General features: G+C 37.8%; 1 protein-coding gene across 1 annotated transcript; it reads right to left on the minus strand.

Annotated features, from left to right (window-relative positions):
* Nucleotides 1–47621: 47621 nt before the first annotated feature.
* SERTM2 (serine rich and transmembrane domain containing 2) lies at nucleotides 47622–58594 on the minus strand. Its single transcript, XM_060292495.1, has 4 exons — nucleotides 58459–58594; nucleotides 58206–58302; nucleotides 54773–54888; nucleotides 47622–52147 (listed from the first exon to the last, which is right to left on the minus strand). The coding sequence occupies exon 4, from the start codon at nucleotides 51385–51387 to the stop codon at nucleotides 51115–51117; it is 273 nt and encodes a 90-aa protein (XP_060148478.1). The 5' UTR covers nucleotides 51388–52147; nucleotides 54773–54888; nucleotides 58206–58302; nucleotides 58459–58594; the 3' UTR covers nucleotides 47622–51114.
* Nucleotides 58595–60948: the final 2354 nt, after the last annotated feature.

Below are 60948 nucleotides of genomic sequence, written 5' to 3' on the forward strand. Positions count from 1 at the left end.
CATCTCCCTCCCTCCCACCCTCCCTATCCCACCCTTCTACGTGGTCACAAAGCACCAAGCTGATCTCCCTGTGCTATGTGGCTGCTTCCCACTAGCCATCTATTTTACGTTTGGTAGTGTATATATGTCCATGCAACTCTCTCACTTTGTCCCAGCTTACCCTTCCCCCTCCCCATATCCTCAAGTCCAATCTCTAATAGGTCTCCATCTTTATTACCATCTTGCCCCTAGGTTCTTCATGACCATTTTTTTTCTAGGTTCCACATATACTGGCACATGTATACAATGGAATATTACTCAGCAATAAAAAGGAATGAAACTGGGTTATTTGTAGTGAGGTGGATGGACCTAGAGACTGTCATACAGAGTGAAGTAAGTCAGAAAGAGAAAAACAAATACTGTATGCAACTTACTCTTAAACATTTCAGAGAAAAGTTAGAGACAGAAAATAAAAGTGGTTTAAACATTAACATTTGGGGAATCTGGGTGAATGCTGTACCAGAATTATTTAACTAGTTACGGAACTTTTTGTAATATTCAAATTATTTCATAATTTAAAGTTAAAAAAATTTTTCATTCACAGGGTCTTCCCCTAATAGAGTAATTTAACCTATTAATATTTATTGTAATTACTGGTACATTTTTCCATAGTACTACTATCATTTTTATGTTTTTTGTCATTTTTCTTCTTTCATTTCTCTTTTCTTCCTTTTAGCTGGGTTGATGATTTGATTTGTTCTTTTATTTTTCTTCTTGTACTTTCAAAGGTGAATATGCTCTTTCTATGGATCTGGTTAGTTCTCAACATACACATTTATATCCTTTTTTATAAATCAAAGTCTAAATTTCATTAGAATCTATATATTCCCTTGTTTTAGACAATAACCTTTGCAACTTTACAATTTCTTTCCCGTTGTATCTCAAGTTGATATCTCCCAAGATTTTAGTTCTAAGTAATTATAAAAAAATACTTTGACCTTATGTATCTACAGTTATTTAGCCTTAACTACTAACTTTACTGGTTTTGTTGCTTTTTTCTTCTTTATGGAAGCTTTTGGGATTTTTTAAAATCCTTTTTTAAATTCATTGTGGCAAAATGTTACCACAATGCGTTTTATATATGTCTTCTTTGTTTACCTTGCTTAGCACTTATCTTTCCATCTGAAGAATAATACCTTTTATCATTCGGGGGGAATTATCTTCTATTATTGATTTATTAACTTCCTCTTCTCTGTACTTTCTGGTCTTTTGGAATTCCCGTTACATGGATGTTGAACTTCTGGACCTAATCTCCATATCTATAATTGCTTTATCAAAATTTCTATTTCTTTTTCATTTTGCATTGTTTTGTGAGAATCTTTTAGTTTGATGTTATAAGCCACATTTTTTTCTCTTCTGCTGTTCCATAATGCTATTACAGAGATCCATTGCATTCTTTGTTTTGATTCTCTTTTATTTATGTAGTTTCCAGGACTTATCATTTTTTTTAACATCTTTACTGGAGTATAATTGCTTTACAATGCTGTGTTAGTTTCTGCTTTATAACAAAGTGAATCAGCTATACATATACATATATATCCTCATATCCCCTTCCTCTTGCATCTCCCTCCCACCCTCCCTTTCCCACCCCTCTAGGTGGTCACAAAGCATCGAACTGATCTCCCTGTGCTATGTGGCTGCTTCCCACTAGCTATCTATTTTACATTTGATAGTGTATATATGTGCATGCCACTCTCTCACTTTGTCCCAGCTTACCCTTCCCCCCTTCCCGTGTCCTCAAGTCCATTCTCTATGTCTGCGTCTTTATTCCTGTCCTGCCCCTAGGTTCTTCAGAACCTTTTTTTTTTTTTAGTTTCCATATATATGTGTTAGCATACAGTATTTGTTTTTCTCTTTCTGACTTACTTTACTCTGTATGACAGACTCTAGATCCATCCACCTCACTACAAATAACTCAATTTCCTTTCTTTTTATGGCTGAGTAATATTCCATTGTATATATGTGCCACATCTTCTTTATCCATTCATCAGTCGATGGACCTTAGGTTGCTTCCATGTCCTGGCTATTGTACATAGAGCTGCAATGAACATTGTGGTACATGACTCTTTTTGAATTATGGTTTTCTCAGGGTATATGCCCAGTAGTGGGATTGTTGGGTCATATGGTAGTTCTATTTTTAGTTTTTTAAGGAACCTCCATACTGTTCTCCATAGTGGTTGTATCAATTTACATTCCCACCAACAGTGCAAGAGGGTTCCCTCTCCTCCACACCCTCTCCAGCATTTATTGTTTGTAGATTTTTTGTTGATGGCCATTCTGACTGGTATGAAGTGATAGCTCCCTGTAGTTTTGATTTGCATTTTTCTAATGATTAGTGATGTTGAGCATCCTTTCATGTGTTTGTTGTTAATCTGTATATCTTCTTTGGAGAAATGTCTGTTTAGGTCTTCTGCCCAGTTTTGGATTGAGTTTTTGTTTTTTTGCTACTGAGCTGCATGAGCTGCTTGTATATTTTGGAGATTAATCCTTTGTCAGTTGCTTCATTTGCATATATTTTCTCCCATTCTGAGGGTTGTCTTTTGGTCTTGTTTATGGTTTCCTTTGCTGTGCAAAAGCTTTGAAGTTTCATTAGGTCCCATTTGTTTATTTTTGTTTTTATTTCCATTTCTCTAGAAGGTGGGATAAAAAGGATATTGCTGTGATGTATGTCGTAGAGTGTTCTGCCTATGTTTTCCTCTAACAGTCTTGTAGTGTCTGGCCTTACATTTAGGTCTTTAATCCATTTTGAGTTTATTTTTGTGTATGGTGTTAAGGAGCATTCTAATTTCATTCTTTTAAGGGTAGCTGTCCAGTTTTCCCAGCAACACTTATTGAAGAGGCTGTCTTTTCTGCATTGTATATTCTGGCCTCCTTTATCAAAAATAAGGTGACCATATGTGCGTGCGTTTATCTCTGGGCTTTCTATCCTGTTCCATTGGTCTATATTTCTGTTTTTGTACCAGTACCATACTGTCTTGATTACTGTAGCTTTGATTCCTGTAGCCTGATTTGATTCCTGTAGCCTGATTCCTCCAGCTCCATTTTTCTTTCTCGAGATTGTTTTGGCTATTTGGGGTCTTTTGTGTTTCCATACAAATTGTGAAATTTTTTGATCTAGTTCTATGAAAAATGCCACTGGTAGTTTGATAGAGATTGCATTGAATCTGTAGATTGCTTTGGGTAGTAGAGTCATTTTCACAATGTTGATTCTTCCAATCCAAGAACATGGTGTATCTCTCCATCTGTTGGTATCATCTTAAATGTCTTTCATCACGGTCTTATAGTTTTCTGCGTACAGGTCTTTTGTCTCCCTAGGTAGGTTTATTCCTAGGTATTTTATTCTTTTTGTTGCAATGGTAAATGAGAGTGTTTTCCTTTTTTTTCCTCTTTTTTAACATCTTTATTGGAGTATAATTGCTTTACAATGGTGTGTTAGTTTCTGCTTTATAACAAAGTGAATCAGTTATGCATATACATATGTTCCCATATCTCTTCCCTCTTGCGTCTCCCTCCCTCCCACCCTCCCTATCTCACTCCTCCAGGCGGTCACAAAGCACCGAGTTGATCTCCCTGTGCTATGGGGCTGCTTCCCACTAGCTATCTACCTTACATTTGGTAGTGTATATATGTCCATGCCTCTCTCTTGCTTTGTCAAAGCTCACCCTTCCCCCCCCCATATCCTCAAGTCCGTTCGCTAGTAGGTCTGTGTCTTTATTCCTGTCTTACCCCTAGGTTCTTCATGACATTTTTTTCTTAAATTCCATATATATGTGTTAGCATACGGTATTTGTCTTTCTCTTTCTGATTTACTTCACTCTGTATGACAGACTCTAGGTCTATCCACCTCATTACAAATAGCTCAATTTCGTTTCTTTTTATGGCTGAGTAATATTCCATTGTGTTTTCTTGATTTCACTTTCAGATTTTTCATCATTAGTGTATAGGAATGCAAGAAATTTCTGTGCATTAATTTTGTATCCTGCTACTTTACCAAATTCATTGATTAGCTCTAGTAGTTTTCTGGTAGCATCTTTAGGGTTCTCTATGTATAGTATCATGTCACTGGCAAACAGTGACAGTTTGACTTCTTCTTTTCCAATATGTATTCCTTTTATTTCTTTTTCTCCTCTGATTGCTGTGGCTAGGATTTCCAAAGCTATGTTGAATAATAGTGTTGAGAGTGGACATCCTTGTCTTGTTCCTGATCTTAGAGGAAATGCTTTCAGTTTTTCACCACTGAGAATGATGTTTGCTGTGGATTTGTTTTATATGGCCTTTATTATGTTGAGGTAGGTTCCCTCTGTGCCCACTTTCTGGAGAGTTTTTATCATAAATGCGTGTTGAATTTTGTCAAAAGCTTTTTCTGCTTCTATTGAGATGATCATATGGTTTTTCTTCTTCAATTTGTTAATATGGTGTATCACATTGGTTGATTTGTGTATATTGAAGAATCCTTATATCCCTGGGCTAAATCCCAGTTGATCATGGTGTATGATCCTTTCAATGTGTTGTCAGATTCTGTTTGCTAGTATTTTGTTGTGGATTTTTGCATCTATATTTATCAGTGATATTGGTCTGTAATTTTCTTTTTTTGTAGTATCTTTGTCTGGTTTTGTTATCAGGGTGATGGTGGCCTCATAGAATGTGTTTGGGAGTGTTCCTTCCTCTGCAATATTTTGGAAGAGTTTGAGAAGGACTGGTGTTAGCTCTTCTCTAAATGTTTGATAGAATTCACCTGTGAAGCCATCTGGTCCTGGACTTTTGTTTGTTGGAAGATTTTTAATCACAGTTTCGATTACATTACTTGTGATTGGTTTGTTCATATTTTCTATTTCTTCCTGGTTCAGTCTTGGAAGGTTATACCTTTCTAAGAATTTGTCCATTTCTTCCATGTTGTCCATTTTATTTGCTTGTAGTAGTCTCTTAGGATGCTTTGTATTTCTGCGGTGTCTGTTGTAACTTCTCCTTTTTCATTTCTAATTTTACTGATTTGAGTCCTCTCCCTCTTTTTCTTGATGAATCTGGCTAATGGTTTATCAATTTTGTTTATCTTCTCAAAGAACCAGCTTTTAGTTTTATTGATCTTTGCTATTGTTTTCTTTGTTTCTATTTCATTTATTTCTGCTCTGATCTTTATGATTTCTTTCCTTCTGCTAACTTTGGGTTTTATTTGTTCTTCTTTCTCTAGTTCCTTTAGGTGTAAGATTAGATTGTTTACTTGACATTTTTCTTGTTTCTTGACATAGGCTTGTATAGCTATAAAATTCCCTCTTAGAACTGCTTTTGCTGCATCCTATAGGTTTTGGATCGTCGTGTTTTCATTGTCATTTGTCTCTAGGTATTTTTTGATTTCCTCTTTGATTTCTTCAGTGATCTCTTGCGTTATTTAGTAACGTATTGTTTAGCCTCTGTGTGTTTGTGTTTTTTATGTTTTTTCTGCTTTAATTGATTTCTAATCTCATAGCGTTGTGGTTAGAAAAGGTGCTTGATATGATTTCAGTTTTCTCAAATTTACTGAGGCTTGATTTGTGACCCAAGATGTGATCTATCCTGGAGAATGTTATGTGCACACTTGAGAAGAAAGTGTAATCTGCTGTTTTTGGATGGAATGTCCTATAAATATCAATTCAATCTATCTGGTCTATTGTGTCATTTAAAGCTTCCGTTTCCTTATTTATTTTCATTTTGGATGACCTGTCCTTTTGTGTAAGTGAGGTGTTAAAGTCCCCCACTATTACTGTGTTACTGTCGATTTCTCCTTTTATAGCTGTTAGCAGTTCCCTTATGTGTTGCGGTGCTCCTGTGTTGGGTGCATATATATTTATAACTGTTATATCTTCTTCTTGGATTGATCCCTTGATCATTATGTAGTGTCCTTCCTTGTCTCTTGTAATGTCCTTTATTTTAAAGTCTATTTTATCTGATATGAGTATTGCTACTCTGGCTTTCTTTTGATTTCCATTTGCATGGAATATCTTTCTTCATCCCCTCACTTTCAGTCTGAACGTGTCCCTAGGTCTGAAGTGGGTGTCTTGTAGACAGCATATATATGGGTCTTGTTTTTGTTTCCATTCAGCAAGCCTATGTCTTTTGGTTGGAGCTTTTAATCCATTCATGTTTAGGGTAATTATCAATATGTATGTTCCTATGACAGTTTTCTTAATTGTTTTGGGTTTGTTTTTCTAGGGCCTTTTCTTCTCTTGTGTTTCCCACGTGGAGAAGTTCCTTTAGCATTTGTTGTAGAGCTGGTTTGGTGGTGCTGAATTCTCTTAGCTTTGGCTTGTCTGTAAAGCTTTTGATTTCTCCATCGAATCTGAATGAGATCCTTGCCAGGTAGAGTAATTTGGTTGTAGGTTCTTCCCTTTCATTATTTCAAGTATATCTTGCCAGTCCCTTCTGGCTTGTAGAGTTTCTGCTGAGAAATCAGCTGTTAACCTTATGGGAGTTGTATGTTATTTGTCGTTTTTCCCTTGCTGCTTTCAATAATTTTTCTTTGTCTTTAATTTTTGCCTATTTGATTACTATGTGTCTCGGCGTGTTTCTCCTTGGGTTTATCCTGTATGGGACTCTCTGCGCTTCCTGGACTTGGGTGGCTATTTCCTTTCGCATGTTAGGGAAGTTTTCAACTATAATCTCTTCAAATATTTTCTCGGGTCCTTTCTCTCTCTCTTCTCCTTCTGGGACCCCTATAATGTGAATGTTGTTGCATGTAATGTTGTCCCAGAGGTCTCTTAGGCTGTCTTCATTTCTTTTCATTCTTTTTTCTTTATTCTGTTCCACAGCAGTGAATTCCACCATTCTGTCTTCCAGGTCACTTATCCATTCTTCTGCCTCAGTTATTCTGCTATTGATTCCTTCTAGTGTAGTTTTCATTTCAGTTATTGTATTGTTCATCTCTGTTTGTTTGTTCTTTAATTCTTCTAGTTCTTTGTTAAACATTTCTTGCATCTTCTTGAACTTTGCCTCCATTCTTTTTCTGAGGTCCTGGATCATTTCCACTATCATTATTCTGAATTCTTTTTCTGGGAGGTTGCCTAGCTCCACTTCATTTAGTTGTTTTTCTGGGGGTTTATCTTGTTCCTTCATCTGGTACATAGCCCTCTGCCTTTACATCTTGTCTATCTTTCTGTGAATGTGGTTTTTGTTCCACAGGCTTCAGGATTGTAGTTCTTGCTTCTGCTGTCTGCCCTCTGGTGGACGAAGCTATCTAAGAGGCTTGTGCAAGTTTCATGATGGGAGGAACTGGTGGTGGGGAGAGCTGACTGTTTCTCCAGTGGGCAGTGCTCAGTAAAACTTTAATCCGCTTGTCTGCTGATGGGTGAGGCTGGGTTCCCTCCCTGTTGGTTGTTTGGCCTGAGGCAACCCAACACTGGAGCCTACCTGGGCTCTTTGGTGGGGCTAATGGTGGATGCTGAGAGGGCTCACACCAAGGAATATTTCCCAGAACTTCAGCTGCCAGTGTCCTTGTCCCCACAGTGAGCCACAGCCAACCCCTGCCTCTGCAGGAGACCCTCCAACACTAGCGGGTAGGTCTTGTTAAGTCTCCTCTGGGGTCACTGCTCCTTTCCCTGGATCCCGATGTCCACAGTACTTTGTGTGTGCCCTCCAAGAGTGGAGTCTCTGTTTCCCCCAGTCCTATCGGAGTCCTACAATCAAATCCTGCTAGCCTTCAAAGTCTGATTCTCTAGGAATTCCTCCTTCCATTCCCAGGTTGGGAAGCCTGATGTGGGGCTCAGAACCTTCACTCTGGTGGGTGGACTTCTGCGGTATAAGTGTTCCCCAGTTTGTGAGTCATCCACCCAGCAGTTATGGGATTTGATTTTACTGTGATTGCGCCCCTCCTACCGTCTCATTGTGGCTTCTCCTTTGTCTTTGGATGTGGGGTATCTTTTTTGGTGAGTTCCAGTGTCTTTCTGTTGATGATTGTCCAGCAGCTAGTTGTGATTCTGGTGTTCTCACAAGAAGGAGTGAGAGCACATCCTTCTACTCCGCCATCTTGATTCAGGGCCCTATGATCCTTTTAATGTGCTGTTGGATTCTGTTTGCTAGTGTTTTGTTGAGGATTTTTGCATCTATGTTCATCAGTGATATTGACCTGTAGTTTTCTTTCTTTGTGACATCCTTGTCTGGTTTTGGTATCAGGGTGATGGTGGCCTCATAGAATGAGTTTGGGAGTGTTCCTCCCTCTGCTATATTTTGGAAGAGTTTGAGAAGCATACGTGTTAGCTCTTCTCTAAATGTTTGACAGAATTCGCCTGTGAAGCCATCTGGTCCTGGACTTTTGTTTGCTGGAAGATTTTTAATCACAGTTTCAATTTCAGTGCTTCTGATTTGTCTGTTTATATTTTCTATCTCTCTCTGGTTCAGTCTCCAAAGGTTGTGCTTTTCTAAGAATTTGTCCATTTCTTCCAGGTTGTCCATTTTATTGGCATAGAGTTGCTTGTAGTAATCTCTCACGATCCTTTGTATTTCTGCAGTGTCAGTTGTTACTTCTCGTTTTTCATTTCTAATTCTATTGATTTGAGTCTTCTCCCTTTTTTTCCTGATGAGTCTGGCTAATGGTTTATCAATTTTGTTCACCTTCTCAAAGAACCAGCTTTTAGTATTATTGGTCTTTGCTATTGTTTCCTTCATTTCTTTTTCATCTATTTCTGATCTGATCTTTATGATTTCTTTCCTTCTGCCAACTTTGGGGGTTTTCTGTTCTTCTTACTCTAATTGATTTAAGTGTAAGGTTAGGTTGTTTATTTGAGATGTTTCTTGTTTCTTGAGGTAGGATTGTATTGCTATAAACTTCCCTCTTAGAACTGCTTTTGCTGCATCCCATAGGTTTTGGGTCATCGTTGTTTCATTGTCATTTGGTTCTAGGTACTTTTTATTTCCACTTTGATTTCTTCAGTGATATCTTGGTTACTTAGTAGTGCATTGTTTACCCTCTTTGTGTTTGTATTTTTTACAATTTTTTCCTGTAACTGATATCTACTCATATAGCATTGAGGTCGGAAAAGATACTTGATACGATTTCAGTTTTATTAAATTTTCCAAGGCTTGATTTGTGACCCAAGATATGACCTATCCTGGAGAATGTTCCATGTGCACTTGAGAAGAAAGTGTATTCTCTTTTTTTTGGATGGAATGTCCTATAAATATCAATTAAATCCATCTTGTTTAATGTATCATTTAAAGCTTGTGTTTCCTTATTTATTTTCATTTTGGATGATATGTCCATTGGTGAAAATGGGGTGTTAAAGTCCCGTACTCTGATTGTGTTACTGTCAATTTCCCCTTTTATGGCTGTTAGCATTTGCCTTATATATTGAGGTGCTCCTATGTTGGGTGCATAAATATTTACAATTGTTATATCTTCTTCTTGGATTGATCCCTTGATTATTATGTAGTGTCCTTCTTTGTCTCTTCTAATAGTCTTTATTTTAAAGTCTATTTTGTCTGATATGAGAATTGCTACGCCAGCTTTCTTTTGATTCCTGTTTTCATGGAATATCTTTTTCCATCCCCTCACTTTCAGTCTGTATGTGTCCCTAGTTCTGAAGTGGGTCTCTTGTAGACAGCATGTATACGTGTCTTGTTTTTATATCCATTCAGTCAGTCTGCGTCTTTTGGTTGGAGCATTTAATCCATTTACATTTAAGATAGTTATTGATATGTACGTTCCTATGACCATTTTCTTAATTGTTTTGGGTTTGTTATTGTAGGTCTTTTCCTTCTCTTGTGTTTGCTTCCTAGTGAAGTTCCTTTAGCATTTGTTGTAAAGCTGGTTTGGTGGTGCTGAATTCTCTTAGCTTTTGCTTGTCTGTAAAGGTTTTAATTTCTCTGTCAAATCTGAATGAGATCCTTGCTGGGTAGAGTGATCTTGGTTGTAGGTTTCTCCCTTTCATCACTTTAAACATGTCCTGCTACTCCCTTCTGGCTTGAAGAGTTTCTGCTGAAAGATCAGCTGTTAACCTTATGGGTATTCCCTTGTATGTTATTTGTTGTTTTGCCCTTGCTGCTTTTTATATTTTTTCTTTGTATTTAAATTTTGATAGTTTGATTAATGTGTGTCTTGGCGTGTTTCTCCTTAGATTTATCCTGTATGGGACTCGCTGCACTTCCTGAACTTGATTGACTATTTTGTTTCCCATATTAGAACAGTTTTCAACTATAATGTCTTCAAATATTTTCTCAGCCCCTATCTTTTTCTCTTCTTCTTCTGGGATCCCTATAATTCGAATGTTGGTGCGTTTAGTGTTGTCCCAGAGGTCTCTGAGACTGTCCTCAATTCTTTTCATTTTTCATTATCCTGCTCTGTGGTAGTTATTTCCACTATTTTATCTTCCAGGTCACTTATCCCTCCTTCTGCCTCAGTTATTCTGCTATTGATTCCTTCTAGAGAATTTTTAATTTCATTTATTGTGTTGTTCATCATTGTTTGTTTGCTCTTTAGTTCTTCTATGTCCTTGTTAAACGTTTCTTGTATTTTCTCCATTCTGTTTCCAAGATTTTGGATCATCTTTACTATCATTATTCTGAATTCTTTTTCAGGTAGACTGCCTATTTCCTCTTCATTTGTTTGGTCTGGTGGGTTTTTACCTTGCTTCTTCATCTGCTGAGTATTTCTCTGTCCTCTCATTTTAGTTAACTTACTGTGTTTGGGGTCTCCTTTTTGCAGGCTGCAGGTTCGTAGTTCCTGTTGTTTTTGGTGTCTGCCCCCAGTGGCTAAGGTTGGTTCAGTGGGTTGTGTAGGCTTCCTGGTGGAGGGGACTGGTGCCTGTGTTCTGTTGGATGAGGCTGGATCTTGTCTTTCTGGTGGGCAGGACGGTGTCTGGTGGTGTGCTTTGGGGTGTCTATGAGCTTATTATGATTTTAGTCAGCCTCTGTGCTAATGAGTGTGGTTGTGTTCCTGTGTTGCTAGTTGTTTGGCATAGGGTGTCCAGCACTGTAGCTTGCTGGTCATTGAGTGGAGCTGGGTCTTAGCGTTGAGATGGAGATCTCTGGGAGAGCTTTCATCGTTTGATATTATGTGGAGCTGGGACGTCTCTGGTGGACCAATGTCCTGAACTCGGCTCTCCCACCTCAGAGGCACAGGCCTGACACCCGGCCGTAGCACCAAGACCCTGTCAGCCACATGGCAGGTTTGTTTTGCCCAATATGCAGCAAGCCAAAATGGTGAGACACCAAGGTTTGCAGCAAAGTGAGGAGACGGGAGAGCAGGTCTCAAATCTGCTCCAAAAAGGCAAGGGGCTTGGGTGTTTATGGGATAAAGAATAAAGAAGCAGGGCTCTCTGAGGCACAGGTTAACAGGAAAGGTGATTAGAAAAAGCTGCCATTGGTTTTGTTTTATGTCAGCATTTTCTTTGTTTATGGGTCTGATAACTTCTCCTATTCTTCTGAGAACATTACTTATAGTTATTTTAAAATATTTTTTCATTTTCCATTATTTATTGTTTCTTCCGATTGTAGTTTTTCTGTTTATTAATTTTGGTTTCCTACATGATAACTGTTATTTAAATATTACTTGGTGTTTCTTGCTTGTGTGCTTATCTTTGTTTTTGAGATTCCTTACTAGCCTCTCTATAGATGTTGTTTTTATAAAGTAAATCCTGCCTCTGATATTGTGGGGAAGAATCATAACATGCTCTAGATGGAGTGTGCCAGTAGTTTGTCTTTTAGGTGTAGTAGCTAAGTAGTATTTACACTTATTCTGAGCAAAAGACAGCAGCAGAATTTGTACACAGACTAAAGCATTATATAGGAACTAATCCCCAGAGGCACAGTTATCCAAAATGCTCTGAATACAGCTCTTTGTTTATTATGCTAAAATTCCCAAGGGCTCCTTCTTGGTCTTTATATCACTGATGCTGGTCTTGAAGATCTCTAAACCACTCTTGTTAACATTGTGGTCTTCACATATATTTTGGACTGTGGTGTATTCTAGTTTTGTTTTTCTGACTATACTGGGCATGATTCTCAATCTAAACACTCATGTGTGCTGGAACTATCACATTCTTTATTTCCTATATATCAACTACCTACTTCTCTGAACTCTATACCCCCTTGGTAATTATGGTGTGTGTGTGTGTGTGTGTGTGTGTGTGTGTGTGTGTGTGTGTGTGTGAGAGAGAGAGAGAGAGAGAGAGAGAGAGAGAGAGAGAGAGAGAGGGAGGGAGGGAGGGAGGGAGGAGGGGCGAGAAGAGTATCATGATTATGATTCTGAGTCCCAGATCTGGTCATAACATCTTATCAGTATCAACACATAAGAGCTTCAAGGGTCACTATATATAATCAGAATCAATATTAGGGTTTCCTAATTTACTTATTTGTAAAACCTATAGCCAGAGGAGCATGTAGGATCAACATAAGAAGGTTGCCCGAGTCACATATATGTAAAGCCTATACCAGAAGGTTGGGAATAACAGAGCTAATTGTGCCCTCAATCAGCATATACCTAAGACAAATATGTTGAGGTTTTCTAAGTATAAGAACCCTGAAGGTGCATAGCTTGATGGTACTTGTTCCCACTGAAGGACTATATGAGGGCCCTCCATTCTTCTAAGGCTTGAATATTGTCTCTGGCTGGATACTTGCTGCTGAGAGAGAGAGCTCTACCAGGCTGCCTGCATTAAATTGGAATCAGATCTCATGCCAGACTGAAAATAATAACACATTATAACGGTAATTATATCCAGCATAAGTCAAATAAATAAATTATAAATTACAATTACCCTTTTTAAAAATTGTGCTGTTTATTAAAGCTTGTACTTCCTCTATAATAATTCATTTTTCACATTTTTCATATTTTGTTTTTAAAGACCATGTGCACTAACAAACTAACCAAATAATATAAAAGTTATCTTTTTTAAAGTGAAATACTGTAGTTGGTTCATAGTTTTTCAAAGCTCTTCTGATAGGAAAATGATTCTATTACTGTTTAAAATGATTCTGTTATTGGTTAAAGTTGTTAATCAGTTAAACCAGAAAAATGGCCCCGTTCCCCATTTCTTCGTTCTTTTCTTAGGGTACTTTCCTATTACACTGCACTCTGATGATTGATATCCTTATCTCCCCCTGTCCTACCAGGCTATGAGCTCCTTTAGGAGATGGGTCCACTCTCACTGTTTTTGTATCCTTAGGGCCTAGCTCACTGCCTGAAGCATTATAGCCATTCATTACGTACCCGGTGAATAATTGAATGAATTAATGATTAATTGCCAGCTCTATGTCAGTCAGTGAAAACTTACAAATTTATCAGTTTTTTTTTTTTTTCAGGAATAGCAACATTGATACTTCCTGATTCATAAGAACTCTTCCAGTCATACAAAAGTCATAGCAACATAAAGGTAGGTAATTTTTTGCAGAAAACAGTCAGTTGAGATAGACACAAGACTGCCTAAATGCCTTAAAATTACAACTAGGAAATATTAGTCCTCTACATATCTAAAAGTAGAAGTTCCCTTTCTTTCCTCCTTTTTCAAAATGCATACCTCATCTCATGCAAAGTGTTAAGCTGTTAAGGTTTCTAAATGAACAAGCTGAGAGAGAGAGCTCATAGTACAGGTATGATAAGAAACACTGCATCCCACTGGTATTCTAATTTTAGCCTGTGGTGATTTCGTTTGGGGCTAGACTGCCTGGTTCTTTTTAATGTGATTGGTGACAAGCTGTGGTCCATGCCCTAAATGTGTTTACAATCTAGTCAATTGGGTAGAATTCCTTTATTCAGTATTTAGTGAGTACCTGCTGCATGCTAGGCTCTGTTCTAGGGCCTAGGGATATAGTAGTGAACAGAAATAGCCAAAAAGTCTCTGCCTCACAGAGCTCTCATACCTGGCTACATCTCATGCCTTGCCTCCTTCACTTAACTCACATTAAATTTGTTTCCACCTTTCTAGCCAGCCTACTTACAAGTAGGGCCCTGAATATTAATTCCTTTGGTGAATAAGAATTAGTAATAGAGTTTCCCTTTTGAGACAAGACCCCCTTTTCCCTTGATGATAAGAACATAAAATTGGATAAGTTGTCAACCAAATACTGAGTATTTGTTCTAGGAACCTTTTCTTTCTCCACTATACCTTCTCTCCTAAGAAATAAGGCCCATCTGTAATCCACACAGATGGGGAACTCTGTCATTGCTGTGGTGTGCTGGACTGACAACTGTAACCTTGGAATCATTTCACTGAGATTGGTGACATGGAGCTTCTGATTGTTCTTGTGGCTGCTCTCCTAACTTCAGGGGAATGAGTATAAATGAAGATGAGGAAGGAATACATCTACACTATCCCTTCCAGTCCAACATACTAAATTAGAGCTAAAATATTGGAATATGTGGAAAATGTAGTACAGGTACTGCAAGTTGGTTAGCACGTCAGGTAAAACACACATACACACATACACAAAACTATCTTTTATGGTCAAAGTGGGACTATGACCCTATTGTCACTAATTATAAAGAACTGAGGATTTTTCTTATTTCCAATATTTTATTACTAAACTGTTCAAACATACAGAAAAGGTGAGGGCTTCCCTGGTGGCGCAGTGGTTGAGACTCCACCTGCCAATGCAGGGGACATGGGTTCGTGCCCCGGTCCGGGAAGATCCTACGTGCCGCGGAGCGGCTGGGCCCGTGAGCCATGGCGGCTGAGCCTGCACGTCCGGAGCCTGTGCTCCGCAACGGGAGAGGCCACAACAGTGAGAGGCCCGCGTACCGCAGAAAAAAAAAAAAAAAAAAGAAAGAAAGAAAAGGTGAAAGAGTTTTACAATGAACACCCATATTCTCACCATCTATATTCTATAATTAACATTTTATTTAACTTGCTTTATCACACATTCCTCTATCTATCCATCCCTCTATCCATCCATCAATCTAGAACTGAGGATTTAAAGTACTTTTCCCAGGTTTACTCAAGGAATCAGGTTTACAAATAGACCTCCTGATTGCTAGACCCTTGCTCTATGCTTTGCCTTGAATTTAATCTCTTTCATTTGTCAAATTGAATTTAGTTTTCAAATACTGATAGCTTTGTAAAGACTAATCTTTTCTATTAAGCTCTTGCCTAATTAAAGGGGATTAACTTGGGTAGAAGACTTCTGATGATTTATTTATTTAAACATTCTTGTAATTGCTAGTATGTGTTCAGAAACTCAGATAAAACATGAATTTCATTCATCTTAATAATAAGATATGCTTATAATAATAATTCTATTAAACGTCATTTCTAATCCCCGAATTCGCTTGATTTAAGCCAGGGAGATTCTATTGTTGCCAGCATCTTTTTGTGGACTGTACATGGTAAATTAATTATAAGATTTAAATCATGATTATCTCTATTCATATTTGACCTGATCTTTGTCCTTTTCACCCTTTCAATTTTCTTTTGTACAGTCAGTTCTTATTCACCTCAGTGATATCATTGAGTGTGAGGCATAACAGAAAGGATTAAACATGGAAAACTTTTTAAAAGATTATCAACTTCACATCCTAAAACATACTTTTTATTTTTAACACATGAAATTTAAAATTTATGTGTAAAAGTAGTCAAGGAAATTGTGTGGGCTTAGAGCCTCTCTTGCTCCCTTAAATAATTAGCATGGCTTAAAAAAAGCAAAATAAATGAGCAAATGGATTGAGTCAAAGACTTTTCCCAGGAGAATTTAAACCTTTAATTGTGGAGTATTTTGTTTTGTTCCCTGTTGTAATGAAACCATAATATCTCTATAGTAGAGCTAAATGTTCAGTTGCATCTGAAAAATACTAAAAAGCCATCTCAGGGCTTCCCTGGTGGCGCAGTAGTTGAGAGTCCGCCTGCAGATGCAGGGGACACGGGTTCGTGCCCCGCTCCGCGAAGATCCCACATGCCGCGGAGCGGCTGGGCCCGTGAGCCATGGCCACTGGGCCTGCGCATCCGGAGCCTGTGCTCCGCAACGGGAGAGGCCACGACAGTGAGAGGCCCGCGTACCGCAAAACAAACAAACAAACAAAAAAATAATAAATAAATAAAAATAAAAAGCCATCTCAGTAAAAGTGTCTCAGAACTTCCCAAGTGTCTCAGAACTTCTTGAGAGCAAGAACTGCATCTTGCTCACTATTGTATACCCGGCACCTAGCACATACAGGATATAGTGGGTACTTAGTAAATATTGTTTGAATATTTTTAAATAAACAGAAAAATTCGATTCCTTCATATTCGTGTTTTTGCATGTGGTGCAAATTCAGCCACAATGACTCTGTAGCTCTAGATAAAGAGTCTGGAAACTATGGCCCTGTGTTAAATCTGGCCCAGCACTTGTTTCTGTAAATAAAGTTTTATTGTAACACAGGAGTTGACTTTAAAAAAATGCGCAATGTGAGAGTTGCGAGTTAAGTTTTATCTGGGGCAAAATGAGGACTGCAGCCCTGAAGACAGCATTTCAGATAGCTCTGAGAAACTGCTCCAAAGAGGTAGGGGGGAAGGTCAATATATACGTGATTTTGGTGAAGGAGGAATACATGCAATCAAGCACATGTTTTGCAGAAGGACTTGTGAGGGTTACTGCTAGTCACGAGGAGCAGACATCACCATGAAAGAATTTAGCACTTTTCTAGATATGAGGAGATGCAAGAATTGGGCTCATAAAATCAGCTCCTGAAAATATCTATCTGAAGACCTGCCTTATTTTCTCAGAGCACCAAGTGCCTCATACCTGATCTCCACCCTGAATTGCTTTCAGGGGTTGTTGAAGGTCAGCAGCTGCCGCAGCACCTGATTTAATCCTTGTAGAGGTAGATGGCAAGTGTCAATTTGTAGTTGACACAGGCATGCTCACTTTTCTACATGTTACCTATGGCAGCTTTCATACTACAACAGCAGAGTTTGTTGTGAAAGAGACTATATGGCCTGTGAATCCTAAGATACTTACTGTCTGTCCCTTTACAGAAAGTGTTTTCCAAATCTGCTCTAGGGGGTATGTTTAGGCAAAACTAAAGGGAGGCATTAGGGAAATGCAAATCAAAACTACACTGAGTTACCACTTCACATCTTCCAGTATGCCTATAATTTTTTTTAATGAAAATAACAAGTTTTGGCAAGAATGTGGAGCAGTTGGAACCCTAGTACATTGCTGGTCAGAATGTAAAGTGGCACAAGTGCTATGGAAAACAGTTTGGTCATGGTGCCTCTAACAGCTACACATAAAATTACCATGTAACTCAGCAATTTCACTCCTAGATATATACCCAAAGGAATTGAAAGCAGGGACTCAAACAGGTATTTGTATGCCAATGTTCATTGCAGCATTATTTACAATAGCCAAAAGGTTTGAACAACCCAAGCGTCCATCAACAGATGAATGAATAAACAAAATATGGTATATCCATACAGTGGAGCATTATTCGGTCATAAAAAGAAACAAAGTTCTGATATGCGCTACAACATGGATGAACCTTGGAAACATTATGCTAAGTGAAAGAAGTCAGACATGAAAGGACAAATGTTGGACTTTCCTGGCGGTTCAGTGGATAAGACTTCGCCTTCCAATGCAGGGGTTGTGGGTTTGATCCCTGGTCAGGGAGCTAAGATCCTACATGCCTCGTGGCCAAAAATACCAAAACATAAAACAGAAACAACATTGTAACAAATTCAATAAAGACATTTAAAAAATGGTCCACATCAAAAGAATCTTAGGAAAAAAAGAAAGAAAGGACAAATGTTGTAGCTTCCACTTATATGAAATATCTAGATTAGGCAAATTCATAAAAACAAAGTAGATTAAAGGTAATAGTGACTGGAGGAAGGAGGAATGGGAAGTTATTGCTTAATGGTTATAGAGTTTCTTTTGGGGGTGTTTAAAAAGTTTGGGAAATAGTGGTGGTTGGATAACATGTGAATGTAATTAATGACATTAAATTGTACAATTAAAATAGTTAAAATGGCAAATTTTATTATATATATATTTTTTTACCAAGATTTAAAAAAACTTAGTATAATATACCAATAAACATTGAATTGTATGTTTTAAATGAGTGAATTGTATGATATGTGAATTATATCTCAATAAGGCTGTTAAGAAAAAAACTAAAGCATGGGGGAATAATGAGCGTTTGAGCTCTTAGAAACTCAGGTAAATCTCAGATTACTCAAATCACATGATTTACAATATTACGTCAATTCAATATTTACAGTAAGAAACTAGAGGAGAGAGATGCAGTATGTTAATACACTTAGGATAGGATGCCAGCAGGCTAAACCACACCTGGGTTATGCAACCTTCATGTGTCCTGTTTCTATTGTCCACATTAACCTTCCCCACTGACGGTGTGGTTAGGAGGACCAGAGATGAAGTTTGAGCAAAGGGGCTTTGTGGATGAAAGAAGCCTGAAGCCAGTTATACACACATACTTTATTGGAGTGTTGTAGGGGCCAGTGTGCCTGTCCACAGCCGAAGCTTGCAATAGCCAACTGAGCAGCTAGGGATTTTTATTTTTCGTTTCCTGGCCAGAGGATACATGGGCCCAGAATATGTGACACTCATGGGTGGCTGATTTAGGTCCTCATGAATACTGAGTGCCTCATATATTTACTGTACCATGAATATTCGGTGCCTCAGGGGTCTGATGTATATATGGTGTATCGTGAATATTAGGTGCCTCCTGTGCCTCATGAATATTTAGTGCCTACTTGGTTCTTCTATCCCTTCTGATTTATGTTCTGCACACATATATCTAGTTTATGTCTAAATGTTCATGTCTAAAATCTCGCATGGGTTACTAATGTATTTGTCTCTGCTTAACATATATATGAATTTCATCTCTCCCACTTATTTTCTTGTTTCCTATGGCAAAGTTAAATATTCTCAGTCAATACAGCAAATGCATATTACAATTAATTTGCAACATCCCCATTTTACAAATGAGGAAATTGCAGAGAGGAGCTAAGCAACTTGTAGGACTTGCCAAGGTCACAGGTGGAATCAGGATTCAAATTCTGGCAGCTTGACTCCAGAGTTCATGCTTTTAACTGCTATGCTCTACTGCCTCTGAGGATCAGCGTGAGGCAAGGGACTATAAGAGTATAAGGTGGGTATCATAAGAGAAGTTCTAAGTGCTACAGAAGCTCATTGGGGCTTTATAGGAAGACTTTATGGAAGTATCATCTGAGATAACCTAGGAAGAATAAAAGGGTAATTACAAGCAGAAATCAGAGCAGAAGTGTTAGGTTATTTATCATTTAAAACACTTTAGCATAGAAAATGTGACACTGTGCATCTGTGTTAGTTGGAGTTGCAACCCAGTTTTGACTAATATTCTACTTGTCAAACCCAAGTTTGTGTGGCTGATGCACAGTGAAGCCAAACCAAAGTGTTGGAGTTTGGAGCAGACAAAGGTTAACTGCAAGGGCCATGCAAGGGGAACGGGCAGCTCGTGCTCAAAAGATTCCAACTCCCTGATGGTTTTCAGGGAAGAGTTTTTATAGGCAAAATTTGGCGGGGAGGATGTGACCTTCCTCTAATTGGTTGGTGGTGGGGTAACAGGGTGGTGTTCCAAGAATCTCAATCATCAGCCTTCTAGTTCCAACCAGTCTGTGATCCTCGTGCTTGTGCTCAGCCTGAAGTTACCATCTTCCACCTGGGGGTGGGGGTGGGGGTTAGTTCCTGTAGAAGAACTCAGAGATGTGTACCAGATTGTTATGTATATTCCTTGAGGAGGAACCAGGATCCGCTCCATTGCTGCACTATTGTTTCTTGACTGTCTTTCCTTTGTTTCTGCATTCCCTTGCTCCTCTATTTACTAACTGTTTGAATCTGCCCTTTGGAACTCAGGGAAGGTCTAGAAGGCTGAAAGCATTTTTCCTACAAACGAGAAATGGAGGATGTGGAAAGACTTTTGTACCCTGGAGGGCTCCACAGGGTCCTGCTTGGTTTCATACTTAGGAGTTCACATTCCAGAGAGCCAACTATTGTTTAAATTAGAAGGCATCTACCCATAAAGTGGCTACTACAAGTGTTTTATTTATAGCTACACTATCTATAGCAATATCATGTGCTTTATTAGTTCACATTTGGAACACTGGAAGCCAGTATTTACTAGTGAAATTTCTGGCTTGTTAATTAGCATGATGAACATTAGAAATGAGTTCTCATTGTTGAGATTGAAGGTATTCAAAATATGTGATTGGCTAAAATATTTTGAATACACACCTTATTCTTATATGAGTAGGGCAAAAAAAATCTAGAGAAACCTGTCTTTACCAGGAATACCAGGACTCAAAACTAAATGGGGTCTAGTGTCCAGCCTTTGGTTTGGATAATTTCTAGTTACCTAATGCAAACTATAGGCTAACAGAATTCTGCCTCTGGAATGTAACATGGATTCCAAAATCCCTTACAGTAACCTCATAGGGCCCCAGGGTTCCATAGTCTGCAGGTTGAAAATCACTGTTGTATATATGGGGAGAAGGCAGGTTTTACATCACTGGAGCTTCATTTTAGGAAGATTAATCTGACTTTGGAATGTGGGATGAATTGAATAGTGGAAGGAATACTCCAGAGGAAAAGTAGTAAAAGCGTGGTATTTGTGAGAATGGAGTAGAGAGGGTGGATTGGAGAGGAAGCATATGCGTGGCTCAACAACTAAATAAATGTAGGGAGTAAAGGGAGGAGGAATGGTATTTATAACAATCATGTATTTAGAGCTTATTATGTGCCAGGCATATTCTGAGTAGTTTGTATATATTAAATCATTTATTCCTCACAGAAACCTTACGAGTTAGATATTCTACAGGTGAAGAAAGTGAAGTACCGAGAGTATAAGCACCCTGCCGAAGGTCAGAGAGTTGAGATTTAAACCCAGGCAATCTGGCCACAAAATCCTAACTGTTCAACCATGTTGCTTCAAAGAATTAAATATAAGCCCAAAGTTTTGACCCCGTATGATTAAGAGAAAACATATATGTACATGTGTATTGGTCAGACATTCTACTTTGTTTCTCTATTCTTTCAGTTTTATTGAGATATAATTGACCTACAGCACTGTGTAAGTTTAAGGTATACATCACAATGACTTGACATACATGTATTGTTAAATGATTACCATGATGTTTAGTTAACATCCATCACCTCATACAGTTACAGAAATTTTTTTCCCTTTTGATGAGAACGGTTAAGGCTTACTCTCTTAACTTTCAAATGTACCACACAGCAGTGTTAACTATAGTCATCATGTTGTACATTACATTCCCATTACTTGTTTATCTTATAATTGGAAGTTTGTACCTTTTGACCACCTTCATCCAAATACCCCACCCCTACCTCTGGTAGCCACAAATGTGATGTCTTATATGAGTTTGTTTTTTTGTTGTTGTTGTTTTAGATTCCACATATAAGTGAGATCATGCAGTATTTGTCTTTATCTGACTTATTTCACTTAGCATAATTAATGCCCTTAAGGTCCATCCATGTTGTCATGAATGGCAAAATTTCCTTCTTTTTAATGACTGGGTTGTTTTCCATTGTGTGTGTGTGTATATATATATATATATATATATATACACACACACACCACACTTTCTTTATCATTTCAGGTCAGACATTCTGATATAGTATAACTAAAAACTGTGGAATTCAAAAGTGCCAAGAGTGGGCAATACTTTTAAGTTTCTATTAATTCATACAAAGCATACCTTAAATGAACCATTATAGGGCATGCTGTGACAACACTCAGGGAATGATAGAATGTTGAAGGAAACCACAATCTACCGCTCCAAAATATGTCTCTTTGACATAATTATTTTGAGCTTAAGGCAATTAAGAAGCAGCAAACTCTAAAAAAGCTCCCCCTTTTCTGCCTAAAGGCAGGAAATAAATTCTCCTTTTACTGAAGACAGACTCTAATCTGCCCAGAGATGGCATCAGAGAAACCTGTATAAACAAACCTTGTTAAACTAACCCTTATCTTCCTAGTTACTGCTTCACCATTAACTACCCTCTCCCAAACCCCTTTGTCTTGTCAATTCTTCACAAATTTATTGTTTTGTCTAAAAGGTATAAAGCCTTCCTGCTCTGGTCATTTCTTCAGGTCTTCATTCTCTTTATTAAATGCAAAAATTTAGTAAAACTTGTATACTTTTCTCCTGTTAATTTGTCTTTGTCAGTTTAATTTTCAGACCCAACCAGAGACCCTAAGAGAATTGAGGAAAACTTTTTCTTCCCCTGCAATGTCATCACATGAGAAAGCCACTCAGCTAAGAAATGAAGGAAAACATAGCCCTGATGTTCCTATAGCCTCATTGGCCCCCTTTTACGTATTTTATCACAATGTATCTTAATTGTGTTGGCTTTTCCTCTGATTTATCCTCTTTCCCCTCAACTAGACTGTGAGTTTCTTGAGGGCAAGGATCTTGTCTTACTCATTGCTTACCTCACAGCACACATACATCTCATGATGCTCAGGGGTGCTCAGATAGTTTTTGAACTGAAAAGCACTTGAATGAAAAGAAATTATCTAAACTAATACATCAAGGCCTATTTCTCCTAGGCTAAACTTCTGCTACTATTTGAAAGGGCTTATTTACCATATACTCATATGATAATGATGGCACTAAAATTAGGAATATTATCTTTGTGACCCTGATAATTTTCTAACTATAGTGATAGATTAATAAAACAAAAGAGGAGTTTAATTCTTGTCAAATCAGTGCTTTCTCCCTATGTACAGATATTTAAATAATTAGGTCAACCATAGTTGCATAACTCCAGGAAGCAGCCTTCAAATGGACCAAGATTTGGCAATTTTTTTTTTGGTAAACATTTTTGGCTTTTCTGATAGGGTCTGTATTGCAACTAATCAACTCTGCCATTGTAGTGGGGAGAGCAGCCACATGTAGTATGTAAATGAATGAGCATGGCAGTGTTCCAGTAAAACTTGATTTACAAAAACAGGCTGCAGTCTAGATTTGGGCCTTGGCTATCGTTTTCCAAATCCTGACACAGAATGCAGTGTGAATGGTACCTCTTGGAGTTGTGCTATGTGGTAACCATGTAGACAATTCATATAGACTAAATAAACTCAGGAACTTTTCCTCTTTCTAGAAAAAACCTGAGAGACTATCTACTTACTACTCATTTTACAGATGGGGAAACTTAGACTCTGAGAAGTTCAGAAAGAGAGATATGCTTAAAGTAATTTAGCTTGCTTGTGTCAAAGCTAGCTATGAAACCCAGGTATGCCGACTCCTAGTCCAATGCTCTTTGTATTATATCAGTTCCTCAAGGATGAATATTAAATTATTTCTCATATAGGTATAGTTTAAAATATACCTTATTATATTCTAATTCTTTGCAAATTGATATGTCTATGTTATAGACAAATAGTTGCTCATATCACAGAGAAATTACTATAAAACACTAAAGTAAAAATATATATAGTTGGGAGGAATCCCTTATCCTGATGTTAAGTCTTACAATATATTGGCAATAATCAAGATAGTATGGTACTGGCGAGGGATAGACACATAGATCAATAGAACAGAATAGAAACCCAGAAATAGATCCACACAGGTATACCCAATAAATCTTTGACAAAAGAGCAAAATCAGTTCAATGGAGAAATGATAGCCTTTTTAGCAAACGGTGCTGAAGCAACTGGACATCTAAAGGCAAAAAAACTTATCCTTCACCTAAATTTCATATCATATACAAAAATTAAGCCAAAATGGATTAAGATTTAAATATAAAACTATAAAACTTTTTTTGGGGGGGTGCTGCCTTGGGCCTTCATTGCTGAGCACGGGCTTTCTCTAGTTGCGGTGAGTGGGGGCTACTCTTCCTTGTGTTACTCAGGCTTCTCATTGAGGTGGCTTCTCTTGTTGCGGAGCACGGGCTCTAGGCACGCAGGCTTCAGTAGTTGCAGCAGGCGGGCTCAGTAGTTGTGGCTCACAGGCTTAGTTGTTTCACGGCATGTGGTATATTCCCGGACCAGGGATTGAACCTGTGTCCCCTGCATTGGCAGGTGGATTCTTAACCACTGCACCACCAGGGAAGTCCCTATAAAACTTTAAAAAATTACATGGTAGAAAATCTTTGGGAACTAGCACTAGAGAGTCCTTAGACTTGACACCAAAAGCATGATCCATAAAAGGAAAAAAACTGACATACTGGCTCATCAAAATTAAAATCTTTTGCTCCGTGAAAGACTGTTAAAAGCAATGAAAAGAAAAACGACAGAGTGGAAGAAAATACTTGCAAACCACATATCTGACAAAGCACTAGTGTGTAGAATATATAAAGAACTTTCAAAACTCAACTGTTAAAAAATGGGCAAAATACATGAAGAGACATTTCACAGAAGAAGATATACATATGGCAAGATATACATATGGCAAGAAGATATACATATGGCAAGCACATGAAAAGATGTTTAACGTTAGCCATCAGAGAAATGCAAATTAGAACTGCAATGAGACATCACTACATGCCTATCAGAATGGCTAAATGAAAAAAATATTGATAACACCAAATGCTGGTGAGGATGCAGAGAAATTGGACCTTATGCCAGTGGGAAGGTAACATGGTACAGCCAGTATGGAAAAGAGTTTGGCAGTTTCTTACAAAGCTAAGCATATAATGTACAACCTGGTCATTTACCCCAGAGAAATAAAGACTTATGTTCATATAAAAACCTTTACATTAATGCTCATAACAGTTTTATTCATAATAGCCAAGAACCCAAAACAGCCTAGATGTCCTTCAAAGGGTGAATAAACAAACTGTGGTATATACATACCATGGAATACTACTCAGCAATAAATAAAGAATGGACAATCAAAGCACACAATAATTTGAATGAACCTCAGGAAATTATGCTTAGTGGAAAAATTCAGTAACAAAAAGATAGTGCCTGATTGCATTTATGTAACATTCATGAAATAGCATAATTACAGAGGTAGAGAACTCATGGTTGGTTGCCAGGTGTTAGGGATAGGGAGGAGGGGGACAAGTGTGCCTATAAAGGGGTAAATAAGAGAGTCTTGTGGTGATGATGCAGTTTAATATCTTAATTATTATGGGGGTTACACAAGGCCACACATGTGCTAATATTCCATAGAGACACCCCCCATACAGAAACTACTTCATGTACAACCACTGAAATTTGAATAAACTCTGTGGATTGTGCCGAAGTTAGTTTCTTGGTTTTGATCATGTATTATAGTGGTATAAGATGTTAACATAGGAGTAGGCTGAGCAAAGTGCATATGGGACTTCCCTGTACATTTCTTTTGTAACCTCCTGTGAATCTGTCATTATTTCAAAATAAAAAGTATGTATATTAAAATATAAAATATAGTTTATTCAAAATTATATGTATATATGAGAGAGAGAAGTGAATCCTCTTCAATTTAACAATTATCTATTGCATTCCTTCCATGGCCAACATTCTAGTTAGTGAAAAGTTGAATAAATACATTTTCAAAAGCCATCCATTCCATTAAAGAGAGTCTTCTTGAGAAATTCCAATCAAAATGCCCATGGGCTTCCCTGGTAGCGCAGTGGTTGGGGGTCCACATGCCGATGCAGGGGACACGGGTTCGTGCCCCGGTCCGGGGGGATCCCACATGCCGCGGAGCGGCTGGGCCCGTGAGCCATGGCCGCTGGGCCTGCGCGTCCGGAGCCTGTGCTCCGTGGCGGGAGAGGCCGCGGCAGTGGGGGGCCAGCGTGCCACAAAAATAAATAAATAAAAATGCCCTTAATCTTTCAAAGTGAAACTTATCCGTCAGTAACATAAAGTAATGAAAATCTGTTTGCTTCCTTTGAAATTGATTAATTACAAGGACTACATAATTTATTCTTCCTTCTACTACTCTTCTAAAGTATTTTTGCTAAAACCACCAAAGATGTACTAATATGCCAAATGCAAGGCCTAGTTGACCTCTCTGCAACATTTGTCCTTGTTAACCAGTTTTTCCTTTTTTAAAGTTTAGGCAACATTGGTTTATCCTTGAGGGTATTACGCTAAGTTAAATAAGTCAGACGGAGAAAGACAAATACCATGTGATTTCACTCATATGTGGAATATTAAAAAAAATTCTTCTTTTTGAAAGTGCTCTACTTCTTTAACTTTCGTGACATCACTTTTTTTTCCTAGTTCTCCTCCTGTCTCTCTAGCCATCTTTATTTAGCTTTTTCTCTTATTTACAGCTTCAGTAATAAACTCCACGCCAGTGGTTCTCACATCTCTTTTTCTAATACCAACTTCTTCCTTGAATTTCAGACCCATATTATCAACTACTCATTAATTGTTCCACTTGACTGTCCTCCAGGAACCTCCCATTTAACTTAACTGCCCCCCATTCTTCCTCCATACATGTGCTCTGCACATAGTAGTTGCTCAATAAATATCTGAATTAAAATGGAAATATTCTTGATATTTTGAATGATACATAATTCTACCATTCTTGAAAATTAGAAACCTCAGTGCAATTCTTGGCTTTTCTCCATTACGCTTAAATGTAGTTAATCACAAAATGCTTTTGATTTTACCTTAATGTTTTTTAAATTCAGGCTCTCCCTATTCTTATAGCAACTACTTTAAGTCAGAGGCCTCATCATCTCTCACCTGAACTCTTGACATAGGCTCCAAACTGGTCCTCACAGGTTTGTGTCTACGAGTGAATGAGTAGAGATGTGTATGTGAGGGAGAGAGATGTGTGAAAAGCTAACTACAATCCCCAACTGTACAGCTTAAGTTACCAAAAAAAAAAACTTTAGAAGACCAATTCTTGGTTGCAGAACCAAAGACCCTGTGAGAAATGTCAAGCTAAGGGAAATGAGCTTGTAAATGATTCTATGCAAGTTCTTATTTTAAATGCTGGCTCCCCAAATATCACCAAAATATCTTGAGACAAAGCTGTGCTTATTCTCACCACAGTAAGGGGGAGTGCCACCTCAACAGAGACTTAGTATCATCTATAAGTAGAGAGGGTGAACTCGGGATATTTATGAGATTTTAAAGTCTGGTTTAAGGTGGGCCTTTCAATTGGGGAAGGGGCTTGATTATGATTGGGTAAAGATCATAATACAATAGTTTAAGATTTGTGGACCCAGCAGTCCGCAAATGGACTTTCAGAACTCTCCTGATGATTCTTTCGAGAAGTTCCTGGAATGTACAATAAGTTTATTTGCAACTTTTATCTTTCTGGGAAAGAATTTCCTAGAATAGTAAAATTATGCTGATAAAGACAATGGAAAAGTAAAGTCACATTAATATAGGCCGAAAGCTGTGTAGGTGTAGATGGTCTCAGTTTTCATATAAAGAAGACAATGAAAAGAAAATAGGAAAGGGATTAAAAGAATTTGTACATTAAATTAATAATAGTGAATATTGAACAATTAATTTCCATTTATTTTCATATCTTTGTTGTAATCTGACTTAAACCAATTTGGCTTTCAGAAGTGTTAGGTTTGAATGACTCTTAAATTGAAGACTATAGGTCTTCAAATGCACAACTTTGCTACTGCGTGACGTGTTACAATGAATGGAGGTCTTAAACTGAATTAACCGACGTACACATTTATTAGTAAACAGGGGCAAGAAAGTCTTACACCCTGTTACAATAATCTTAGAAAGATCACTGCTCTATCTTTTTGAGGACTTTAACAAGCATCTTGCATGGAAGTTTCACTCTAAAGCAAATGTTCTGACAGACTGCTTAGCTGATCTATTTGGGTCATGGAACAAAATTCTTTCTTATTAGAGTATGTATTGTGTGGTAGGTGGGTAGGTAGGGTACAGAAAGGAAAGCAGTTCCAGATGTAAGCAATGAAAGACAAAATGCACCAGACAATTGAAGAGATTATTTTATTCAGGCTATTGCAATAGGGAGACTGTTCATTAATGAAGAAAACCTCAAAGAAAAGGAAGGGAGCTTGAGGTTTTATAGAGGCAGGTAAACAAGGGAGTTATCCACGAGGCATATGGGAGTCATAAAGAAGGATGAAGATGGGTCTTATCTGGGAAGATATGAGAACAGAGTGCTCCTTTGAAGTTAGCCAGAATATAAAGGAGTGGGAGGAACTCAACTATTGTTAATGATGGGTTTCAGAACACATTACCCCCAAAATATGATGCCCTGGCATATTGAAAATTTTAAGCTGAAGGAATTTAAGAAACGGTTGGTGCAGGAAGGACTCTCTGAACTTTCCCTGAAGCAGATCATAAGGTCCTCATGTAAGAGGTGCCCACCCAGTACCCAAAGGAAAAGAGTATCCTTATCTCTGAAGACGGAGGGAATTTGATTGAACAAGACTTGCTAAGTTTCCCTGTTTACTATCTTTAGCTCATACCCTTTTGTTCTATCACATTTTCTGTGACTTTCCACTCTTCATCAAACCTAGTGTAAAAATACTCAGGTTTAACTTTCTTTTGGGTCTTCATTTCCTTATGAAGGCTCCTGTGTCACATAAAACCTATATTAAATAAATGTGTATGCTTTTCTCTTGTTAATCTGTCTCTTGTTACAGAGACTCAGCCAAGAACCTAGAAGGGTTGAGGGAAAAAGATATTTTTCCTCCCTTTACTGCCTTCCAGGAGCACAGGGCTCAGATAAAATTCAGCATTGTCATAGGTACTCCTTAGAAGGTATTAGGCTGCTGGGCTCATCTGGTTCTTATACCCCTTTTTGTGCAAAGGTGGAGCTGCCTATAGAGTATTTCTAGTCAATACATATTTTTTGAACATCACCGATTAGAACCAGTTGTTTTGAGAAGAATATTTTAGATAGGATGACCAGGGAAGTCCTCTCTGAGGAAGTAATTTTGGAACAGAGACCTGAATTCATTAAGTGAGCAAACCATGCAAAGCAGAAGGGTGTTCCAGGCAGAAGGAACTGAAAGTACCAAGACCTTGAGGCACAGATGAGCACGTAGAGATAAATGAGACCACCCAAATGAGAACAAGCAAAGGGCTACTTATTCATAGCTTGTTACGGCAAGGGAGTCAGCCACCATTGCTTGCATTTGGCAAAGACTCACAGTCAGGCGAGTAGGGAAGCTTCATCGTGGAAAAGAGGGATAGCTTCAGGTATGCCTTGATTGGAGGCTGTTGGCATGCGGAAACTGTAGGCAGGCTAATGAGAAGCAGGGCATCCTATGTGATTGATACATATTTGGCTTTCTCTGGTTGGTACTAAGTTGGAAGCTGGGACAAAAATTAGGGAAGCTGTCAGTTATTAATCAATTCCTGGATGTTTTGGGCTGATTGTTACAGGGAGTATTGTTTGGCTTCCTGTATTGGTTACTAGAGATAGTAGTCTGACTTATAGAAAGTAAGTTGGTTTCTTGAGTTGGTTTCTGCAGATTGTGGGTAAGAGTTCTATTTTTTATATATGGTCTGGCCATTGTCTGTTTGCATATTCAGTCTCTCAAGCATGACATGTTTGAAAAACACCAGGAAGAGTAGTGTGGCTGGAGTGGAGAGAAGGAGCAGAAAGTGTTGGGAGATGAGGTTAGACAGATTGGTGGGGGATAGGTCTGGTAGGGCCTTGAAATCCATGGTGATAGGAACCCTTTGGAGTATTCTCAACAGGGGAGTGAAGTGAGCTGATTTATAGTTTTAAAAGGTTGCTTTGGCTGTTATATGGATTCTGGAGACACTAGAGAGACAAGAGTAGAAGCAGAGAAGCCACCAAGGAGGCTGTTGCCATAGTTAAGGCGATATTTTGAGTCAAAGGCGCTTGAAAAAACAGCAGATGCAAGAAGGACACTCTGACTTTTTTTCCTTTCTTTTAAACACAAGAGATGAAATTTCCATGTAAGAGATGTTGTAGGGGAGCAAATTTTGCCACCCCAGAATGTCTCTTGGGCATGAGGATTAATTTAGGTGATTATTTTTAAGAAACAGAAGGCTCAGGAAATTTTTCTCATTACCGCCCCCTTAACTACCTAAAAGAATTTAAAGGGCCTGGAATAGTGCTATCACCAGAGATGTCTGCAAAGAGTATGGGTTAGGTGTGGTGGGAGAAATTTGTTAGGGTGTAGAGACCAGCATTCACTCAGTGTCCATAGTCTCTGCATGGCCCAGTAAACATTTATTTACCAAACATTTGCTTTTCCATCTCTATGTGACTTGCCTTCCTCCCCTTTCAGGTTCCAAACCACTAGCCTCCAACATCCTCTCTTGTCTTTAGCTGAAGATGGTATTTAAGGTGAGGGTTTCAGCCATTTTGGCAAGTTACTCAGTCTTTCTGGGTCTCTCTCATGTATACATGTTATTAAATTTTGTTGATTTTCTCCTGTTAATCTTTTTCATGTTAATTTAATTCTTAGACCAGCCAGAAGAGCCCTGGAAGGGGAGAGGAAATTTTCTTCCTCCCTGACAATGTGCTCCCTATACCAGAAGGGAAGAGACATTCTATCTCCAAGGACAGGAAGTTGAGGCTGAGAGAAATCTACAAACTTCGTTAAACTAACATTTATCTTCCTATTCACTTCCCCACCCAATTAAATACCCTAGCCAAAGCCCCTTTGCCTTGTCGCATTTTCACAATTTACTACTCTTTGTCCAATTCAGTACATAAGTGTTCAACTCTAACTGCTTTTCTGAGCCTTCAGTTTTCTCATGAAGACTCCCATGTACATGTAAAGAAAAAAACAGTTAAAACTTGTATACTTTTCTTCTGTTAATCTGTTTTATGTCAGTTTAATTCTTAGGCCCAGCTGGAGACTCTAAGAGATAGAAGACAAGTTTTTCCTCCCCTATAGATGACAGTGGTCTGAACCAGGATAGTAGCTGTGGAGGTGGTAAGAAGTGGTGGATTCTGGACATGTTTGGAAGGTAGAGCGAACAGGATTCATTGATGAGTTGGATGTGTGGGTGAGAGAATAATCAAGAATACAGTATCTCCAGTGTCTTTGACCTGAGCAAATGGTGATGCCATTAATAAGATGAAGAAAGCCTTTATGAATGCCCTTTGCTCCTTCATTAAATCATGTCTACTTATCCAGATGATATATGTATGCTACTTGAGGATAAGGATGGAGCCTTGTCAAGTTTTCCTTCCACTAAGCTTATTAGAGAATTGTATACCCAGGACAGACTTACGTGAATATTTCTTATTTATTCTGCTAAATAAATTGGAAAAAAAAATGGTTTTGATGCCGAGGCTAGCAGGCAGTTTCTAATTGAGGCGCCTCTGTTCTGTTCTTTTCCCCACCCTCTTGATACTTAAGTAAAAGAAATGCAGAACACTTGGGAAATCTACATTTTTCTTGAGGAGATAAATTGACATGCTTATTGATGTAGTCATTCTAGAGGAAGTGGCTAGATGCTTAACTAAGTCTGAAAGAATTCGGATATTTACATTCATTTGAATCCAGAGTTTGAAAAAAACACTTTGTGCACTTCACTCTTGGAGAAAAGGAGACAGATCAATATCCACCAGAGAAATATAGCTGAATTGTAGATTAGATACAAATCTGTTAGTTGCATTCTCATCCTAAACTGATTGTTGAGTGTCCAGGTAAGGAAGATCCTCTGCTGTGATTTAAATCTAGACTTTTTTTTGCTTCTTGTAAATTTGCAAATGCAACATAAAGACCTTTTCTCCCCTTATTCTATCTACCATGATACTCCTATTAGCTACAGTGTTATATAGAAATACAAGGGAACAGTAGTGCTCTGTTAGTAATGAAATTTACATGTGAAAAGCAAGTGATGCATATTCAATTGCCCCTGTTTCAGAATCTCATCATTATCACAGTCATTACTGTGTAACTACCTTGTTTTGATTGATTATATACATGAATCCAATATAAATGAGGGTGGATGTCATGAAAAAGAGTTTCCTTCCATTAAGTTTTAAAGAATAGTCATCAGTATATTTAAATATTGCTTTTAAATTTTTTCACATGATTTTCTTTAATTATCATATATATTTGAATGGAGGCAAGAATTTTTCTTTATTATCTACATGTTCATTTTTTCTACCTCAAAATTGTGCTACAATACAGAGTTTGTGATGTCACTACTATTTCCATAACAACCCACTCAGCAATAGCACATATACAGTTTAATACATGATCAAGCGAAATGAAAAGCTCTGATTAAAAATAAATGGAGACATTCAAACCTAAATTCCTACTAGCAAACGAAAAAGATTATAAAGTGCTACAAAGAGCATATGCTAGAAGGAAGCATTAGTTTTATTCCAAAATTATTATGATTATCCCTATTTTTCTCATGTAAAGTAAAATCCCACTAATTTAGGCTCTACTAAATCAAAAATTTTCAGAATTCACCATGTGAAGAACACTGAGGGAAAGATTTGATAAGTAAATGAATACATAAAGAACAATGGTAGTATCATTATTAGTGTCATATTTAGGCTAAGTGAACAATCTGTTTACTAAAAGCAACCTCCCACTGTTAAACTAGCCTACACTATCTTCCAGTAATGGCAACTAAAATGTTCACAGTATCTGTAGTTTTTCATCTATTTCAGGACCCAGTTGGGGGTAAGCAGGATTAACTACATCTGGTTGGAACAGAGTAGGTGGGCCAGGTCATGGAATTAGATTTTCCCACTGAGCAAATTCAGCTATAGGCACCAGAGGAAATGCAGTATGAATCAGAATATGATATTTAGCCATGCAGTCAGTCATCCAGTATTGCTGAACATCTACTATGTGCCAGGTTCTGTACTAGTCATTGAGGTTATAATGATGAATGTCTTCCCTCAGAGGACTCACGTATATGCAAATAAATGAGTTGCAATGCAATGATTAAATGCAAGACTATAAGCAATTATAACACTGAGGTCACACAGAGGAAATAGTAATTAACTGTTCTGGGGGGTGGGGGAGAATCAAGGAAAGTGATAGACCTGGATAATGGGGATAAATCAAGCTGTTTTGAGGTGAGTGGCAGTACACTAAGGATACAGAGGTAGAAGGGGCTTTCCAGGCAAAGGATGTTGAATGTGATCTGGAGTGTATTGTGAAAGAGAAAGTAGTGGGGGAAGAAGACTGAGCAGAGCAAACAAGACAAGGTGATAGAAAGTTTTATACATCACGCTAGGGATTTTGGACCAATGTCTGATCATCCTATAGTGATACCTACAAGTAAACAAGCAATCTCTATACACAGAGAGCTTTCCCTTAGCTTTTCAGTGTCTCATTCTTAAATATGAATATTCAGCCAAGGATCACCAGACATTTGAGAAAAACTTTCAACATTAGAGCTGTACATATTTAAAGTGCATAATTTAGTAAGTTTTGACATATATATTCAAATATATATGCATGTTCAAAATACACATATTCATATATATACACACACTCCTGAAACCATCCCCATAATCAAGATAGTGAACATATCTACCAGAAAGTTTCCTTGGGCCTTCCCTCTTGTTCCTTGCCAAGAACACTAATCTGTTTTCTGTCACTGTCCATTTACATTTTTCTAGAGTTTTATATAAATTGGAATCATGAGTATTTTCTCTTTTTGATCTGGTTTCTTTCCCTCAGCATAATTAATTTGAGATTCACCCCTATTGTTGCATGTATCAAGAATCCAGTCCTTTTTTTGACTCAGTAATATTTCATTGTATAGATGTACTACCATTTATTTATTCATCCCCCTGTTGATGGACTTCTAGGTTATTTCCAGTTTTTGCATGTTACCAGTTAAGCTTCTTGAAAAGGAGACATCAGTCCCAAAATGGAGTCACTTGTGCTAAACCCCACATCAGCAAACCGAGACTTAATACCTAACCTAATTGCAGTCTCCACACCCCCCAGGAATGTAACCTTTAACCAGTAAACCTGGAATTACCAGGTCAGCAGTAGTGAGGTAATCCACCCAATAGGCCCTTCCGTTCCCCTTAGGATGGTGGCCTTCCCTGAAACAGTGCATTCTTTGCTAATAATTTCCTTTTCCTGCCCCCTTTCTTCCTTTAAAAATCTTTCCTTTCCTACAGCTCTGTGGACCTCCTTTCTATTGCTAGATGAGATGCTTCCTGATTCATAAATCATTAAATAAAGGCAACTTGATCTTTAAATGTGCTTAGTTGAATCTTTGTTATTTAACAAGTTCTTTTGAATACTCTGTACAAGTCATTGTACAGACATATTTTTCTTTAGTTTTGGGTAAATACCTCAGGGTGGAATGACTAGATTGTATGGTAGGTGTATGTTCAACTTTATAATGAACTACCAAACTGTTTTGCAAAGCAGCTCTCCCATTTTACATTCCTACTAGCAGTATGAGAGTTCTGGTCACTCCAATCCTTGCTAACATGTGGTCAGGCTTTTTAATTTTAGACATTCTAATAAGCATGTAGTGGTCTCATTGTGGTTTTAATTTGCATTTCCTTAATTATGTTGAGCAACTTTTCATGTGCTTATTTGCCATCCATATATCTTTGATGAAATATCTGTTCAAATATTTCCCCCATTTTTTTTATCATACTGGTTTGTTTACTGTCTTATTGTTAGGTTTTGAGAGTTCTTTATATATATTGGATGTCAGTTATATAATTTACAAAGATTTTCTCCCAGTCTGAGGCTTGTTTTTCTTTCTCTTATCATTGCTTTTTGAAGAGCCAAAATTTTTAATCTAGATGGAATCCAATTTATCATTTTCTTCTCTTATGGATTGTGCTTTTGTTGTCAAGTCTAAGAAATCTTTGCCTAACTCAAGGTCACAAAGATTTTCTCCTATGTTTTCTTTTAGAACTTCTAAAAGAAGTTATGGATTAAAGGTCATTTTTTTTTGCCTATGAATCTACATTCAATTGTTTAAGCATCACTTGTCAAAAAGACTTTTCTTTCTCTTCTGCTTTGACTTTGTATGTTTGTGAATCCATATATGTTGGTTTATGTCTGGACTCTCTATTCTGTTCCATTGATCTGTTTGTCTACCTTTATGCCAATAATACATTGTCTTGATTACTGTAGCTTTATAATAAGTATTGGAATCAGATGTTAACCCCTAACTTTGTTCTTTTGCAGAATTCTTTTGGCTATCCTAGGTCTTTTGCATTTTCATATGAATTTTAGAATCCTTTTGTTAATTTCCTTAAAAAAGCCTGCTGGGATTTTGATGGGAATTGTGTTGAATTTATAGATCAGTTTTGGAAAGAGTTCACATCTTAACAATATTAAATTTTCTATACCATAAACAAGGAATATCTATTTATTTAGGTCTTCTATAATTTCTTTTAGCAATGTTTTGCAATTATCAGTGTACAGGTCTTTCACATCATTGGTTATATCTAGCCCTAAGAATTTCATATTTTTTATGCTATTGCAAATGGTATTGTTTTTAAAAATCAGTTTCCAATAGTTTGTTGCTAGTATATAGAAATACAATTGATCTATATTAATCTTGTATCCTGCCATTTTGCTAAACTCGCTTATTAGTCCTAGTAGCTTTTTGTTGTTGACTCTATTGGATTTTCTACATAGACAATCATGTTGTCTGAAAATAAAGATAGTTTTACTTCTTCCTCTCCAGTTTGGATGCCTTTTATATTTGTTTTTTTTTTTCTTGCCTGACTGCACTGGTTAGAATGTTGAATAGAAGTGGCAGAACAGATATTCCTGCCTTGTTCCTGATCATAGGAGTGAATCATGCAGTCTTTCACCATTAAATATGGGGTTAGCAGCAGATTTTTAGTAGATAACCTTTACCAATTTAAGGAAGTTACCTTCTATTCCTAGTTTGTTGAATGGTTTTATCATGAAAAGTATTGGGTTTTATCAAATCCTTTTTTTGTGTCTATTGAAATGATCGTGTTTTTTCATCTTTTTAGTTTGTTAATATGATACATTACATTGATTGGTTTTTGAATGCTAATCTAACCTTTCATTCCTGGGATAAAACTCACTTGGTCATGATGTGTTATATTTCTATATATTGCTAGATTCAATTTACTAAATATTTGTTATGAATTTTTGTGTGTATTTCATGAGAGTGTTAGCCTATAGTTTTCTTCTCTTGTAATATCTTTGTGTGGTTTTGGTATTAGAGTAATGATAGCCTTGTAGCATGAGTTGGGAAGTATTCTCTTCTCTTAAATTTTTTGGAAGATTTTATATAAAGTTATTATTATTTATTTTTTAAAGGTGTGGTAGAATTCACCAGTGAAGCCATATGGGCCTGGGAATTTCTTTGTAGGAGGGGTTTAAACTATAATTTCAATTTCATATATATTTCACTCTTCAGGTTATCTGTTTCTCCTTGACTGAGCTTTGGTAATTTGTGTCTTTCAGGGAATTTGTCCATTTCACCTAATTCATCAAATTTATGGGAATAGTTGCTCAAGTTATTCCCTTATTATTCATTTGCTGTCTGTAGAATCTTTCATGATGTCACTTCTCTTGTTCTAGATATTTTTAATTTTCATATCCTCTCTTTTCCTCATTAGTCTGGCTAGTGATTTACCAATTTTATCGATCTTTTCAAAGAACCAGCTTTTTTTGTTTGTTTCACTGATTTTTCTCTGTTATTCTGTTTTTTATGTCACGGATTTCTGCTTTGATCTTTACTGTTTCCTTTCTTCTGCTTACTTTAGGTTTAATTTGGTTTTTTTTTTGTTGCTGTTGTTTTTTTAGTTTCTCAAGGTAGAAGACTGTGTTATTACTTTGAGATCATTTTTCTTTTTTATATAGCCATCTTATGTTATAAATTTGCCCCTAAATACAGCTTTCGTAGCATCCTACAATTTTTAATATGTTGTGCTTAACTTTTCATTTAGTTAAAATTATTTTCTAATTTTCCTTTTGACTTCTTGTTTGATACATTCATTATCTAGAAGTGTTATTTCATTTGCAAATATTGTGGAAATTTCCAAAGATCATTTTGTTATTGATTCCTAATTTAATTCCATTGTGGTCAAAGGACAAACTTTGCATGATTTGAATCCTAAATTTATTGAGACTGTTTTATGGCCCAGACTATTGTCTATCTTGGTAAATATTCCCTGAGCACTTGAGAAGAAACTACATTCTGATGTTGTTGGGTGATGTGTTCTATAAATGTCAATGAGGTCAAGTGGTGTTTGAGTCCACTATATCTTTGCTAATTTTCTACCCACATTTTATTCATTTTTTAGAGAGGAATATAGCGATGCCTAGGTTATAATCGTGGGTTTGTCTGTTTTTCCTTGCAGTTCTATCAAATTTTGCTTCATGAATTTTGAAGCCCTGTTATTTGGTGCATAAACATTTAGGATTGTTATGTCTTCTTGATTAATTGACCTCACTATCATTATGAAATAAATTACTTTATCCCTGGCAATATTTTGCTCTGAAATCAACTTTGATATTAATATAACCACTCCAGCTTTCTTTTGATTAGTGTTAGCATGCTATATCTTTTTCTATCCTTTTACTTTTAACCTATTTGTGCCTTTATATTTAAAGTATGTTTCCTGCAGGCAGCATGTGGTCTCCTATGGGTCTTAATTTTTTATTCCATATGACAATCTCTGCCTTTTAATTTGGATATTTCAACCATTTACATTTATGTGATTATTGATATGGCTAGGTTTGAGTCTGTCATCATGTTATTTGTTTCTATTTGTCCCACCTTTTTTTGTTCACTTTTTCCTCTTTTTCTGCCTTCTTTTGGATTAATCAGGTATTTTTTATGACCCCATTTTATCTCATTTGTTGGCTTATTAGCTATAACACTTTGTTTTGTTATTTTAGTGATTGCTTTAAGGTGGGTTTTTTTGCACATTTAACTTGTTTCAGTATACCTTCAAGTGATACTACACCATTTCACATATAGTATGACAACCTTACAATTATATATTTCCATTTCTCCCCTCCAAACTTTTATGCTATTGTTGTCATATTTTTTAGTTTTGTATATGCTCTAAATCCCACAATGAATTCTTATTATTTTTGTTTAAACAGTTTTTAAAAGAAATTGAAATAAGAGAAAAGTCTTGTATATTTACCCATATAGTTACCAATTCTGGTGCTCTCCTTCTTGCTTTTTGTTTAAATCAATACTTCCATCTGGTATCTGCCTGAAGAATGTCCTTTAGTATTTCCTGTAGTGCAGGTCTGCTAGTGATGATTTCTTTCAGTTTTTGTATGCCTGAAAATGACTTGATTTTGTTTTTGAAATATATATTGCCAGGTATAGATTTCTGGTTTGACAGGGTTTTGTTTTGTTTTGTTTTCCTTTCAGTACTTTAAAGGTGTCAACTCTCTTTTCTATAACATTGTTTCTGACAAGAGATCTGATGTCATTATTTTCATTCAGCTATGTGTAACAGCTCTATTTCCTTTTAAGATTTTTCTCTTTATCATTGGTTTTGAGCAATTTAATTATGATATGCCTTACTGTAATTTTCTTCATACTTCTTCTGTTTGGGGTTCATTGAGCTTTTGGGATCTGTGAATTTATATTTTTCATTAATGTCAGAGTTGGAAAGTTTCTTCCAACTTCTTCAAATATTTTTTCTGTCCCCCAACCCCCTCAAATATTCCAGTTGCTCACATATGAAGCCACACATAGTTCACTAGTGCTCTTTCATTTTTTAGCATTCTTTTTTCTCTGTATGTTTCATTTTGTATAGTTTCTATTGCTATGCATTTGAGTTCACTTATCTTTTCTTCTGTAGTGACTAGTCTGCCTTTAATCCCACCCAGTGAATTTTTCCTCTCAGGAACTGTAGTTTTCATCTCTAGAAGTTCAATTTGGGTCGTCTTCATATGTCTGCTTAACTTATTACACATATGGAATACAAGTTATAATAATTGTTTTAATGTCCTTGTCTGCTAATTCTAATATCTCTGTCAATTTGGGGTCAGTTTTGATTGATTTTTTTCTCTTCATTATAAGTTATGTATCTCTGTTTCTTTACATACCTGGTAATCTTTGATTGGATGCCAGGCATTATGAATTTTACCTTGTCAGGTGCTGGATATACTTATATTCCTATAAATCTTTGTTAGCTTTGTTCTTAGGTGCAGTTAAGTTACCTGGAAACAGTTTGATCCTTTCAGGTCTTATTTTTCTGGTTTAGGTGAGTCCAAAGAAGAGCTCAGTCTAGGGCTAATTTTTCCCACCACTGAGGCCAGACCTTCTGGGTACCCTACCCAACGTCCTGTGAATTATGACTTTTCCCAATCTGACTGGTAGGAATAGGCACTATTTCTGGCCTTCTGTGTCAGGTACTATTCTTTGTAATCTAATCCTTTCTTGTTCTCTCTCTGGCCTCAAGTAGATTTTTCACACATGTGTACTGATAGTTACTCTGCTGAATACTTGAGGGGAGACCTCTGCAGCTCTCTGGGACTCTGTTTCTGTCTCATTAACTCTAGTTGCATTTGACTCCCCAGACTCTCAGCTCCATAACATCAACAGAGAGGATCCACTGACCTTTGCCTCAATACCTCCACCCTATGCCATGGCCTGGAAAATCACTTATAGCTGGGGCAATCATAGGTGTCACCTCATTTGTTTCTCATATCTACAAACTAGTGTCCTTCATTGCCTGATGGCCAGTGCCTTTAAAACCATTGTCTCATGTATTTAGCTTTTAAAATTATCTACATGTATAATTTCATTCATCATTTCATAATGGACATTTTCAAACATACAAAAAGTTGAAAGCATTGTATAGTGTACAATTGTATGTATACCCACTCCCTAGATTCTACAATTAACAGTTTACAATATTTGTTTTATCATACAACTATGTATTTATTCATCCCTTTATTCACCCATCAAACCATCTTAATTTTTCATGCATTTTAAAATAATTGAAAATATCAATATAATTCACCCTAAATACTTCAGCATGCATATGATTAATGAGAGCTTAATATTTTGAATTTTGACAAATTAATCACCTGTGTAATGCTAACTTCCAAGTTATAAAATATACCTGTCACCACAGAAAGTTTCTTCCTGACTTTTCCAGTCAATCTCCACCCTCATCTTTCCAAAGGAAACTACTGTTTAGATTTTTTCACTACAGATAAGTTTTGCTTTTTCTAGAATAGCACTGTTAAATAGAAATGTAATATGAGTCAAAAATGGAGCCACGTGTAATTTAAAATTTTCCATTAGCCATGTTACAAAAAATAAAAAGGAAGAAGTGATTAATTTAAATAATGTATTTTATTTAATCCAATATGTCCAAAATATTATCATTTTCAACATGTAATCAGTATAAAAATTATGGATGAGATATATTACATTTTTCTCATATTATGTCTTTGAAATCTAGTGTGCAGTTTACACTTATGGTACATCTCAATTTGGACTAATCCTATATCAAGTGCTCAGTAGCAATTTGTAGCTAGTAACTACCATATTGGATAGTGCAGTTCTAGAACTCAATATAAATGTGATCATAAAATAGGTTCCCTTTGTCTAAGGCTTTTTTGCTCAGCATGATGTTTTGAGAATTTTAAAATTAGTTCATGCATCATTTTAATTAAAAAATTAAATGAAAAAAATAAAACAAAAGGGAAATAAAATGCTCAGCGAGAGTAATATAGAGGATGAGAGGAAAGAAATTGCATGTAAAGAATTTTGCCATTCAGTCCTTGTATTAGGGAATAGGAGACTAGACATGCTGATAAACTTTATCCTTTACATTAAGTAATCATAAAATATCTTAGTATTTTACGGTCAAGCACTAAAAGAAGAGAAGTAGAATACCTAATTTCAAAATCAATAGAGGGAATAAAAGTGAATTAAAAAATTAAGCAACTGAGTGAAATGTAGGAAAGGAGAAAAAAAGCAAACAAAAACCAAGAGAAATAACAAAATGATAATAATAAGTCCAAATATGTTGGTAACCCCAATAAATATAAATGGGCTGAACATACCATTTAAAACATACAGATTTTAAATTCAATAAAAGTGCTAAACCCAACTAATATTGTACTTATAAGATACATATCTAAAATATAAGAAAATGTGTACTTTAAGTAAAAGGATGGAAAAATATATATCTGGTAAATACTAACCAAAAGAAAGCTGGTGCAGCTCTATTATCAATAATATCAGACAAAGCATTCATCCAGAAAACTGGATAAAACAATTGTGGTATATTTATACAATGGAATACAACAGTGAAAATTAATGATAAATATCATGAACCTAATAAGCATAATCATCATCATAAGTTGTAGGAGGATAGGTACATTATGATATATTTATATTAAATTTAAAAGCATGTACTGCAAAACAATGTTATATATCATTATGGATTCATACGTATGTAGTGAAACAAATTAAATCATACATTGTAATGATAATACCAAGCTGAGAATAGTAGTGTCGAATGCTGGCTCCTCATATATCACCAACACAACTTGAGTTTATTTGTTTGCCATGGAAAGGGAGAAAAACACCTCCCCAAAGCTTTCGTAGTATCTCATAGGGAGAAGGCAAGGGTAGAATTTATTGAGAATTGGAAATTTGGTTAAAAGTGGGTCCTCTAATATGAGGACTTGTTTACAGTTGGATGAGGATCATGATATAACAGTCCAGGAATGGTGGAAACATCAATGGGAGGATTTTGAGGAAAGGTATTCAGAGTTTTAGGGCACAAACTGTTGACATTTTCCATTGAAAAGTTGATGAATCTTTCAGGAAGTTACTATTGTATAATGAACAATCAGGCCATTTGCTTGGATAAGAATCTCCTGGAAGAGTAGGCTTATTAATGTAGAGAGTAAAGTATATGTGGGAGAGAGTAGGTAATTTCAGTCTTTAGTGTCCAAACTGAGAGTAGAGGGTGATGATTTTGGCTCTCAGTAGTTAACCCTAGGGTAGAGGAATAGGATCAGGGAGAAGTACACAGGGGCTTCAACTCTGCCTATAATATTTTATTTCTCTTAAAAAATCTGAAGCAAAAGTTAAAACTTGCCAAAGCTTGGTAACAGGTTCATAGGTAAAATAGTTTATCTTTCCTAACATTTCTTTGCATTTATTGTAGGCTTAAAATATTTTAAAATATCACCGTTGCTTCATAAACAATGACCGATTCTTTGTCTCCATTTTTTCAGATGCCAGGTAGGTCTCTCTAATTCAACATCACAGATGGTCCAGTTACATTACAATTGAGGTGGTTGATGTTTCATTACATTCCAGTCATAGTTTCCAGGTTATCTACCTTGTCAAATTCATAGGACTCGGTCACTTCCTATGTCTTGTCAACCAAAATTTTACAAACCACCTCTCAGTTTGTATCAATTTCAATTTATGTCGATTTTTTTTTCTATTGAGAGGGCCATCTTTTACTCATCTTTTCCATGGATTAAAGAGTCTCTTTCCCTAGTGCTCTATATATGAAGATGTATATATACACACAGGTACACACACACAGATCATATATTTTATATACATATTTATACACATATACATAAAGAATATTGGCATTAGAAGTTCCCCAGGTCATCTTCCTAGCCAACTTATGGACACTTCTATACCATTACAGAGCCAGTATAGCATAATGGTAGCATATGAGTTCTGGAGTCAGTTGGCTATGGTTTAGAATCCCAGTTCTGTGTCATTTATTAGCTGTGTGACCTGGGGCAAGTTATTTAACCTTTCTATGCCTCAATATTCTTGTAGGTAAAATGAGGATAGTAATCATACCTATTTTGTAGGATTTTGTTAAGTTTAAATAAGAATGCATGTAGAATATTAAGCATAGAGTTTAACACGTAAGTCTTCAAAATATGCTAATGATTATTATTATTATCATCATTATCTCTGATAGATATGACCATCGGCCTCTGCTTGAACTGTTTCAACAATATTCTACCCTACAAGAAAACCTGCTCTATTTGGGAGAATCTCTATTACTAGAAACACAATGAGCCAAAGTTATTTTCCTATAAACCTTGCTCCCTTTAAATTCTAATTGGTGGTCTGAGTTCTGTCCTTTCAAACTACACAGATTGTCTCTACCATGTCAATGTGGAAATTCTTCAAAAGTTAGAAATCAGTGTCTCTTATTCTCCAGAACAGTTTTTATCCACAAGTTAGAACTCTAGAGTGTAAGTAGTGTTAGAATAAGAGAGCAGATTTCAGCATCACCTACAAATAGATTGGTGAATAAGTACTGGATATTCTGTTAGCTTGAAATGTTAAATTTTGAAGAGTTTGATTTAGACGTGTAATAGCAGGTCTCCAGGCATCTAATGAGTTACAGTATCTAAGGTTTGGGGTAAAGGAAAGCCTTATATTTCGACTTACCTTTGGATCCAAGTTCCTGTTTTTACCAACTTTACCATTTTTGCTCTGTTTTGCCTTCTGTGTGTATAGTCCCTTTTCTGCAAATGCCACCATGCAAGATACCATCACAGCCCCTTCCCTTACCAAAGCACTGATATGTCCAGACTACCTGGATTGTCTAGAACATTAACTATTGCTGTTCTTCAAAGCTCTTCTGAGGGAAGAATCTTGACTAGTTATCTCTTCTTCTTGGCCTCTAGCCTCCTGCCATGTTGCTAGGTCCTCTGTCTACTTTGTATTCTTTACCTCTCATCTGTCGTTCATACCCAACAACCCTTCAAATATATGTTCATTTCTTATGTTACAGTTTATCCATCTTTTTCTTGCTTCCAGCCCAAATCAGCCATACACTGAGGATTATATTTCCACAATTAAGATGAACTATTAGAGTATCTTGCCAGATAAAGACAGTTTTCTTCCTAAGAGAAATTCTGCTCCCAGCTAAATCTTACACTAACATTTTATATCTTCATGCTACACAGTCATGATATAAAGAAATATATCTAGGTCCATAATGAAAGATATGTGGCATGTATGCCTCCATTACCCTCTTCACCATAAAAGATGTTGTCAACCAATCACAACATGCTCTACCAAAAATGGCTCAAAATCTTTCTTCTCCATGGTTGTAGCTCCTGCCAAAGAGCTCTTTCTGTTAAGGTCCCAGATTCCACCAGGTAGCCCTGATTGTGGTCTCATCTCCTGCTGGCAGGCCCCTCCATGATTCTAGGACCAAAGAGGGTCATTGCTTCTGGGCTCTTGTAATATTACCTTTCCCGTTATTTCCCAAACCCTAGGATTGGTGATAGGCTTCTGCTTCTGCTAATCTTGAGCCTGTTTCACTGTCCCCATTTGTCTTCTATCACATGCATTGCCAATTCCTTATATTAAATTCCCTCTATTTGAAATAGCTAGAGTGGTTTTGTTTTTTCTGATTGGACTCTGAATGATACGCCTCCTTTGAAAATTTCTAGTATGTTTTATCTTTTCTGTGGTAGAATCATATTCAGTAAACCTCAAGTTGGATCTTCAAGCCATCCCAACATGCCTCCTTCTGTGCTGTATATTCTCTGTCTTCTCCAGATCCGTTCTCACAAGCCTTCTCCACCCTGCTCTTAGTTCTAGGAAGCTGGCCTTTACAAACTGCATCCCCTGGCTTCCTTGCCCTCTGGCTTCCAGGTGGTCTGCATCAGCAGATGAAGGTAGAGGAGAAAGTGTTTGGAGTATTTAATCCTCCAGCCCCCTATGGCTTTGCTTATGTACCTAAGGTCATAGATTGTTAGTCTTTTTCTCAGGCTACAGGGCATGCGTATTCCAAAAACGTTTCCCTCCCCTTCCCCCCTCAAGCCTAAGAGTGGTTGTAACTTCCTACAGCTGCTAGTCTCTGGGTGCTTTGCTATCTCTTTTGACCCCTTAATCCTACTCATCCCTTAGTAAATAGTCCCTTCATTAGAGCTTCTTTACTCACCCTTTATGAGGATGCCATCTGTTTCCTGCCAGGAACGTGATCAATACAATCACATACCTGTGTTTGACAACCCACCCCTGTTCATTGCAAACTCTCAGGACCCTATTTGTACTATTACTAACCTGTACCAACACTGTCTCCTTGGTTTCTGGCTTCAAATTATTGGCTCTATTTTCCTCTTATGTATGGTGCTACTCCTAACCTTTGTACTTCATATTTGTATTTGGTCTCCCCAGGTTGGAGTCTTCCCTCTCCCCAGAGGACTTTATCTCTAACTCACTCTTCTTCTCCTGCTACCAAGTATTTCCAGGCAATTTACCTCAGTTTGAGGACCCTTAAACCTAATCTCCTTTCCCAACCTGCTTGACAAGTGACTAATTCTCCAAAAACAGGGAGAAATATTTGGGCATATTCTGTGTTACATTATTGGCATTCTTTCTTCAATCTACTCTACAACCCCTCCCTGGGCAATCTCATACATTAACACCTCTTAAATTTATGTCTCCAGCCCTAACCTCTCTTGTGAGCTCCAGACCCGTATATTCAACTGCCTATTCAACATCTGCACTTGGATGTCTCAAAGACACATCAAGCTAAACATGTCCAAAACGAAATTCATCTCCCCCTTGATCTGATTCTCCTCTAGTGTTCTTTGTCTCAGTGAATAGAGCCACTAGACCCTTGTTCAAACCAGAATCCAGTAAGTCATTCTAGATTCTTCCTTCTTACCCCACTTATCCAAGTCATCAAGTAATGCTAACTTTATCTCCTAAATCTATCTCGAATTATTTACTTCTCTTTATCCCTACCCACTACCACTCGATGGGATGGTGTTAAGTCTAGGGTATTATCATTTTTCTCCTGAACCACTTCCATAGCCTCTTAACTGGTCTCCCTGCATCCACTCTTGCCCCTCTTCAATCCCTCCTCCACACTGCTACCAGAGTTCTCATCTTCTCTATGCTTAAAGTTAAAAATCTATAACATTGCCCACAAGGCCCTGCATGTCGTTGTCCTTGTCAACCTTTCCAGCCTTCTGGAGACTTCTCTTCACTCACTGTGCTTCTTCAAGTGTGCCAAGTTTATTTGACCTCAGAGTCTCTGTACATGCTGTTCTTTCTATGGAATGTTTGCTCTATTCTCTCCTTTTACTCCTCCATTAGATTTTAGCTTAGATACCATCTCAGTAGAGTCTTCCTTGACACTCTAGGCCAGTCTAGGCAGCATGCCCTCCACTTTGTATGTACCCAAGCACCCTATACTTCTCCTTTGTAACATAGTATTCTTGTAATTATATGATTGGAGATGTCCATCCCCTAGGCTGTAACTTTCACCAGGGCATAGAGTGTGTTCTGTTTTCACACAGTAGGTGCTGAATAAATGTTGAAAGAATGAATGAATATAGGTACTTATCATCTTGACCAGATTGTAGATTTTATGATTGCAAATTTTAGATCCCCACAGAGCCTAGCTCAGTATGCTGTGTAATCTGTCTCTCTTACTCTCTAACGTGTGTATGTATAATTTAATCAACAAATAGTTGATGTGAAAAATGAATTGAAATTCCTGGAATTACTCAAGTTATTCTTCAAAACCTCCTCACCTATATCTATTATGTGCATTTCCTTCTCCTACTCTACATATGTCCCACATTTTTGTCTCCTTTTTCTACGAGGACAATAATTCATTCTTTGTGGCTAGAGGAAGCTTCTCTAGCCAGTAATTCTCTCCCTTTTAATGCCATTGCACTTATTAGAGAGCACAAATGAAATAGCTGTGTACAGTTAGAACACTATACAATTTTAAATAAGAGCACTATTTTTACCTAAGAGGAGGTGTTCTCATTTCTAGGAGGGGAAAGATCACAATCATGTATATGAAGAACTGGCATTGACTGTGAACATTAAGTCAAATGATCAAAGGATTAGAATTTGCGTTGTGGGTTGATAATTCATGTATATTTCTGCCTCTTCCCTTCTTCCATGTAAATTAAAGCTGCAGGATCTGCCTTTGTGTAAACTTCCCTACAGTCTGTTAAATATGTGTTGCTGCAACTATAAAATGATTTTAATAGATGGCAGAATTCTGCTTATTTGTTCTGAATTTCGGCACAGGGAGTAATTAATAACCTATAGAGCTCAATGGTTTTTTGCAGAACTTGGAGTGTAATGGAATGAATAACTCTGGAGTATCTATTCAGTGCTCAGAAAGCAAAGCACTTTTTGAGATGAGTACTAAACTGGGAGTCCAAAGACTGGCAGTGTACTCTTGACTTGGCCTCTGTGTAACCATGAATGTCTCCCCAATCTCTCTGTGCTAACGTCCTCTTTTGTGAAACAGACTTCATAATACTTCCACTCATTACTCACAGGGTTGCTGTGAGGAACAAATGAAGAAAGTACGAAATGGAAGATACATAAATAAAAATATCCCACATGTTGGGGAATGTTGCAAGATATTGGTACTTCAGATACCTTATCTCACTCTCACCTCAGGTCACTTTCATTGGCAGCTGGTAGTCATTACCCATTTTTCACATCTTACTACTAAAGAAACAAACACACCAATAAGGTGGCAAGTGGGGAGAAAATAAAAGTTGGGAGGTTGGCGACTAAGAAAAAATGATGACACCTCAGAATTATAAATCCCACAGATTTGTAATTGTTACAATTTATATTGGGATGAAGAGACTAATACTCTTTATATTCTTCAGACAATATATAGCTGTTATCAGCAAACCAAACAGAATTTATTTTACAGGGAACAAAAATGACAGGCTAAATATTAATTCAAATATTATATTTCATATATACAATATGAATCTATTTCAAGTATTAATGATTTTAAACAAAAGAAACCCAATTTTCTCTTCCACACAATTTTGTTAAAAAAAAGTGCTTCTTTTGTACAAATGCAGGAGAATAAGACGTATTACTAAATATAACTACTTAATTGCATTAAATGGACCCCTTTTACCTACTTAGTAAGCATGGTGGGGTCTGCAGCCATCAGACTCAGGAATCCAAAGCTTCAGATTTGGCATAGATGGAAATGTTAGGCTGAATGAACCTGCCTTTACTTGATATATCTCAAGATTTCCTGCCTAGTACATAATACCTAATACAAAAGTCTTTTACAATAAACCTTGTTTTATACAACCCATGATTCTGAAAGGCAAAGTACACTTTTGGATATTGAGTTATTTTAAACACATTAGGAAAGTTTACTGTTTAAAGAATTCATGTGGTGAGTCCTTTTATTTGGTTGAATTATATGAAATTGCTGATATTTCAGCATTTTTATTTATGGAAAGGGCAATTTCATGTGATTCAGTGTAATAAAAAGTGAAGACTCATTCTTTCACCTTAAAACAAAGTACATCTATATATAAATAACCTACCTGTTTAGATACATTTAGGCTAACATGCAATATTTTGGAGAGTGGGGGTGAGGGAAGGAATTGCCAAGTCAGCATTTTGGATAGATGCATAAATTCAAATTATGCCCATTGATTGCTCTAGCTGCCTCTTTGAGCGGTAATATATGTTAATTAATACATTGGAGGATATAATAAAATTTAATATAAATGGAAAAATTTTCTTTACAGTTGGTTTGCTATGATGAAAACATTCAGTTTATTTTCCCAAAGATTAAATACCATGTGAGTCACCATAATGACACATCTGCTTACATACATCTCCACTTATGTTATCACTGGAAATCGTCAGGGGTTATGCTGCTATTTTAGTGCAGTCTGTGCTGTGTACTTTGGTTAATGCTCGGTGAAGATTTGGATCCCATGGGGTAGTTGTGATGAAAGAGGGTGGTTGTTTTCCAGGTGAGTAACCTAATCATAAGTTGGGAATCTTCTTCCAAGTCAGAGATTAAGGAGCAGTTTAAACTCCTGAAATCTGTGTTGGAGAGGTCAGGTGAGCAGGGAATAGATTTGCAGTCTGTCTCTTCATCAGATTCAGCAACAAGGCATTGGGTATCTTGCTATTCACTGCTGTTGAAAATGTAATCAGTTCCTTCATTTATCCAGTGACTGACTTCTTAACTGTAAAGTGCATTCAAATACTGTGAGCACAAAAGGCAGAGTGTGGAGTGAGGAGAGATGTGTGTCCTTAAGAAGTTCTGGGGTATATTGGCAGCCTTTGATGAAGTGAGTGTATGGCTGTCAAGAACTAACATTTTAAAAGGTACGTGGAGTCTGAGTGTTGAACAAAGACAACTTAAACCACCAAATGCAATAATATGAATCACTCTGCATTTTGGAAATTATAATACCGAAAGGGGAAGCACATGCCCTATCGAGTCTTAGCCTACCTGCTCATCTCTTCTGAATGGTGCAGAATGCAGCTGCCATCTCTTACGGTGCGCTATTGTTAACAGGTGTGCCAGAGTCAGCCTTGCTACTGATTTAAGCTCTGCATGTGGGGATTTCACACTTTGCAGCCCCTTGGAGAGGGAGTATTGGCAAATGACTGTGTATAAAAGTAGAAAGCACTTGGGAATTTCACCACCATGCCAGATTTAGATCAGAGTAAAGGGGCCAATTTAAATTGGCAACAAACTAGAGAGAGCTGCATGTCTGGTAGAGGTGCCATTAACCTAACATCCATTCCACTTCTTTCTCACTGCCGCTGCAATTCCCGACGGAGCACTTGGTTGAAATTTGATGACCACCTTTTAGGTGCAAGAGAGAACTGATTTTTTTCTAAGCAGGTAGAATTTAACATGGGTGTTTCAGTTCTTTGGTGGCAAGAGTATGACCAGCCTTCTAATTTCTAATTTGTAAACAGTACTCATTTCCTTTGGTTCCCTTTTGGAACGTTAATTATTAAAAAATCAAATTCTTTTTCCACTACTGGCATACTAGGGCTACTTATGAGAATGGAATTTTTCAAAATATATTTCTCTTATAGGTAATAAGTGAAACACTTCATCTTTTGGCAGGGATCAGGAAGGGAGGAACATTTTCTGGGAAAGACAAATGTGACATTTGAGGACACTGATCTCAATAAGGATTTGTTGGAGGGTGTTGTTTAGTCCTTTCCTCCTTTGTCTCTCTTTGTTTTTCTTACACTCAAATCTAAAAGGAGTCCAGTGATGACTAAATAGCCCTCAGATCATTTTTCAGAGAGATAAACCTGCTACCTAGAGGCTTGAGTGTTTTGCCCAAAGGCACAATCATTCAACGACAGAATACCAAGATTATTTCACTTCTGCTTTAAAGTACAGTTGAGTCTTCTTTGCCGAGGCCATCTTTTTCTTTTTTTTTCTTTTTTTTGCAGTACGCAGTCCTCTCACTGTTGTAGCCTCTCCCGTTGCGGAGCACAGGCTCCAGACGTGCAGGCTCAGTGACCATGGCTCACGGGCCCAGCTGCTCCGCGGCATGTGGGATCTTCCCGGACCGGGGCACGAACCCGTGTCCCCTGCATCGGCAGGCGGACTCTCAACCACTGCACCACCAGGTAAGCCCTGCCGAGGCCATCTTTAAACAAAGCTTATATTTGAGTGCAACTCAATCCTGGAGCATGATGGGTAAGGAGAAAAAGGCAAAGAAGCTGCACGTATAATATAAGGTTCATTATCATAAGCACATTTTGACTTAATTTTCCCTTGGTCTGGGGGGAGCTCATTGTTCCAGATTTTTGTAATACATTGGCCATTATCTGAGTTTTTTAAAGTCCAGTAATAGTAATAACACAGATATAAAATGCACATTTTCCCTCTCTAGATGAGGTTGTTGACTAGAAACTTCTTTTTGTAAACTTGCTCTTTAAATTGAAACAGTTTCTTTTAAGAACTCTTCTTTCATTTGGGACAAACCCGATGGCCACAGATGATAAAATCACTGCTCCTTTGGGAAAGGGCTCGTGGTCCCTTCCATTAACCTCCAACATGATTTAACTTCATGTAAGCAGAGGTGATTCTTTAGGGTCCAACTGCTACATTAAAACTTGTTCCTTTCTTGGGATACTCTCTTTGAACAATTAGCCCTTTCAAAGGCAAATTTTCCTTGTTCTTGGAGCCTCCAGGGTCATGTGTTTTTTACAACAGCTGCATGTGAATTTCTGCAGTCTGAGGTTTGCTCAAGGCCCAGGCGCTCTTTGGTTACCATGGAAACCTCCCTCCCAACCAGCTGCCATTTCCTATATTCCTGGCAAGGAATGAGTCAAACCTCTTAGATATCCCACAAGCAGAGTCAAGATAAAGAGTAACACAGAGAAAACATGAACAACTTGTTAAGTGAACAACTTGTTGATTCCCTACATGGGAAGCTACATGCAACAAAGTCAGCTTTCCTGGACATCAACATACAAGGGTTCACTGAGATCCTTTAAAGCTCACTTTCTTCCTGACTTTAAGGAGTGGGGATTCGACTCTGCATCTCTACGTCTGTAAATTGAGGAACACTTTCTGTGCTCTCGGAGGTGATGGGTGAGATGACATGTTTGAGCCGAAGGAGCATTGTGAAGAGCAGGATGAGGAGAATGGCCAGGAGGCTCAGGAATAAGCCCACATACATATACAGGTTGGAATACTTCTCTGAAGTAGTGTCAACCTCTGTTGCCAGGGTGGGGAAATGGGCCCGCCCAGTGAGATTCCCATGGTACTTGAAATGCACCTCCGTCATCACTTAAGACTTGAGTTGGTACCTATTTCTATTTGATTTCTATTGCCCTTGAGGCATTCCACAGTCACTTAGGCTGTCTCTGAATATGCTGGAGGTGTTCTAACGATCTCATACACAAAGCAATCACAACCAGAGCCAAGTCAGCAGTGCACAAGCATCCCTCTCCCAAATAGTTTCTATCAGAACTTCTTAATCATTTTTTAAAAAATATAAATAAAATCTTTTACTTTCCACAGTCCTACTCATATACTGATTAAAATAAATATGGTGAAACTGCTTTATAATACTGGTATGGAGACAAGAATGAGTATTAAATCGGACTTTTCCTGTCTTTTGGTAGAGGGAGAAAGAGCTCTATTTTATCTACAGCTCGTCTAAATGTGTGCATTAATTATGTGAATTTAATTGGATTCTTCTGTGGGGAGACTTTCTAAAAGCTTTTGTATATTTCAGGCTCAGCATTTTCTAAAAGCTTTTGTATATTTCAGGCTCAGCATATCTGAGTTTCTACCCTTCTTGTCTTTCTGAATCCCGCATAGGGATGACACTTGTAAGGTTTCTTTCCAGCTGCCACAGCTTGAGGGTTGGAAGTCTAGAGGATGTGACTTTTCTACAGTTCTGTTGACATCCCTCACTGTAGGCTGGAGGGAAAGTGTTGTCAGACCTGGTAATTCTCAGATGGAGGTCTCAGAGATGCAGACAGCAGTAGATCTAGGCTCAGAAGATTTGACTCTTAAAATTCTTCAACAGATTTATTTTCCTGAAAATCAAAAACAACAATAAAAGGTTCGGGTGTCTAAGAAAAACAGATGGCAATTTGTTTTGAAATAAAAATTAACTGATATGTTGCAAAATGTTTTGCTATGGGAAAATTAGTCTTAAAATGATACCCTGAATTTTTATCATTTTGAATGCTTTTTTTCCTGAGTGGTAAATACCGATTACAAGGTTAAAGAAAAATTCAGATCAGAGAACAGCAGCTAATAACTAGGTTAGGTTAAGACAGTGTTTCCCAGACTAACTGGTCATAAAATTTACCTGAAGTACTTATTAAAATACAGACCCTGGGCCCCCATCTGGACTTTCTGAATCATAATCTCCACAGTAGGGGGCCTGATCACCACTCTAGAGAGTCATATTTTATCGGTCTGGGGTGGGGTCCAACCACTGGTATTTTTAAAAAGCTCCACAAGTGACTGTAAAGTCAGGACTGAGAACCACTGCCCTAGTTTAAGCAGGAAAGCCTAGCACTGAAATAAAGGCCTAAATCTAAGGATTCATTTCTTCAAACCCCAGGTCGCAGTGCCATGGGTCGCTTTAACAAATCATGGAATTTTCAGGAATGTAGGCTTCCCCCAATTTTGTTTTTGTGTTCTGTCTCTCTCATTTAAGTCTGTGGGGTGAGAATACAGTTTTTTCCCTCAGTATTTGTAGATCAGAAGTAATTGAAAGGGTGTGTTTGTTCTGAGCAAATAACTGCATCATTCATTATTGGTAAAGACAGAACCTTGTCTTTTTTTTTTTTTTTTTTTTTTGTGGTACGCGGGCCTCTCACTGTTGTGGCCTCTCCCGTTGCGGAGCACAGGCTCCAGACGCGCAGGCTCAGCGGCCATGGCTCACGGGCCCAGCCGCTCCGCGGCATGTGGGATCTTCCCAGACTGGGGCACGAACCCGTGTCCCCTGCATCGGCAGGCGGACTCTCAACCACTGCGCCACCAGGGAAGCCCCAGAACCTTGTCTTTATTCGCGAAAATATTCAAGTGTGTAAATAGGGTCAACTATTTACTGTTGAAGGCTTCCAAAATGATTTAGCTTGTTTTTCAGAACATGAATTTTGAATATGGGTGACTATAAAAACAACATAAACCACCATCACCTGTCAAACTTCTATGTGCAGTAGTGTCAGAGAGCTGACAATGTAGCCCAGTTCTGTCGCTTGTTAACATGCCCAAGGAGAGTTAATAGAAACAGCTCCAACAATTACATTACTCTTCCTACAATCTTGAATTGTGCGCCCAGCCTGGGAGCATTTCAGCTTAAAGTTTATGTTCACTAACCTGTGGTACTATACTTTCTGTAATCTGCATGAGCCTTAGCCTACCTATCTAATTCCCCTACCACCCATGTGGTTCTCAAGAAACAAGAGCAAACAAAGAGACAGGGTCTCTTTCTACTGTCTTTGGAGCTATGGTCTAGGAAACATTTTTGCAATACTTAAAGGTACATCTATTTTGATTTCTGATTCACTAACAAGTGGAAAAGATAATCACGTAGGTACCCCTTTGTTCCCTAGAAACACCAGCCCCAAAGGCAGTGGTTCTCCTGAGTAGCTTGTTACGAATGCCGGTTGCAGGGTCTACTCTTGGGAGCTCCTTCTCCCCAGACCACTCTATTCTTAGCCTTGCTTGTCCTCCCAAATCCAGTTTTTCTCAAGAGTGTGATGCATGAACCCCCTACCTGATTTAAAATGTAGACTCCTAGGCCCTTCCCCAGGCCTACTGAGTTCTAATATCTTGGATCAAGGCCCAGGAATATGCATTCTAAGCACAAGATTTTCATGTGATTCTTTGCATGTAGAGCTTTGAGAGTTAACTATCAGTTTCTCTATCTAGATATCCCAGCTAAAGAACATAGCTAATCTTATTGGTTGTTTGGGGACCCTACTTTAAAAAACTATTAAAAGAGTGCCACAGGTTGAATTATGTCCCCCCAAAAGATATGTTGAAGTCCTAACACCCAGTACCTGTGAATGTGTTGTGACCTTATTTGAAAAAAGGGTCTTTGCAGATGTAATCAAGTTAAAATGAGGTCATTAGGTTGGCCCTAATCCAATATGACTGGTGTCCTTATAAGAAGAGAAGACAGGGACGTTCAGGGGGAAGACAGAGACAGAGATTGGAGGGATGGACCTACAAACCAGGGAATGCCAAGGATTGCCAGTAAACACCAGAAGCTAGAAGAACCGAGGAAGGATTTTACCCTACAGATTGCAAAGGGAGCATGACCAAGCTGATGCCTTGATTTCAAACTTCTAGCCTCCAGACCTAAGAGAATAAATTTCTGTTTTAAGCCACCCAGTTTGTGGTACTCTGTTTATGGCAGTCCTAGGAACCGAATACACAGAGTAATCACCCTGAGGCCCTAGGGTTTTGGAACCCTTGGGGCAATGTTTCTGAAGGAAGTCCCTGGAATATTTGTATTCCAAATGCAGGTTTCTGGGCCTTTCTCCGTGCTTCCTAGATCAGAATCTCTCGGGATAGGACCCTGAAGTCTACATTTGTGACAAGCTACCCATTTAGAGTTTCTAAGTACACTCTGCAAGGAATGGTTCCCAGTCCCTGTTGCCCTCAGGATCACTTACGAAACCTTTTGAAAATATGTATACCTGGGTTCTTCCTTCAGAGGTTCTGATTCAGTAGGTTTGTGTGGGGCACGAACAGCTGTAGTGCCTAAAGTTCCACAGGTGATTTCGATATGTGACCTGGGCTGAGAAGCACCACTCTACAAATAGAACAGAGCGTCGCAGAGTCAGGACTCTGACAGTCCCGGGCCACCCACATAGAGGCATTACTTTTTCACCTGGCCTCCAGAAGACAAGTCGAAGGAAAATAAACACTCACTGCTAGTGCAATCCAAGTGTGAAAAGCCTCAACAGTAGTATAGTATCTTTTTAGTCTCCTGTGGACCTCCAAATACACAGATTTGGGTAAGTCAGGCTTCTTGGTTAGGCACATTGTCATCATCGGTGCATCCAGGGTCCCTTTTATTTGTTTACTCAGTAACACCCATGGACAAACACCTGTAAACAAACACCTACCAACTGTAAGATTGAGAATAACTAATAATTTACATGACATCTACCTATGCTCCTCCCTATCTCATCCCACACCTCCCCAGAAATTATCAGTATTCTGAATTTTGTTAGTCATTACCTTGCTTTTATTTACACACACACACCTGTGCCTAAACACTATGTTGTTTATTTTTGTTTTGAACTTTATAAAAAAATTGTCAAGCTATATGTCATCTTCGATTTGCTCTTTTTACTCTACAGTCCATTACTATATGATTTATTTATAATTAATCTTACAGGATGAAAAAGGAATAAAGATTTGGTAGCCCATATTGCCTTTGAGAGTCCTTAACTGTCTTTGGACTTTACTCCATTCTCCTTAGCTTGGCGTTCAAGGCTGTCAATGTCCTAGCCCTGGCTGACTTCAATTCCTTCCACTACCCTCCTTTCCAATCAAGCTGTAATGCTCACTGTCACCTACTTCCCCGCCTCCATGTTTTTGTTTGATCAGTTTCTTCCATCTTTGCATATCTCTGCTTGGGGAAATGCTAGCATTCTTCATAGTTCCGCTCATGAAACTGACCTTGATTTCTCATCCAAATCCTAACTCCCACAGGCTTTCTCTCCTAGAGAAATTACATTCACCTAATACTGTAAGTATCTATTTGCTGTATTTTCCCCCAAATTGTAATTTATAAACCCCTTGAGGATCTTTTTCAACCTTCTGTCCCTTATACAGCTGTGCTCGCAATAGCTGCTCAATAATTGTTGAACAAATGCATGGGTATGACTGAAGAAATGTACTTAGCACTGACAATTTAGAGAGAAGCACAGTGTTATCTCTGTTCTGATAGCTAATATAGCTTGGGGAAGCACCTGAAACTCCCTTTTATTTTTATTCCCTTCCCCCACTCCCCTATCTCTTATTGTGCAAACGAGACTAAATTCCTGATTATCTTCTGGAATTAAGGAATAATCACTTTGTGGGAACTCCCTGGTGGTCCAGTGGTTAGGACTCAGTGCTCTCACTGCTGTGGGCCCGGGTTCAATCCCTGGTGGGGGAACTAAGATCCCACAAATTGAACAGCACAGCACAGCCAAAAAAATTTTTTAAAAAAAGGAATAGTCACTTTGTTAGAAACTTTGCTCTTGAATTACTATTTCAGTTGCATGATTTTAAAGGAAAACTACACGGAATGGGTTTACAGCCTTAAGTTTTAGAAAGTTCAATTGTGTCTATAAATGCTTTTCAGTAACAATAATACTGCCTCCTACACAATCGACCCTTAATCTTCCTTAAGGTCAAAATACTTATTAAATATATATTAGAATTCTATGAAGCTTGGAGAAGCTTTAGAGAACAATGATCTCACGTACAGTTGTCAACTTCTTTAAACATTTCATTTGAGGGTTTGGAAAACTAACTAGCCATGTATTTCTTAAAACCTCTGCAGTCTGCAGAACACCAAACATCCTGTTCAATGCAGACAGGTCTATCAATTTAATTCCTTAAATCTTAAGGACTTTGAAATGAGTAAACGAAAAGTTAGATACTGGGGAGTCCTCTTTGTTAATCTGCTCCTGCATCTGTGACAACTTCTCATAAAAGCTTTCGGAACAGGATTGCCATAGCTCTCTTTGCTAACTAGCTACTTAGTTGCACAGATAATGTGATTGCTCCATTAAAAGCTCTGGACCATTTGGAAAGAAAAACAACCATGCAATTTCAAAAGAAATCAAAATTCTATTAATTCTAAAGAATCTGGTTTTTGTGGAAAGACCCTTGTAGGATTTTAGTATCCTGCAGTTCTTTCTGGAAAGCTAATAAAATGAAAATCAGTCTCTAGTCTTCGTAAAAGTGATGGAAAGCTGTTGAGGGACGAGGAGGAGAGTGCGGGATAGGAAAAAGGGTAAGGAATTAGGAAAAAAGGAAGATAGAGGGAAGAGGGGACGAGGGAAGGAAGGAAATGTGAGAAGTAAGGTGATGAGGAGTGTGGGAAGTGGATAAGAGGTGGGAGGAAGTGAGTGGTTAAGGGATAGAGGTGAAGATACGGAAGCAGGAAAACATTGGGCAAGCGACGAAGAAAGGAAAGGGGGAGGGAAGTTTGGGGGAAGGGAAAATGGAAAGAGATTAACTTAATAATAATTGGCCAATGTCCAACATTAGCCTGAACATCCGGTTTACTTGTAATGTAAATCAAAACACCCACAAGCAATGTGAATGCACCTCTGATTTTCTGATTGCATGTTTTGTCCTTAACTTGGTAAATAAAACTCTTGGTAAAAAAAAAAAAACAAAAAAAACTCCTTGAGTTTTTGGTATGAACACTGAAATCCCAAGTCTCCCGTAATGTTCAACGTCAGCATAGTATATATAACCTCGCAGAAGCAAAACAACATACACACCCAGACCATGAATTTTGCTCCTTAAAATGAGATGGGAATGTGGAGCTTTCTCCATCCATCAACGCTGAGAGGGATTCCTAGGGTGAAACTTGTTTCTAATAAGAGAAAAAGTGCTGGGGATAGAGATAAATGTAACCTGATTCTCAAGGAGCTTGCCATAGTTAATTTTACTTTAACATGACAAAGTTCTGAAAACAATTCACTGGTAATTTTACGTTTTTCTGAATGACACCTGCCTATATAATTTCAGAGCTGAAATCCCACCACATAGCTAAGAAAAGTGATCAGAGAAACGACTCAGAAGAGACAGTCAAAACTATCAATTGCAACAGCTCTGAGGAGTTAACATATTCTGTTCGTATTTATCTGCCCCGTGTGAGGGAGAGAAAACTAAGGGAGGTGGAAGCTGTTAGAGTATCTAGTTCCACATCAGCCTGTGAAAAAACAATTCCAGCGCAAGTGCTTCTTCAATGGCTGGAGCCATTAAGTAACAAGCTTCTCAAGTGGGAGTTGCTGTATCTTCTGCGGCAGATGGTGCCTATTTGTCACACCTGCCGATAAATAAAATGCCGCTCATTTCACCGTAAATAACATCATAATATTTCCAAATCTCTCTTACCTTTCCTGGCTCACAGGATGAATGGGATTAGCCATTTAAGCATCCCTTTTGAAGCATGCATCGACAGGCAAGTTGTTCAGGAACATCTCTGGAATATCTGGAAAATAGAAAGAAAGCCTTGTTTTGCCACAGAAGCAGGACTATGTTCATGCAAATATGCTTTCTCTTTCATCTTCCTGAAGAGTCAGACCTTTCCAGCGTAAAACAGAAAAGCACCCTCTATCAGTTACTTAAAATTCCAGTTGCCACTTACAGCTTCAGAGTGCAGTTTCAGATGCCTGCTTCTTATGAACTCCAAAGAGAGAAGTGTCTGTTTGGATGTGTATATACCATCCGGAACACTTGAATGGAAGCAGCCTGAATAGTGAAGTCCCCAGTTCCTCTTTCGCAGGCAACAGTTTAGAGCGTGCGGGAAAGGTAGTGATTCAGCTCTGCCTTGTAGCGGTGTGGAGCCGAGAGGGAGGAGGTAAGAGAGAAGCTGAGAAGCAAAGTTTGTATAAGCCTTCCACTTTAACCCCTTCGAGTCTTCTTCATGAATCTGTAGGACTAGTGAAGACTCCCTGTTTTTGTAAAAGCCTCTTCATATGACATTTAAGGGGATCAGATCTCCTGCTCAATTCAAGAGGTTTTTCATCTTAGGTTTATAGTAATATATGCATAGAATTGAAACCAAACATGCCAGGATATAGTGGTATTTAAATAATTCCATCTTTATAAACAGAATGTGTGCATATGTTGGGGAAACTTTTTTGTAGGCGCCAACTGAATACTTTTATTTTGAATTTTTTGTGGAGATTTAACATCAGTATTGGAATCTAGGTCTGAGTTTCTGGTTGGGGGTCTAAGCTTTAGGTAGAATATCTTTGAAGAAGGCATGTCTATCCAGGGTACATGTGCCATTAAAAATGATTCATCCAACTGTAGTTAACTGCCATTACTGTGTTTTATATATTGTGGCAAGAGGAAGGAGATTAACATTTCTTGAGTGCCTACTCTGTGTCAAGCATTTAATGTAGAGAATCTCATTTAATCCTCACAACAACGCTGTGACTTGTATATTATTATTTTTCCTCATTTTACAAATAAGGAAACAGAGGCTCAGAGATGAAGCATGTCATGTAGTTTAGTACGCTTGGAGCCAGTATTTGAAAACAAGGCAGTGTGATCCCAAAGTCTCTGCTCTTTTCTCTGTAGCAGTAGTTCTTCACCTCTGGTACGTCTTGGATTCCTTTGAGAACTTAATGAAAGCTATGGTTTGTCCTTTTCCTCAGAAATAGGCATATAATTTCCATGCTCCATGGCCTCCAGGTTAAGAACAGCTGAACAAGGCTTCCCTGGTGAAGCAGTGGTTGGGAGTCCTCCTGCCGATGCAGGGGACACGGGTTCGTGCCCCGGGCCGGGAAGATCCCACATGCCGCGGAGCGGCTGGGCCCGTGAGCCATGGCCGCTGAGCCTGCGCGTCCGGAGCCTGTGCTCCACAACGGGAGAGGCCACAACAGTGAGAGGCCCGCGTACTGCAAAAAAAAAAAAAAAAAAGAACAGCTGAACGCCCTCATGTCACTTGTCCAATATTACAACATTATTAGTGCATTGTTCATCCAAAAACTCATGGTCATCAACAATTTTTAGTATGAAATTAATAATTCCATATTATTAATAATAGTATATAATAATAATAGCATAATAATGTATTATGCCAATCTTTAAGAAATTACTGCAGTGCTTTTTCCTTTATCCCAAATTTTCTTTAACAAATCTTGCATCTTTCTTTCTTTTTTTTTTTTTTTTGTGGTACGCGGGCCTCTCACTGTTGTCTCTACCATTGCGGAGCACAGGCTCCGGATGCGCAGGCTCAGCGGCCATGGCTCACGGGCCCAGCCACTCTGCGGCATGTGGGATCTTCCCGGACCGGGGCATGAACCCGTGTCCCCTGCATCGGCAGGCAGACTCTCAACCACTGCGCCACCAGGGAAGCCCCCAAATCTTGCATCTTTTAACTTTTCATTTCCCTCATTCTAGTGGTTACAGTGGGTTGAGACTCTCCTTGAAATTGTTAATACCTCACCAGCATAGTCTAATACCCTGTGGAGTATGCTGGGGTCTCTCAAACTGGAGTAGTATGCTCAAGATTCATGAAACTACAGGGTAAACATAATGCATCTTTCTAGAGGATCTCAGGGAGAACGTAGGTAATTTGAGTGATCATTTTCAAGATAGTTTATATGACAATAAACATATTGTAGAATAAAATGCAAATTTTGTATGCACTTTTACAATCAAGCATGAGACTTCAGAGAAATGTTGCACTTGTGGTGGTGCCTCTTTGGGCTACCCAGACTTCTCCAGGGATACGTGTTCACTCTATTCTGCCATTTGGGATATTTTGGTGAAAAAGTTGGAAGGTCACGTTGTAACAAAAAGACCATGGATTTTGAAGTCAGATAGACCTAGGTTTCAGCCTCAGCTTTGATCTATATTTTCTAGGTTACCTTGAGAAAGTCTAATTTCTCAGTTTTATCGTCTGTAAAAGAGGGAAAAACTCTCTTCATGAGGATTATACAGGAAAACATCTCTAAAGCCTGCACTACATGGTAGATGCTCAATAAATGTTAATGCTGCCATCTCAATTTTTTAAATGTCCAAAGAGAATGAGGCTACTTGAATATAACTGGAGATTTCATTAGGGGTAGTCTAATGTTTCCAACCTAATTAGGAAAAAGAAGCCTTAGGTAACATGATATTA

Source organism: Globicephala melas, chromosome X, assembly GCF_963455315.2.
Source record: "Globicephala melas chromosome X, mGloMel1.2, whole genome shotgun sequence".
Taxonomy (NCBI): Eukaryota; Metazoa; Chordata; class Mammalia; order Artiodactyla; family Delphinidae; genus Globicephala; species Globicephala melas.

What these genes read in the sequence shown, in the direction of transcription:
- SERTM2 (XM_060292495.1), bottom strand. Translation starts at nt 51,387, where the DNA reads ATGACGGAGGTGCATTTCAAGTACCATGGGAATCTCACTGGGCGGGCC.